Genomic DNA, 72,089 nt, shown 5'->3' on the forward strand with positions numbered 1-72,089 from the left:
GGGTGTTCCTCACTGTCTCCATACTGGGTACCATCCTCATCTTCACTCCAGCCATCACTTTGTACCTGACCACCCCCCCATTCAACACATAGACCCTACCCCCTACATCCTACAACATATAATCACTAGACCCTAACCCCTACACCCTAACCCCTACAACACATAATCACTAGACCCTAAACCTTACACCCTAACCCCTACATCCTACAACATATAATCACTAGACCCTAACCCTCACACCCTAACCCCTACAACACATAATCACTAGACCCTAACCCCTACACCAGGGCTGTTCAATGTCGGTCCTGGAGGGCCCAAACACTTCTGGTTTTCATCTTCTCCATCTAATAAGGGACTAGTTCAGACCTGGGACACCAGGTGAGTGCAACTGACTGGAATTGAACAGCCCTGCTCTACACCCTAAGCCCTACACCCTAAACCCTACACCCTGCCTACATCAGGGGTATTCAAATCTTACGAGGTCCGGAGTACTGCTTGTTTTCAGATTTTTATTTGAGGGCTCTACTCCCTAACCCAGTGTTTCCCAATCCTGGTCCTAGGGACCCAGAAGGGTGCACATTGTGGATTTTTCCCCAGCACCAACACACCTGATTCCACTAATCAGGTTTGCAGTGTGTTGGTGCCAGTAGTGTAAAGTACTTAAGTCAAAATACTGGTTGGTGCTGGGGCCAGGACCGGATCAGGAAACACTGTCCTAACCCCTACATCTCTACACCCTACATCTTAACCCCTACACCTTAACCCCTATATCTTAACCCCTACACCCTACATCCCAACCCCTACACCCCTACATCCCAACCCCTACACCCTACATCCCAACCCCTACACCCTACATCCTAACCCTTACACACTACATCCTAACCCCTACACCCTACATCCCAACTCCTACACCCTACATCCTAACCCCTACACCCTACATCCCAACCCCTACACCCTACATCCTAACTCCTACATCCTACATACTACACCCTACATCCTACATACTACACCCTACATCCCAACCCCTACATCCTACATCCTAACCCTTACACACTACATCCTAACCCCTACACCCTACATCCCAACCCCTACACCCTACATCCTAACCCCTACACCCTACATCCTAACCCCTACATCCTACATCCTAACCCTTACACACTACATCCCAACTTCTACACCCTATATCCCAACCCCTACACCCTACATCCTAACCCCTACACCCTACATCCCAACCCCTACACCCTACATCCTAACCCCTACACCCTACATCCTAACCCCTACATCCTACATCCTAACCCTTACACACTACATCCCAACTTCTACACCCTATATCCCAACCCCTACACCCTACATCCTAACTCCTACATCCTACATACTACATCCTACATACTACACCCTACATACTACACCCTACATCCTACACCCTACACCCTAACCCCTACACCCTACCATCCTCATCTCCTCAGATGTACCTTAGTGCCAGACATTGAAGATCCTGACCAAGTCCCCGACCACTGCTCTCAACACCTGCTAAGTACCGCACAGCCCCCCATCCCCAAGACCTCCACACCATATGCAACGGAGTTGGAATCTCTACCTTTTCTATAGCGTGATTGGCTACGACGCTGGGGGTCAAGAGGGGGGTCATGTGTATTTACGAGGCAGAGGATCCCTGGTTGGTTGGAGCCCAGCGCCAAGGGACATGGGAGGAAGCTATACTGTGACACTTGTTACACAACTCCAAGCTTTACCCCAACTCTAGCCCCAGTCACCAACCCCTGACCCCTAACCCCTGACCCTAAAGATCGCCCTCCAAATTTTCCTTTGGCAGAATCTAAGTCTATCGTGACCTCTTCACCCTTGAAGCCCTAACCCATGACCCCTAACCCCTATACTTGCAAGTGGAATTTAACTTTCTCGTCCTAAAATACACCACGTAATGTAATTATGACTACTGTACATCATCACTGATAGCCTGGGTACCAGTCTGTTTGTGCTAACGTTCCACTCCTCGTCATGTCTGTTTGGCACATGACAACGAGTACACGGAGTGGAATGTTAGCACAAAACAGATCTGGGTTTCAGGCTACATTACTAAAGGACTTCACCTCCAAACTGTACAACACATAGTCACTTGTTTACCTAACTATATACAACGTAGCCTGAGTGCCAGTCTGTTTGTGCCATCACTCTAAATCCTCCTCACCCATCGTCATGCCAATTGGCTAGCCTGGTCCTAGATCTGTTTGTGCCATGATTCCAACTCGAGGAGTAGCACAAACAGATCTGGGACCAGGCTACAAATTGGCTTGCAGTGACGGTAGTGGAGTTGTCAAGAGCACAAACAGATCTGGGACCAGCCTAACTATAACGTGCACCTGTTGTTCACTTGGATTCAAGCCAAACACTTTGGTTTACAACTCAGAACTCCAAGCACTGTGACATACATGTACATAGGACTACAAGCAATAACCAAGCCCCTGATATCTTATACCAAATCTCTATGTTATTATTTCAATATATTTATGTCGGTTCACATTAGAAATGTACAAAGTCACCTGCCTGCTAAATGTTCTTACTCTTTCCTGTCGTCAGTCAGCACATACCAACGACACATTCGGGATTCTTCTTATGCACAATGTCACACACACACACACACACACACACACACACACACACACACACACACACACACACACACACACACACACACACACACACACACACACACACACACACATTCTCTAGCTCTCTTTCTTTCACATGTTGCAACTTGTTGTGTGATATTGTATTGGAAATAAACCCGGTCAATGTAATGGTCTCATGTGTTTAACTAAATCCTATTGAACAACACAATGGCTGATCAACTATTTGATTGCAATGTTCCTTTCCCACCACAAGGTGGCCACAGTTATCACATTTTCATATTTACACCAGCAGAGGGCAGCAAAGACAAAGGTAAGGAGTTTGTCCATTTATAGCTTAGTAAAGTTGGGACGGACAGTGGCACATTACTATGGTGTCTTTTTCTATGGTGTCTATTTCTATAGTGGCTATTTCTATGATGGCTATTTCTTTGATGGCTATTTCTATGATGGCTATTTCTTTGATGGCTATTTCTATGGTGGCTATTTCTATGATGGCTATTTCTTTGATGGCTATTTCTATGATGGCTATTTCTTTGATGGCTATTTCTTTGATGTCTATTTCTATGCTGTCTATGTCTATGATGGCTATTTCTTTGATGTCTATGATGGCTATTTCTATAGTGTCTTATCTGTATTCCTATTTCCATGATCATCTTTTAGTCATAATAATTACACTGAGATGTTAGTTTGGGGGAATGTTTTACTTTTACAATACTATCTTCAGCATATTGAATGATTTGGGACTACTTGAGGATTTGAAGTGTGTCATGTTAATATGATCGAAGGAGGGATGGACTCCATCTTGTCTCTATCCCTCTGTCTCCTGTATCTGAGTAGTCTGACATCAACCTACTGTTTAATGTTCCATGCTGGAGATCTGAGTCAGGGAGACAGGCGTGTGTGTGTGTGTGTGTGTGTGTGTGCACCTCTAGATATTCCTAGCTGTCAACCCCTCTTCCATAATTACGCGGCAGACGCCTCAGTCTTTCCAACAAAACTCATTGATATTTCATAAACAACCTCTCTGCAACGCTGTTCTACATAACTAGGCCTGGAGAAGGAATACACATATGACAGTTAGTCTGTTGTTTCAGGCTGGGATGTAGTTTGTTGCATGTCACCCACAGTAACAATCCACCTGTGGTAAAGAATCATGATCTGATACAGGAAGATATGGAAGACAGAGTGTCTGTCTGTCTGCCTTTCTGCCTGTCTGCCTGCCTCTCTGTCTGTCTGACTGTCTGCCTGACTGTCTGTCTGTATGTCTATCTCCCTGTCTGTCTGTGTCTTGTCTGTCACTCTGTTTGTCTGTCTGTCACTCTGTTTGTCTGTCTGTAGCACACACACACGCGGGTACACACACACCCTGTCACTGCTCTAGACATGTTTCTGACTGTCAGTGTTTCAGAGAGAGAGAGAGGGATTCTGAGCGAGCAGGTGTGGGTGGCAGCAGAGAAGTGATACTATTAGATGGTCCAGAAAGGCTGTCTTCAGGGTGAACAAGGTCAGTCTCATTTCAGAGTCACTGTCTGCAGTCTGCCTGGCTGCTGTGGTGACCTCCTCTCCAAGACGTCTTTTCCAGGGCTCGAAAAATAAATTTCTTTCCTCCATTCCTCTATTTTGCCTTTTGTGTGGATTGTGTGTGAAGTCTTTCGAGGTCCTGAAAATGTCATTTATTTATTTTGCAATCATTTATACTTTATTTCACATAACATTGATCCTATTGAGATAACATTTTATTTTGAAGGGAGGCCTGCGCTGTCCAGATATTGTCGGGAATTCCCTTATTTAACTCTTGTTTTAAGAGATCTTGAAATGTAAATGAAAAAGCATGTCATTAACCATCCAGGCCTTAGAAGATGTCCCTATTTCTACAACAACATCCAGACAATCCACGTCAAGAAGAAGGTAGGTTATATTGCGATAATGTACTGATCTGCTGACCTAACAGAGACAAGGTTTAAGAAGACGCGGCTGGTATGCAAGTCCTAATAATGAGCCAAATCATCATGTACTGTAAGTCCTCTCCAATGGCCCTCAAGTCTCTCCTTAAGCTCTTCAGTTCAGTCCCAAATGCAACCTTATTTTCTATAGTGCCCGGTCAAATGAAGTGCATTGCATAGGGATTAGGGTACAGTATGGGATGTAGCCTCCGTCGGCCCAGCCGCGGGGGCGCTGATGTGATGCTAGGTGATGGCGAGCCGCTTGTACATGCAGGGTGAGACCAGACAGAACTGAAGCAGCACTTTGTACAGGCAGAGGAGGTCCGAGGATGAATGCTCCGCTGATGATGGGAGACATTTGTGCAATACTTGTGGATGTAGACTGAGACAAAAGAAAGAAAGGGAAGAGAGAGAGGAAGGGAGAGACAGGGAGACGGGCAGAGAGAGGGGGAGAGAGAGGGAGGGGGAGACAGGGAGACGGGCAGAGAGAGGGGGAGAGAGAGGGAGGGGGAGACAGGGAGACGGGCAGAGAGAGGGGGAGAGAGAGGGAGGGGGAGACAGGGAGACGGGCAGAGAGAGGGGGAGAGAGAGGGAGGGGGAGACAGGGAGACGGGCAGAGAGAGGGGGGGAGACAGGGAGACTGGCAGAGAGAGGGGGAGAGAGAGGGAGGGGGAGACAGGGAGACGGGCAGAGAGAGGGGGAGAGAGAGGGAGGGGGAGACAGGGAGACGGGCAGAGAGAGGGGGAGAGAGAGGGAGGGGGAGACAGGGAGACGGGCAGAGAGAGGGGGAGAGAGAGGGAGGGGGAGACAGGGAGACGGGCAGAGAGAGGGGGAGAGAGAGGGAGGGGGAGACAGGGAGACGGGCAGAGAGAGGGGGAGAGAGAGGGAGGGGGAGACAGGGAGACAGGGGCAGAGAGAGGGGGAGAGAGAGGCAGAGAGAGGGGGAGAGAGAGGGAGGGGGAGATAGAAAGATAGATAGAAGGAATGGAGATATGGTAAATATGGAATTGAGGGGAAGATTTTAAGAAAGATAGGGGAAGAAACCCAGTGGGGATAAACTGGATGAATCAATGTTGTTTCCATATCTTTGTTCCTGTACACAAGAAAGCAAATGACTATTGCCCCATAGCACTTCTGTCATAATGAAGTGCTTTGAGAGGCTAGTTAAGGATCACATCACCTCTACCTTACCTGACATCCTAGACCCCCTTCAATTTGCTTACCGCCCCAAAAGATCCACAGACGATGCAATCGCACTGCACACTGCCCTAACCCATCTGGACAAGAGGAATACCGACGTCAGAATGCTGTTGATGGACTATAGCTCAGCCTTCAACACATATTACCCTCCAAGCTCATCTGAACCCCGCCCTGTGCAACTGGGTCCTGGACTTTCTGACGGGCCGCCCACAGGTGGTGAAGGTAGGAAACAACACCTCCACTATGCTGATCCTCAACACAGGGGCCCCACAAGGGTGCGTGCCCTCCTTTACTCCCTGTTCACCCATGACTGCGTGGTCACGCATGTCTCCAACTCAATCATTAAGTTTGCAGACGACACTACAGTAGTAGGCCTGACTACCAACACTGATGAGACAGCCTACATGGAGGAGGTGAGGGTCCTGGCAGAGTAGTGTCAGGAAAATAACCCCTCCCTCAAAAACACAAAGGAGCTGATCGTGGACTTCAGGAAACAGCAGAGGGAGCAGCCCCCTATCCACGTCAATGGGACCGTAGCGGAGAAGGTGGAAGCTTAATGTTCCTCGGCGTACACATCACTGACATTCTGAAATGTTCCACCCACATAGACATTGTGGTGAAGAAGGCACAACAGCACCTCTTCAACATCAGGAGGCTGAAGAAATTTGACTTGGCCCCTAAGACATTACATTTTACATTTTAGTCATTTAGCAGACGCTCTTATCCAGAGCATACATTTCATACAATTTCATACATTTTTTTTCTGTGCTGGACCCCCGTGGGAATCGAACCCACAACCCTGGCGTTGCAAACACCATGCTCTACCAACTGAGCTACGTCAAAATAACGTACACAAACGTTTACAGATGCACAATTGAGAGCATCCTGTCAGGCTGTATCACCGCCTGGTACGACAATTGCACCGCCCTGCAACCACAGGGCTCTCCAGAGGGTGATGCGGTCTGCCCAACGCATCACCAGGGGGACACTGCCTGCCCTCCAGGACACCTACAGCACCCGAGGTCACAGGAAGGCCAAAAAGATCATCAAAGACATCAACAACCTGAGCCACGGACTGTTCATTGTGCTATCATCCAGAAGGTGAGGTCAGTACAGGTGCATCAAAGCTGGGACCGAGAGACTGAAAAACAGCCTCTTTATCAAGGCCATCAGACTGTTAAACAACCATCACTAGCGGCTACCACCTAGTTACTTAAACCTACACCTTAGAGACTGCTGCCCTATATACATAGACATGGAATCACTGGTCACTTTAATAATGGAACACTAGTCTCTTTAATAATGTTTACATAGTGCTTTACTCATATGTATAGACTGTATTCTATTCTACGTTATAAACTGGGTGGTTTGAACCCTGAATACTGATTGGCTGACAGCCGTGGTATATCAGACCGTATACCACAGGTATGACAAAACATTTGTTTTTCCTGCTATAATTACTTTGGTAACCAGTTTATAATAGCAATAAGGCACCTCGGAGGTTTGTGGTATATGGGCAATATACCACAGCTAAAGGCTGTATCCAGGCACTCCACGTTGCGTCATGGCTAAGAACAGCCCTTAGCCGTGGTATATTGGCCATATACCACAAACCCCCAAGGTGCCTTATTGCTTAAGAATTTTAGTCAATGCCACATTGACTAAAATTGCTCGTCCTAATATTTATATATTTTTTTATTCTATTATTTAACTTTTAGATGTGTGTATTGTTGTGAATTGTTAGATACTACTGCACTATTGGAGCTAGGAACACAAGCATTTCACTACACCTGCAATAACATCTGCTAAATATGTGTACGTGACCAATAAAATAACATTTGATTTGATTTCACATAAGAAATGAAATGTAATGATGTTGAATCAACGTGGAAAACTGATTGGATTTGCAAAAATTCTTCAAAGTAAGGGACTTTTGTATTTTTTTTACCCGACGTAGAGCCTAAATGCAATGACATGGTGACTTTTTGGTTGTTGTATTGTTTGTATATCATTGTATTTTATATTTGTGCGACTGTCCTTGTCAGTGCATCAGTGTTTTGTTACTGGTCATGTTTTTATGTGGACCCCAGGAAGAGCCCTGCAGCTGCTGCTTCTGCAAAGGGCTAATGGGGATTCAAATCAACCAATAAACAAAGCACCCTGTTGTTGTGACCTATGGGCGCGTTCCTGGCACAAGCCATATTTTTAAACGGCTGGATCGGCATTTTAACTATTAGTTAACCACATCATATGTTATAGCAATCTGTCAGTTGATGACACAGCGATGACGTAGCACTGGTTGACGCGTGCAACGTTTGAGCAGCGGAACGCGACCGATTTACCAAGAGGGCACACTGGCATGCACTGTCACAGCTGGTTGTGTCACCCAGCATCAACTGACAGGAGAACGGTGCTTGTGGCTTTCCAGTCCATCGTGATCGCAAACGGGGTGAATTGCCTGACCTGTGGAGCAAATGTTTAACCCCGCGTCCGGAGTTCCTTACTAAATAAATACAGAGTGAAAGGGAATGAATGAGAAAAGGCAACGACAGAGAGAGAATCATTTGTGCTTCTGCGTTTGAGTTTAGTGAAGTTGTGACAGTTTACAAACGCTAAATGGATTTCCACTTCCATTGCACTCTCTAACAACGTATGAGAGAGAGAGGAACAGAGAGAGAGAGAGAGTGAGAGAGGGTGAGCGCCAGCGTCTGTCAGAAGAGTCGCAGCGTCCTCCTCGAGCAGAAGTTTGATCTCTGCGCGCAGAAGAAGGATTCTAATTCCACAAGTACGATGCGTCATCGGAAGTGTTTTGGATATGTATGTACCGCTGTTTACCTGTGGACGGCGTTCTGCTTTAAAGGTAAGTAGGCACATGTATATATTTAGCATATTTTACGCAGAAAGAAACAACTGTCAGTGCATAGAAGTCTATTGAGAGATTACAATTAAACACCCATCGGTATCGTGATATTTACATCAATAACTGGTCATTCCATTTGCCTATGCCATTTGTGCACTATAAAATAAATACATAAACCAAATTAATAGGATACTTGTATATTATTTAATTGTATGGTAATACTTTTAAAGAAAATAATGGAACGTAATGAAAAAAAGTGGGAAAACAATGGTATTGACCTGATCCAGAGATGTTCCCGAATTGCGAAACATGTAGAAGTGAGTAACACAGATGTTATCATAATGAAGGCTATCCATCTCACGACCTGTCGATTTAGAGCTGTCAAATCCTTCCTCGTCTCCGGCACCCTGACCTCCTTAATACTCCGGTAACATCTGTTGTGTGTGTGTGTGTGTGTGTGTGAAAGAGCTGGGGCGGGGAGGCACAGGCACGCGCTAAAACCAATATCCCGAGAGGGAGCAATATCCTAGATCTCAGCCAGAGCACGATCATCTGGCAGGACTGGATTGAGGAATCCATGCCAAGAGGTCCGGGATCGAGAGAGGGAAACATTAAACACTATTTTATGTTTAGACCATCGGCTACATTTCGTTTTTCATGTAGGCCTTTTAATTGATCCATTTGAGTTCATTCGATTTATATTGATTTATTTTACACTCCATTCCCTACCTAGGCTGGGTCAGTCCCAAAATGCGCCCTATTCCCTCTGGTCTAAAGTAGTGCACTACATAGGGAATAGGGCTCTGGTCTAAAGTAGTGCACAATATAGGGAATAAGGCTCTGGTCTAAGGTAATGCACTATATAGGTAATAAGGCTCTGGTCTAAAGTAGTGCATTATATAGGGAATATGGTGCAATTTGGGACACATTAGGCACCTAAAAATGTTCTACCCCCAAAACATAATACTGATAAACAATTAATCAAATGACCACCAGGACTATTTGCACTGACTCTACCAACACACTCACTAGACTCTACCCACACACTCACTAGACTCTACCCACACACTCACTAGACTCTACCCACACACTCACTAGACTCTACCCACACACTCACTGGACTCTACCCACACACTCACTGGACTCTACCCACACACTCACTAGACTCTACCCACACACTCACTAGACTCTACTCACACACTCACTAGACTCTACCCACACGCTCACTAGACTCTACCCACACGCTCACTAGACTCTACCCACACGCTCACTAGACTCTACCCACACGCTCACTAGACTCTACCCACACGCTCACTAGACTCTACCCACACGCTCACTCGACTCTACCCACACGCTCACTAGACTCTACCCACACGCTCACTAGACTCTACCCACACGCTCACTAGACTCTACCAACACGCTCACTAGACTCTACCCACACGCTCACTAGACTCTACCCACACGCTCACTAGACTCTACCCACACGCTCACTAGACTCTACCCACACGCTCACTAGACTCTACCCACACGCTCACTAGACTCTACCAACACGCTCACTAGACTCTACCCACACACTCACTAGACTCTACCCACACACTCACTAGACTCTACCCACACGCTCACTAGACTCTACCCACACACTCACTAGACTCTACCCACACACTCACTAGACTCTACCCACACACTCACTGGACTCTACCCACACACTCACTGGACTCTACGCACACACTCACTGGACTCTACCCACACACTCACTGGACTCTACCCACACACTCACTGGACTCTACCCACACACTCACTGGACTCTACCCACACACTCACTGGACTCTACCCACACGCTCACTAGACTCTACCCACACACTCACTAGACTCTACCCACACACTCACTAGACTCTACCCACACACTCACTGGACTCTACCCACACACTCACTGGACTCTACCCACACGCTCACTGGACTCTACCCACACGCTCACTAGACTCTACCCACACACTCACTAGACTCTACCCACACACTCACTAGACTCTACCCACACACTCACTGGACTCTACCCACACACTCACTGGACTCTACGCCACACACTCACTGGACTCTACCCACACACTCACTGGACTCTACCCACACACTCACTGGACTCTACCCACACACTCACTGGACTCTACCCACACACTCACTGGACTCTACCCACACACTCACTGGACTCTACCCACACACTCACTGGACTCTACCCACACACTCACTGGACTCTACCCACACACTCACTGGACTCTACCCACACACTCACTGGACTCTACCCACACACTCACTAGACTCTACGCACACACTCACTAGACTCTACGCACACACTCACTAGACTCTACGCACACACTCACTAGACTCTACCCACACACTCACTAGACTCTACCCACACACTCACTGGACTCTACGCACACACTCACTAGACTCTACCCACACACTCACTAGACTCTACCCACACACTCACTAGACTCTACCCACACACTCACTAGACTCTACCCACACACTCACTAGACTCTACCCACACACTCACTAGACTCTACCCACACACTCACTAGACTCTACCCACACACTCACTAGACTCTACCCACACACTCACTAGACTCTACCCACACACTCACTAGACTCTACCCACACACTCACTGGACTCTACCCACACACTCACTAGACTCTACCCACACACTCACTGGACTCTACCCACACACTCACTGGACTCTACCCACACACTCACTGGACTCTACCCACACACTCACTAGACTCTACCCACACACTCACTGGACTCTACGCACAGTCTTACTGGACTCTACCCACAGTCTCACTGGACTCTACCCACAGTCTCACTGGACTCTACCCACACACACACACTGGACTCTACCCACACACACACACTGGACTCTACCCACACACACACACTGGACTCTACCCACACACTCACTAGACTCTACCCACACACTCACTAGACTCTACCCACACACTCACTGGACTCTACCCACACACACACACTGGACTCTACCCACACACACACACTGGACTCTACCCACACACACACACTGGACTCTACCCACACACTCACTAGACTCTACCCACACACTCACACATACTGACACTCCAACATACACACACACTACATAGGCTCACACACACATTACATACACTCACACTCACACACACAGAAAACACACACACTACATACGCTCACACACACAAAACACACACATACATATTGACTCCACACACACACACACACACACACACACACACACACACACACACACACACACACACACACACTACATATTGCCTCCACACACACACACACACTTTCACCCTCTCCATTCTCTGCTGTTACTCTGTTTAAATCTGTCCTGATTGCCTAGTCCCGTTCACCCTTACCTACATGTACATATTTGATCACACGTGCGGAACACAACAAGTGTAGGCTTTACCATGAAATGCTTCCTGACCAGCCCTTAACCTACACACACACTGACACACACAGCCAAAGACACCACCACGTCTGGCAAAAGCAGTCTGTTGTCAATCATCAATACGGCTGTAGAGTTGAGGATTCCCTCCATGAACCTGTGATAGCCAGTGGACTCTGAGAGTTGAGGATTCCCTCCATGAACCTGTGATATCCAGTGGACTCTGAGAGTTGAGGATTCCCTCCATGAACCTGTGATAGCCAGTGGACTCTGAGAGTTGAGGATTCCCTCCATGAACCTGTGATAGCCAGTGGACTCTGAGAGTTGAGGATTCCCTCCATGAACCTGGGATAGCCAGTGGACTCTGAGAGTTGAGGATTCCCTCCATGAACCTGTGATATCCAGTGGACTCTGAGAGTTGAGGATTCCCTCCATGAACCTGTGATAGCCAGTGGACTCTGAGAGTTGAGGATTCCCTCCATGAACCTGTGATAGCCAGTGGACTCTGAGAGTTGAGGATTCCCTCCATGAACCTGGGATAGCCAGTGGACTCTGAGAGTTGAGGATTCCCTCCATGAACCTGTGATAGCCAGTGGACTCTGAGAGTTGAGGATTTGAGGGATTGTTGGTTTAGTATGTTGTACCTCACCTTAGCCTTTTGAACCAACCTCCATCCATCATACACAGGAATCACCATTACGGTATCCAATGATCTTTCTGTCTACTGTGAGACGGATCTGAACGTTTTTAAAATCACCTCCAATCTCTCTCAAGGTTATGACTGACTGGCCCTCAATTACACCTTTTCTGGGGTCTGAAATCAAAAGTTTGTCCAATTATTTTGTATTTTGGAAGTACGATTCAAAGTGCGTATTTCCTGCTTTCTGTTGTGAAGATTGTGTAATATCAATTAGAAGAATGTTGTCAGCCTCAATCTTCACTAAATTATAAATATTGACACCATGTATTTTATCAGTAAATGATAAATATTGACACCATGTATTTTATCAGTAAATGATAAATATTGACACCATGTATTTTATCAGTAAATTTTAAATATTGACACCATGTATTTTATCAGTAAATGATAAATATTGACACCATGTATTTTATCAGTCAATGATAAATATTGACACCATGTATTTTATCAGTAAATGATAAATATTGACACCATGTATTTTATCAGTAAATGATAAATATTGACACCATGTATTTTAGCAGTAAATGATAAATATTGACACCATGTATTTTAGCAGTAAATGATAAATATTGACACCATGTATTTTAGATGGAATCAGGCAGAAGGTTTGGATTGTTACATTTGTTTTATTTTGTCAATAAAACGTTTTAGGTTGAACGATACAGCAGCTAAATCTATTGATATTCTTATTGTCTGTGACCCCACCCCCTTGTTATTGGTTCTTCTTAATGTCTGTGACCCCACCCCCTTGTTATTGGTTCTTCTTATTGTCTGTGACCCCACCCCCTTGTTATTGGTTCTTCTTAATGTCTGTGACCCCGCCCCCTTGTTATTGGTTCTTCTTATTGTCTGTGACCCCACCCCCTTGTTATTGGTTCTTCTTAATGTCTGTGACCCCACCCCCTTGTTATTGGTTCTTCTTAATGTCTGTGACCCCGCCCCCTTGTTATTGGTTCTTCTTAATGTCTGTGACCCCACCCCCTTGTTATTGGTTCTTCTTAATGTCTGTGACCCCGCCCCCTTGTTATTGGTTCTTCTTAATGTCTGTGACCCCACCCCCTTGTTATTGGTTCTTCTTAATGTCTGTGACCCCACCCCCTTGTTATTGGTTCTTCTTAATGTCTGTGACCCCACCCCCTTGTTATTGGTTCTTCTTAATGTCTGTGACCCCCCCCCCCCCCTTGTTATTGGTTCTTCTTAATGTCTGTGACCCCCCCCCCCCCCCTTGTTATTGGTTCTTCTTAATGTTTGTGACCCCACCCCCTTGTTATTGGTTCTTCTTAATGTCTGTGACCACACCCCCTTGTTATTGGTTCTTCTTAATGTCTGTGACCCCACCCCCTTGTTATTGGTTCTTCTTAATGTCTGTGACCACACCCCCTTGTTATTGGTTCTTCTTAATGTCTGTGACCACACCCCCTTGTTATTGGTTCTTCTTAATGTTTGTGACCCCACCCCCTTGTTATTGGTTCTTCTTAATGTCTGTGACCCCACCCCCTTGTTATTGGTTCTTCTTAATGTCTGTGACCCCACCCCCTTGTTATTGGTTCTTCTTAATGTCTGTGACCCCACCCCCTTGTTATTGGTTCTTCTTAATGTCTGTGACCCCACCCCCTTGTTATTGGTTCTTCTTAATGTCTGTGACCCCACCCCCTTGTTATTGGTTCTTCTTAATGTCTGTGACCCCACCCCCTTGTTATTGGTTCTTCTTAATGTCTGTGACCACACCCCCTTGTTATTGGTTCTTCTTAATGTCTGTGACCCCACCCCCTTGTTATTGGTTCTTCTTAATGTCTGTGACCCCACCCCCTTGTTATTGGTTCTTCTTAATGTCTGTGACCCCACCCCCTTGTTATTGGTTCCCGTTCTGATCTTGTCTGCATACCAAATGGAACCCTATTTCCTTTATAGTGCACTACTTTTGACAAGGGCCCATAGGTGGACAAGAACCCTATTCTGGTCAGAGGTTACGGTACTGCACTATATAGGGAATAGGGTGCCATTTGGAACACATTTCCTGGTTTGGCTCTCCCTGGTGATATCTGATTCTGAAATTAGTTTTTTACAATGAGATTCTGGAACCATTTTTAGGAGATTCTCATCCTTCTCAGAATAGTTCTAATGGTGTTGTTCTGTTCTCTGTTTTGTTAGTCAATGAAAAGAAAGAACTACAGAAGTTAATAGCAGGTTTATAGGGTTGTCTTCTCTGAGCCTCAACTTGTGGGGATTTGAAACATGTCGAGTTGGTCTTTTAGTTACAATGATGTCCCTTGCTTTTTGTTGTTGTATAAAACAACACACTGTAAAGAGGTTACGCAACACTTTCTAGGATGGAGGGAAGCCCAAACTGGTATCCTGGAATCTCTGGTGGTTGTTTATTCCCCGTCAGTGATGAAAAGCTGCTTGGGTTTAACCCGTAACCTCTGACCTCTGAGAGATCTGTGATGGATTTAATTTAGATGGAAATATCTCAGCTTAGTGACTGGCCTCAGGGCTTTAGACAGATGTGGTGTGGTGTGTCTTGGATATGACATGTAAAGGGTCAGTTAAACCGTGATGTTGAACATGTATGACTCATGTTATGGTGTTTTAGCTGAGCCATACAGTGTGTTATTATGAGAGGTTTACACAGCAATGAACCCCATACACTTCCCATATGTATCCTGACTCCCATATCTGCTTCTGCTACAGTATATTGTTAACTCCTTAACACTCAGTTTGTTTGGTGTGACAATGACATACAGTGCATTCAGAAAGTATCCAGACCCCTTGACCTTTTCCACATTTTGTTGCTTTACAGACTTATTCTAAAATGTATTCAATTGTTTTTTTTCCCCTCATCAATCTACACACAATACCCCTTAGGGACAAAGCAAAAACTGTTTTTTAGAAATGTTTGCAAATGTATTAAAAATAGAAAACTTACATAAGTATTCATACCTTTGGCAGCGATGACAGCCTCAAGTCTTCTTGGGTATGACTCTACAAGCTTGGCATTCCTGTATTTGGGGAGTTTCTCCCATTCTTCTCTTTAGATCCTCTCAAGTTCTGTCAGGTTGGATGGGGAGCGTTGCTGCACAGCTATTTTCAGGTCTCTCCAGAGATGTTCGATCGGGTTCAAGTCTGGGCTCTGGCTGGGCTCTCAAGGACATACAGCGACTTGTCCCGAAGCCACTTCTGTGTGTCTTAGCTGTGTGCTTAGAGTCGTTGTCCTGTTGGAAGGTGAACCTCGCTCTGGAGCAGGATTTCATCAAGGATCTGTCTGTACTTTGCTCGATTCATCTTTGCCTCAAGCCTGATTAGTCTCCCAGTTCCTGCCGCTGAAAAACATCCCCACAGCATGATGCTGCCACCAGCATGCTTCACCGTAGGGATGGTGCCAGGTTTCCTCCAGAAGTGACGCTTGGCATTCAGCCCAAAGAGTTCAATTTTGGTTTCATCAGACCAGATAATTTTGTTTCTCATGGTCTGAGAGTCTTTAGGTGCCTTTTGACAAACTCCAAGTGGGCTGTCATGTGCCTTTTACTGAGGAGTGGCTTCTGTCTGGCCACTCTACCGTAAAGGCCTACTTCCATTTAAGAATAATGGAGGCCACTGTGTTCTTGAGGACCTTCAATGCTGCAGAAAGGTTTTGGTACCCTTTCCCAGATCTGTGCCTCAACAAAATCCTGTCTCTGAGCTCTACGGACAATTCTTTCGACCTCATGGCTTGGTTTTTGCTCTGACATGCACTGTCAACCCTGGGACCTTATATAGACAGGTGTGTGCCTTTCCAAATCATGTCCAATCAATTGAATTTACCACAGGTTGGCTCCAATCAAGTTGTAGACACGTCTCAAGGATGATCAATGGAAACAGGATGCACCTGAGCTCAATTTTGAGTCTCATAGCAAATGGTCTGAATACTTATGTAAATAAGTTATTTATTTTTTCTATTTTTAATACATTTGCAAAAGAAATCGAAAAACCTGTTTTATCTTTGTCATTATGTGCTATTGTGTGTAGATTGCTGGAAAAAAAAGATTTTATCCATTTTAGAATAAGGCTGTAACGTAACAAAATGTGGAAAAAGTCAAGGGGTCTGAATACTTTCCAAAAGTACTGTATACAAGGGTTGTCACAAATGGAACTGGGACTAGGCTGACCTGGTAAAACCTCTGGGCCCCAGTTACATGCTATTTATCAGGTCATGTGGTGTGGAAACACTCCTGGCCCTGTGAGAGGATGACGCATCCCAACAACACCCTGTCTATGACTGCGTCTCAAAAGGCACCTTTATGTCGGTAATAGCCAGGCTGGCATTTACATCGCTGGTCTATAGTTGATCAACTCTTGTATGACATAGTGCTTTATCAAAGGTGGTCGGCCCACCACATCATAGCAACCCCTGTTTGTTAGACAGAGAATGTCAAGGCGTGATTTCCCTAGATGCGAGCGGCAGTCTTTCATGTTGACATTCTGGAGACAAATGAGTGTGATTCTGGATAATGGAATTCATTGCGGTCGTGTATGTACATTTTACACTGTGCCAAGCCTGAAACATGAGGTCTGGTGAATGAACAGAACATGTATCTTGTAGATTGTCATTTAGTTCAGCGGTTGGCCTGTCTAGACGTAACCATGGTGATTGCATTTAGAATGCGGTTGGGTAAAGAATGTATTCTCCATCTGATTTCACTAGCATCAACAACTATCATCATCTGACAGAATGGAAACATCTAGGGAATAACATATCACAGATGATCGTTGACGCTGTAACATTTGCCTGTTTAGATTGTTTTGGAAGGCAGCAGTGCACTTAAACTGGCTGCTTCATCATAACAATAGCCTCGTGCCCAATGAAATATTTTATTTTAGTACAACACAACTGAATGGTGTTGATCTAAGACGTTTCTCTCGTATGGCCATTGGAGTTATGAAGGGAACCTAATGCAGTGAAACTGAGAGACTAGAGCCATTTGTTGTAGGTGATTGTTTTGTAGTTCCTTGGCTATGTTGGTTGGTCTCTGATGGTGGATTGGTTTATGTAATAAACATTGTGAAATGATGTCACCATGAGGTGATAGTAGGAGGAGGAGAAGAGATGGAGGGAACGAGGGAGAAAGAGGAGGAGAGATGGGGGAAGGAGGAGGAGGAGAGATGGGGAAGGAGGAGGAGAAGAGATGGGGGAAGGAGGAGGAAAAGAGATGGGGGAAGGAGGAGGAAAAGAGAGAGGGAAAGGGGAGGAATCCTAAACTAGGTCCCTGGTTATATTACGTTACAGTGTATATACTGTGTCCCAAATAGCATCCTATTCGCTACATAGTGCAGTGTTTCTGAACAGAACCCTATGGGCCAATAGGGTGCCATTTGGGACGGGGCCCACCAGTGTATAATCCTGCCCTATTTTTTTGCCTTTATGACCTGGTTATGAGCCAGGGATTTTCATCTCTGAAGTACACAACAAACGTCCAAAGGCTGCATCCGAAAAGGCCCCCTATTCCATTAATAGTGCACTACTTTTGACTAGGTGCAATTTGGGACGCCCTCAGACTTTCACAGAAATCACATTAGGTGATTTAATATTAACAAAGAGACAGGATTTCCTGTTACTCTCTGATTCAATCTGGTTCACTAGAACAGTCTAGGATGTTGCTTTAATCCAGACAAGGTCATGGTTATTCATTTATTTATGACAGCAAATGTGTGTATTCAAGCTAATCCTGTATTCATCTAATGTACTTTTCAATACGTGTTCCCTGAATATAGTAGCGACCTTGACCCAACACCTAGCGACCTAGCCAAGAGGTTCAGATCTCTTGGCGTTACAGCTATAGTAAGGTGCTGGGTTGACAATCTCAAGGTCCCAGGTTCCAGCCCTGGTTTGGACTGACTTCGCTACAATATTGACAAGTATAATGGGATAGATTGGGCTGAGGTACATCCCATAATACACCGTGATCTGAGACATAGGGCCTAGGCAGTGGTGTAAAAATACTTGAAAGTACTAGTACTTAAGTTCTTTGGGGGTGTATCTGTACTTTAAATGTGTATATATACTGTATATATATATATTTATTTATTTATTATTATAAAAACATTTTTTAACCCTTTTTCGTCATATCCAATTGGCAGTTACAGTCTTGTCCCATCGCTGCAACTCCCATATGGACTCGGGAGAGGCGAAAGGTCGAGAGCCGTGCGTCCTCCTGCTTCTTGACACTTGGCACGCTTAACCCGGAAGCCAGCCTCACCAATGTGTCGGAGGAAACACCGTCCAACTGGCAACCTGGTCAGCCTGCATGTTCCCGGCCCACCACAGGACTCGCTAGAGCACTATGGGACAAGGACATCCCAAACCCTTCCCTAACCCAGATGACGCTGAGACAATTTTGTGTCGCCTCAGGGGTTTCCAGGTCGCAGCCAACTGCGACACAGTCCGGTATGGGACCAGGATATGTAGTAACGCAGCTAAGGCTGTGATGCAGTGCCTTAGACCGCTGCCTTAGACCGCTGTGATGCAGTGCCTTAGACCGCTGCCTTAGACCGCTGCCTTAGACCGCTGCCTTAGACCGCTGTGATGCAGTGCCTTAGACCGCTGCCTTAGACCGCTGCCTTAGACCACTGCCTTAGACCACTGCCTTAGACTGCTGTGATGCAGTGCCTTAGACCACTGTGATGCAGTGCCTTAGACCGCTGTGATGCAGTGCCTTAGACCGCTGTGATGCAGTGCCTTAGACCGCTGTGATGCAGTGCCTTAGACCGCTGTGATGCAGTGCCTTAGACCGCTGTGATGCAGTGCCTTAGACCACTGTGATGCAGTGCCTTAGACCGCTGTGATGCAGTGCCTTAGACCACTGCACTTCTAGGGAGGCCTACTATATATATATTTTTTTTAACTTTTACTTCACTACATTCCTAAAGAAAATGATGTACTTTTTACTCCATACATTTTCCCATAACAGGAAAATAGTCCAATTCACTCACTTATCAAGAGATAAGGTCATCCATCCTGCCTCTGATCTGACAGACTCACTAAGCACATATGCTTGGTTTGTAAATGAGGTCTGAGTGTTGGACTGTGCCCCCTGGCTATCCGTACATTAAAATAACAAGAAAATGGTGCTGTCTGGTTTGCTTAATATAAGGAATTTGAAATGATTTATACTTTTACTTTAACTTTTGATACTTAAGTATATTTTAGCAATTACATTTACCTGTGATACTTAAGTATATTTAAAAGAAAATACTTTTACTCAAATAGTATTTTACTGGGCGACTCACTTTTTTACGTGAGTCACTTTCTATTACGGTATCTTTACTTTCACTCAGTATGACGACTGGTTACTTTTCCACCACTGGACCTAGATGAAAGGAGGGACATAAATTCAGTTCAGTATCATCAGAACGTCTTCTGTGATGAAGTATCATTAAAGAACAGGTCGTTACAAAGATGATATAAGACGATAAGACATCTTTCCAATCATCAGACAAGACAGTTTTATTGGGTGAATGAATGTGGCCTTCATCCTGTTACTTGAGATGTTGCATGATATAACAGTGTGCTTGTGTTTCCATAATGGCTGATTAGACCTTGTAAGGTCTTGTCTGTGTGGGTATAATAATCCTTAGTAACAGGCTTCAACGACGGGAAAGCATTCATGTCAAAGGGCTCTATAGGGAAAAGTATGTCATTGTGTGCACAGAAAGACAGGCCGCATGTAACAATCCTTAACTATATGACATGTATTCTACACACACACACACACACGTTATGTTCTTCTATCCTTGTGGGGACCTAAAATTAATTTACATTCAAAATCCTATTTTACCTAACCCTACACCTAACTCCTACACCTAACTCCTAAACCTAACCACTAACCCTAATTCTAACCCTAATTCTATCCCCTAACCCTAATTCTATCCCCTAACCCTAATTCTAACCCCTAACCCTAATTCTAACCCTAAACTTAACCCCTAATCTTAAAATTAACTTTGTCCTCATGGGGATGTGGGAAAAGTCCCCATGAGGGAGCCTTGCCTTGTTTTATTATTCTTGTGGGGAATTGTGGCCATTTTTGGTCCCCACAAGGATAGAAGAACAAGACCACACATACACTTTTACATACTATTCATTTGACATACTATTTCATCATATACACATGCCATATTACATAGCATTACACACTGTCTACGCACACACTGCTGAACCTGTGTAGATAGACGGACTCACACTGCTGAACCCGTGTAGATAGATGGACTCACACTGCTGAACCTGTGTAGATAGATGGACTCACACTGCTGAACCCGTGTAGATAGATGGACTCACACTGCTGAACCCGTGTAGATAGATGGACTCACACTGCTGAACCTGTGTAGATAGATGGACTCACACTGCTGAACCTGTGTAGATAGATGGACTCACACTGCTGAACCTGTGTAGATAGATGGACTCACACTGCTGAACCCGTGTAGATAGATGGACTCACACTGCTGAACCCGTGTAGATAGATGGACTCACACTGCTGAACCCGTGTAGATAGATGGACTCACACTGCTGAACCCGTGTAGATAGATGGACTCACACTGCTGAACCCGTGTAGATAGATGGACTCACACTGCTGAACCCGTGTAGATAGATGGACTCACACTGCTGAACCCGTGTAGATAGATGGACTCACACTGCTGAACCCGTGTAGATAGATGGACTCACACTGCTGAACCCGTGTAGATAGATGGACTCACACTGCTGAACCCGTGTAGATAGATGGACTCACACTGCTGAACCTGTGTAGATAGATGGACTCACACTGCTGAACCTGTGTAGATAGATGGACTCACACTGCTGAACCCGTGTAGATAGATGGACTCACACTGCTGAACCTGTGTAGATAGATGGACTCACACTGCTGAACCCGTGTAGATAGATGGACTCACACTGCTGAACCCGTGTAGATAGATGGACTCACACTGCTGAACCCGTGTAGATAGATGGACTCACACTGCTGAACCCGTGTAGATAGATGGACTCACACTGCTGAACCCGTGTAGATAGATGGACTCACACTGCTGAACCCGTGTAGATAGATGGACTCACACTGACTCCCATTCTAATAATAAGAGCACCTTGCCTTTTTAGGTCCTGATGCACTTAAACAAGTCATGCAAGCTGCTGATGAAGATATACACACACACACACACACACACTACTGAACCTGTTAAAATGCTCTGTGGAAGAAGCTTTTAACAGAAGTCTCTGGTGCCGTCTGGCCCAACGGCACCGCTGTGTTGAAGAAACACTGGGCTGCTTCCCAAATAGAAGCCTATTCCCTACACGGCACACTATAGGCCTGCCCTTGGTCAATGGTAGTGCACTATATAGGGACTAGAGTGCCATTTGGGAAGCAGTCCCTGTGTGTGTTAGCCTCAGTTTGACCCTCACAGACAAACACAGCCCAACCTACTAGTGTCCGTCTGCATCCCAAATGGCACCCTATTCCCCCATGGGCCCTGGTCTAAAGTAGTGCACTAAATAGGGAATAAAGTGCAATTTGGGAAGCAGACATTTCCTTGTGTAGCTCGTAGTTGTGAAGAGATGAATAAAAATAGAGAGATTGAAAAAGAAACCTGAGATTGACCTACCATACCCCTCAGAGGTCAGGTCTGTTTCCTGTTTCCTGTTGCCATGGAGAAGAAGACATCAAAGATATAATGTTTATTGTTCACTTTTTTTTTGTCTTTGGAAGGAAAGATTAGCATAATTTTGTTCTGGTACAAGTGTTTAAAGCTGCAATCCATAGTGAGGAAAGTGCCACGTCCGTTTGTGATATTACAACAGCAAAGATGTTACTTCTGTGTGTGCTGTTTGTTCTCTACAAGACCAAGGTATTGTTGATTAGAAAGCCATCACTGTAACATGCATACAGCTCCATTCAGTGCATAGTAAGTAATGGTAACTTGGTTCACTAGTACTATATAGTATCACACTCGGATGCACATAACAGCAGCGCCATCTATTGGCTTGGCGACATCTCGTAACAACTTCAAACGATCAACCCTGTTTTTCTCCCTTGGACATCACTGCAGGCATGATAGAACAGCAGAGTATGTACTTCAATGTTTTTTACCACAATGCTGGATGCTCATTTCCTCAAAACAATAACAATAAACAACTGTGCCTGGAACGGCCATCTTGGATCTCACTGTGCCTGGAACGGCCATCTTGGATCTCACTGTGCCTGGAACGGCCATCTTGGATCTCACTGTGCCTGGAACGGCCATCTTGGATCTCACTGTGCCTGGAACGGCCATCTTGGATCTCACTGTGCCTGGAACGGCCATCTTGGATCTCAGCTGAAAAGATACTATGTGTGTTCTTTAAAGCTGTTCTGATATACTGACTCATTAACCCAACTTTTGTTCTCTCCCTTTCCTCTCTCTCTCCTCTCTTACTCGTTCCATTCAAGCATGTGCACACACTCACACTGACACTCACTCACTCACTCACTCACTCACTCACTCACTCACTCACTCTCACACTCACACATAGGGAAATGGGTAGTATTTGGGACACAGCCCTCTTCAGCAGAATGCCTTTTGTTTGGTTTATTTTGGTCTCGTTAGCTAATTAACCATTAAGCCTTTAATTACGTGCTCATCTTCGTTAGCCTCCTTGGTAATTGCTGGTGTGTGTGCGTGTGTGTGTGTGTGTGTGTGTGTGTGTGTGTGTGTGTGTGTGTGTGTGTGTGTGTGTGTGTGTGTTAGACAACAAAGTCATTTGGGAGACGTTGAGCGATGAAGACCAGGGCCTTTTCAGTCATGAGGAGTTACACAGTTTTAGAGTGAATCCCTGAAAGGAGGATTTTCTGAAACCAGACTAGAAATAAATGTCATCATTGTCTCCATCTCAATAGTCAGGAGTGGCTTCCTCTCCTTGTTTCTACTCCGTCATTGACCATGTCAGAGCTTGGAAGATCGTATTCCATGGGGGTGTGTGTGCATGTTTATCCTCGTCCGTGTGTTTAATCTTCGTGTCGTGCCGACATGTCAGAGTCACTGATTCATTGACATGGAGCTCTACTATCTATTGATGTGTCTCTTTAACCTCATCAGAGCATCACTTCTGTCACGTTCCTCATATGAAGGAGACCACGGCGCAGCGTGGGTGTCGTTCCACATCTTTATTTATATGTGAAACTATGCAAGACATACTATAAACAAAACAACAAACCGTGACGAAGCGGTGCAACATGCACTAACTCAAAATGATCTCCCACAAACACAAGTGGGGAAAACAACTACTTAAATATGATCCCCAATTAGAGACAACGATGACCAGCTGTCTCTAATTGGGAATCATACAAAAACCCCAACATAGAAAGTAGAACACAACATAGAAAATGTAAACTAGACAAAACCCCCCAGTCACGCCCTGACCTACTCTACCATAGAAAAATACGAGCTCTCTATGGTCAGGACGTGACAACTTCACTGGTCAATACGACTCCAGTGGCTTGTTGTTAGAGGAATCTAGAGGAATTAGCTGAGAAAGTGGAATCGTCAATCAGTTGGCCAAACAACCAGAAACATAGCTTTGTAGTTGGTCAAAAATAGATGATGAAAATTATGGTGAGGATGATGATGATGGTGATGGTGATGATGATTTCACCAGTGGGACCACATATGTTATTGTCGTTGAAGTGTTTAACCGAGAGAGATGGAGAAAAAGAGGGATATTGTGAGAGAGAGAGGCAGAGAGAGGCAGACAGAGAGAGAGAGGCAGACAGAGAGAGAGAGGCAGACAGGCAGACAGAGGCAGGCAGACAGACAGGCAGACAGACAGGCAGACAGACAGAGAGACAGGCAGACAGGCAGACAGACAGACAGAGAGACAGGCAGACAGACAGACAGACAGACAGACAGACAGACAGACAGACAGACAGACAGACAGACAGACAGAGAGACAGGCAGACAGACAGAGAGACAGGCAGACAGACAGACAGAGAGAGAGACAGGCAGACAGACAGACAGAGAGAGAGACAGGCAGACAGACAGAGACAGGCAGACAGGCAGAGAGACAGGCAGACAGACAGAGAGACAGGCAGACAGACAGGTAGACAGACAGAGAGACAGGCAGACAGACAGACAGAGAGACAGGCAGACAGACAGACAGAGAGACAGGCAGACAGACAGAGAGACAGACAGACAGAGAGACAGGCAGACAAAGAGACAGGCAGGCAGACAGACAGACAGACAGACAGAGAGACAGGCAGACAGACAGACTGCTGTTTCATTATAATATTAATTCATGTTACTGTATTTTTCCAGCTGTCTCATTATATTGTGTGTAAACCACTTCCTGAATCCACAGTGAATACAACATGAGTAACAACAATCCTCCATGTAAAACATAATTGCAGATCCCAGTGTTAATTTCACCAGTGGGACCACATATGTTATTGTCGTTGAAGTGTTTAACCGAGAGAGATGGAGAAAAAGAGGGATATTGTGAGAGAGAGAGGCAGAGAGAGGCAGACAGAGAGAGAGAGGCAGACAGAGAGAGAGAGGCAGACAGGCAGACAGAGGCAGGCAGACAGACAGACAGGCAGACAGACAGAGAGACAGGCAGACAGACAGACAGAGAGACAGGCAGACAGACAGACAGGCAGGCAGACAGACAGAGAGACAGGCAGACAGACAGACAGAGAGAGAGACAGGCAGACAGAGAGACAGGCAGACAGACAGAGACAGGCAGACAGGCAGAGAGACAGGCAGACAGACAGAGAGACAGACAGAGAGACAGGCAGACAGACAGACAGAGAGACAGGCAGACAGACAGACAGAGAGACAGGCAGACAGACAGAGAGACAGACAGACAGAGAGACAGGCAGACAAAGAGACAGGCAGACAGACAGACATACAGACAGAGAGACAGGCAGACAGACAGACTGCTGTTTCATTATAATATTAATTCATGTTACTGTATTTTTCCAGCTGTCTCATTATATTGTGTGTAAACCACTTCCTGAATCCACAGTGAATACAACATGAGTAACAACAATCCTCCATGTAAAACATAATTGCAGATCCCAGTGTTAATTTAGAACAGTGTATAATGGGGAGTGGGTGTGTAATGTTATTCTAATCAAAGTCTATCCTCTGGGTGTTGCTGTTGAGATTAACAATATGGATTGCTGCTGTGAATAAATTGAGAATGCTGTTATATTATGCAAACGGTTGGTCATGGTGTGAACATACTGTGAATTACTGCTCTTGTTCTCACAACTCTCAATTCTCTTTATTCTCTCCATCTAACCTCTCTCCCTTTCTCCCCCGCTCTCTCTCTCTCTCTCCCTTTCTATCTCTCTCTACCTCTCCCTTTCTACCTCTCTCTCTCTCTCCCTCTCTACCTCTCTCTCTCTACCTCACCCTCTAACTCTCTGTGTGGTCCACAAGGGGTTAATTGTGATTGTTTTAATCCTTCATGGTTTCTATGTTGGTTTTCTAGATGATCAATTTAAATCTCTCTCTCTCCCTCCATCTCTCTCTTCCTCTCTCTCCATCTCTTTGTCCATCAGGTTGTGTTGGTGGTCAGTACCAGCGGAAGCTGTACAAGGATCTGTTGACTAACTATAACCGTCTGGAGAGACCAGTGTTCAACGACTCAGCTCCTATACTGGTGGAACTGGGCTTCACACTGTTACAGATCATAGACGTGGTGAGTCTCTCTCTCTGTATACTGGTAGAACTGGGCTTCACACTGTTACAGATCATAGACGTGGTGAGTCTCTCTCTGTATACTGGTGGAACTGGGCTTCACACTGTTACAGATCATAGACGTGGTGAGTCTCTCTATATACTGGTGGAACTGGGCTTCACACTGTTACAGATCATAGACGTGGTGAGTCTCTCTCTCTGTATACTGGTAGAACTGGGCTTCACACTGTTACAGATCATAGACGTGGTGAGTCTCTCTCTCTGTATACTGGTAGAACTGGGCTTCACACTGTTACAGATCATAGACGTGGTGAGTCTCTCTGTATACTGGTGGAACTGGGTTCACACTGTTACAGATCATAGACGTGGTGAGTCTCTCTCTGTATACTGGTAGAACTGGGCTTCACACTGTTACAGATCATAGACGTGGTGAGTCTCTCTCTCTGTATACTGGTAGAACTGGGCTTCACACTGTTACAGATCATAGACGTGGTGAGTCTCTCTCTCTGTATACTGGTAGAACTGGGCTTCACACTGTTACAGATCATAGATGTGGTGAGTCTCTCTCTCTCTGTATACTGGTAGAACTGGGCTTCACACTGTTACAGATCATAGACGTGGTGAGTCTCTCTGTATACTGGTAGAACTGGGCTTCACACTGTTACAGATCATAGACGTGGTGAGTCTCTCTCTCTGTATACTGGTGGAACTGGGCTTCACACTGTTACAGATCATAGACGTGGTGAGTCTCTCTCTGTATATTGGTGGAACTGGGCTTCACACTGTTACAGATCATAGACGTGGTGAGTCTCTCTCTGTATACTGGTGGAACTGGGCTTCACACTGTTACCGACCATAGACGTGGTGAGTCTCTCTCTCTGTATACTGGTGGAACTGGGCTTCACACTGTTACCGACCATAGACGTGGTGAGTCTCTCTCTCTGTATACTGGTAGAACTGGGCTTCACACTGTTACAGATCATAGACGTGGTGAGTCTCTCTCTGTATACTGGTAGAACTGGGCTTCACACTGTTACAGATCATAGACGTGGTGAGTCTCTCTCTGTATACTGGTAGAACTGGGCTTCACACTGTTACAGATCATAGACGTGGTGAGTCTCTCTCTGTATACTGGTAGAACTGGGCTTCACACTGTTACAGATCATAGACGTGGTGAGTCTCTCTCTCTGTATACTGGTGGAACTGGGCTTCACACTGTTACAGATCATAGACGTGGTGAGTCTCTCTCTCTGTATACTGGTAGAACTGGGCTTCACACTGTTACAGATCATAGACGTGGTGAGTCTCTCTCTGTATACTGGTGGAACTGGGCTTCACACTGTTACAGATCATAGACGTGGTGAGTCTCTCTCTGTATACTGGTAGAACTGGGCTTCACACTGTTACAGATCATAGACGTGGTGAGTCTCTCTCTCTGTATACTGGTAGAACTGGGCTTCACACTGTTACAGATCATAGACGTGGTGAGTCTCTCTCTGTAAACTGGTGGAACTGGGCTTCACACTGTTACAGATCATAGACGTGGTGAGTCTCTCTCTCTGTATACTGGTGGAACTGGGCTTCACACTGTTACAGATCATAGACGTGGTGAGTCTCTCTCTCTGTATACTGGTAGAACTGGGCTTCACACTGTTACAGATCATAGACGTGGTGAGTCTCTCTGTATACTGGTAGAACTGGGCTTCACACTGTTACAGATCATAGACGTGGTGAGTCTCTCTGTATACTGGTAGAACTGGGCTTCACACTGTTACAGATCATAGACGTGGTGAGTCTCTCTCTGTATACTGGTAGAACTGGGCTTCACACTGTTACAGATCATAGACGTGGTGAGTCTCTCTCTCTCTGTATACTGGTGGAACTGGGCTTCACACTGTTACAGATCATAGACGTGGTGAGTCTCTCTCTCTGTATATTGGTGGAACTGGGCTTCACACTGTTACAGATCATAGACGTGGTGAGTCTCTCTCTGTATACTGGTGGAACTGGGCTTCACACTGTTACAGATCATAGACGTGGTGAGTCTCTCTCTCTGTATACTGGTAGAACTGGGCTTCACACTGTTACAGATCATAGACGTGGTGAGTCTCTCTCTGTATACTGGTAGAACTGGGCTTCACACTGTTACAGATCATAGACGTGGTGAGTCTCTCTGTATACTGGTGGAACTGGGCTTCACACTGTTACAGATCATAGACGTGGTGAGTCTCTCTGTATACTGGTGGAACTGGGCTTCACACTGTTACAGATCATAGACGTGGTGAGTCTCTCTGTATATTGGTAGAACTGGGCTTCACACTGTTTCAGGTCATAGACGTGTGGAAACGTGTGTGTGTGTGTGTGTGTGTGTGTGTGTGTGTGTGTGTGTGTGTGTGTGTGTGTGTGTGTGTGTGTGTGTGTCTGTCAGTCTGTTTTTTGGATGGGTCAGTGAGTTGAAGTAAATTTGGATGCAGACTCATGCTTCCTTAATGTTATTCTGCAGTATCTTCTGATGCAGACCCATGCTTATCCATAGCTGTATATTATACTCCATGATATTATTCTACTTAGAAACCCGCATCCCTCACTGTATCCCCTCCTTCTCTCTCTCTCTTTCTCTCTCCGTCTCTCCCTCTCTCCCTGTCTCCCTCCCTCCCTCCCCGTGTATCCTTGTTTTCATTTTGCCGCTCCAGAGGGCTTGACTCGCTTTCCCAACAGGAAAATGTAATCTTGGAGTGTGATGTGTTGCTCCTCTCTCCCCGTCCCCTCACATATTTTCTCTTGCTCTCTCAACCTCTCACCTTTTTCAGCTCGCTCTGCATTCTTCTCAATTCTCTTCACTTTCTCTCTCTCTCTCACTTTCTACCTCTCTCTTCCTCTCTCTCTCTCAATTCAATTCCAATTCCAATTCAATTTGCTTTATTGGCATGACGTAATAATGTACATATTGCCAAATCTTACTTTGGATATTTACAATATGAAAATAATAAGAATCCAAATATTCAACGGGACAACAGTAACAACAATAACCAAGGGTCAGAATAACCATACATTCAACAATAACAATAATCATACAGTAGAGTACATGTGCAGGTTTATTGGTCTGTCAGACACTGTCCCTCAACTTATGGCAGGCAGCAATGTAGTGCGCTGCCAACACACAGCTCTCTGCGTCCTCCCCCAACAGGATGGGTAGCCTATCCTCATCAGAGAGGTCTTTGAGACCTTCATTAAGGGTTTAAAATTTGGGGAAATGACACTCTAATTGTTTTATATTTTTGACATTTTGTCAGGAAATGCAGCTCCGTCTCAGGTTCTGCTGTTGTGCAGTTGTTGCACAGCCTTTCCTCTACAGGGAGCCAGGTTTTCCTGTGTCTACCCTTCTCAATGGCAAGGCTGTGCTCACTGAGCCTGTCTCTCTCTCTCTCACTTTCTCCCTCTCTCTTCCTCTCTCTCAAGTTCTCTCTCTCACACTCTCTTCCTCTCTCCCCTTTCCCCCTAACCTTCTCTCTCTCGTTCTCCCTCATCCTCTGTTTCTTTCTCTCTCTGTCTCTTTCACTTGCATCTCTTTCTCTCTCTCCCGCTTCCTTCCTTTCTGTCTCTCTCCTCCCTCTCTCTCACCCCCTCAGTGGTTCTCCATCTCTCTGTCTCTCTCCTCCCTCTCTCTCACCCCCTCAGTGGTTCTCCATCTCTCTGTCTCTCTCCTCCCTCTCTCTCACCCCCTCAGTGGTTCTCCATCTCTCTGTCTCTCTCCTCCCTCTCTCTCACCCCCTCAGTGGTTCTCCATCTCTCTGTCTCTCTCCTCCCTCTCTCTCACCCCCTCAGTGGTTCTCCATCTCTCTGTCTCTCCAGGTGGCTGTTACAACAACAGCAACGTTTCCTGGAGGATCATCAGTCAGAGCAGCTGTCTTTTTGTGTCATACACACACACGCACGCACGCACACACGCACGCACGCATGCACACAGAACCGCTGTATCGTAAGTTCCTCCATCTTTCCTGACTGTCTAACCAATGGATCAACCATATCTGTAACCTACAGTATTGACCTACCATATCTGTAACCTACATTATTGACCTACCATATCTGTAACCTACATTATTGACCTACCATATCTGTAACCTACAGTATTGCCCTACCATATCTGTAACCTACAGTATTGACCTACCATATCTGTAACCTACACTATTGACCTACCATATCTCTATTGGCCTACCATATCTCTATTGGCCTACCATATCTCTATTGGCCTACCATATCTCTATTGACCTACCATATCTGTAACCTACACTATTGACCTACCATATCTCTATTGACCTACCATATCTCTATTGGCCTACCATATCTCTATTGACCTACCATATCTGTAACCTACAGTGTTGACCTACCATATCTGTAACCTACAGTATTGACCTACCATATCTCTATTGGCCTACCATATCTCTATTGACTTACCATATCTCTATTGACCTACCATATCTGTAACCTATTGACCAACCATATCTCTATTGACCTACCATATCTCTATTGGCCTACCATATCTCTATTGACCTACCATATCTCTATTGACCTATCATATATCTATTGACCTATTATATATCTAACCTATTGACCTACCATATCTATATTTAGCTACCATATCTCTATTAACCTATCATATCTCTAGTGATGCACCATATCTCTATTGACCTACCGTATATCTGTTAACCTACCATATATCTGTTGACCTACCATAATCTCTATTTACCTACCATATCTCTTTTAACCTATCATATCTCTATTGACCTACCATATATCAACTCTGACTCTTACCTTAGCAAAACCACAAAAGTACCACTGACAGCCAGTCACACATCTTAGGGCATGTTTCCTCTGCTGTCTCATGATAAGTGCATGGTGTGAGCAGCATTAAGGTTGCAGGGTACGTATGGCTCCTGTGTAGTATTCATTTCCCATGCTGCTCCACTGTGATCAGGACAGGACACGGCGTCTGGTGTTTTCAGAACATGTAACTGTATGCTCCTGGGTCCCTGTGGAGGTGGGAGATAAACCAACCCTGAACATTCTCAGAATATTACCACGACATTCCCAGAATATTACCACGACATTCCCAGAATATTACCACGACATTCCCAGAATATTACCACGACATTCCCAGAATATTACCACGACATTCCCAGAATATTACCACGACATTCCCAAAATATTACCACGACATTCCCCGAATATTACCACGACATTCCCAGAATATTACCACGACATTCCCCGAATATTACCACAATATTCCCAGAATATTACCACGACATTCCCCGACTATTTCAGAATATTCCCAGAATTCCCAGGGTGAAATGTTCATTTCAATGTTATCGACAGTGGATTGGAAAACAGTGGATGTTTTACAACCTCCAATGTGGTTATATTTCAACAGGAGATGAGTGAAACCTCAGACTCTGTTAATGATATTGAATATGTTATGTGAGCTCTCTCACTCTAAACTGCATAGATAAAACATGGTCGCTCGTCCTCGGCTCCGCTCGGCCCCAGCCTGGCCCCAGATGGCGAGGGCTCATAGGCTGTATGGCTGGGAAGCTGTGAAACTGTGAACGCGTGGCTTCCTCTCAATCAGTTCACAGGCTGCGCCTCCGAGCCAGCTGCTGCTCCACTCCACCGCTAAACTTATGTGTGCGTGTGTGTGTGTGTGTGTGTGCGTGAAAGAGAGAGAACGCAAATTAGTTTATTGAGCTTGCCTGGTGCAATGAAATAGTCCCAAAAGTGCAAACTCTGAAAGCTTGGTGGAGGCCTGAACTCCAGTTTGATTGGTCCTCACTGGTGTTGCTTCACTACTTTCTAATCATAGTAGTGTATTTCTACATTCCATTATAGATGACCAGGAGAGAAGCTATGAGTGGGGCTGATTTCACCTTTTGTTTTTGTTGTTGAGGTGTGTGTGTGTGTGTGTGTGTGTGTGTGTGTGTGTGTGTGTGTGTGTGTGTGTGTGTGTGTGTGTGTGTGTGTGTGTGTGTGTGAATAATGTAGGACCATGGCTCCATCTGGAGGAAGGAGGGGAATTGGGACAGGTCACAACACTCACCGTCTGACACACACACACACACACACACACACACACACACACACACACACACACACACACACACACACACAGAGAGAGAGAGCAACCCATTGCCCTCTGTCCCAAAACTCACTTTCTGGCTCACACACACACGCATACACACACTTATACACTTACACACATACACACACACATTCTAGGAAAAAACTGTCCTTATAACCAATCTGTTCATTTAGGGAGAGAGAGGGAGGACAGGAAGACAGAGGGACAAAACAGTCCTTATAACCAATCTGTTCATTTAGGGTGAGAGAGTGAGGACAGGAAGACAGAGGGACAAAAGGAGGAAGAGATATTTAGAATCAGGGCTTGTCGGATGTATTGTTCTTTTAGTCATGTGATTGGGTGTCTATTGTCCTTTTAGTCATGTGATTGGATGTCTATTGTTCTTTTAGTCATGTGATTGGATGTCCTAGAGAGAGAGTTCTGGTCTTGTTGTTGTCCATGATGTTCTTTAATACATACCACATCAGGGCAGGAAGCTGTAGTTTATCCCCAGGGATTCCCAACAGGGATGGGACTAGTAATCCTGGATTTCCCTGATGACATTCGCTGTATGTGAGGTATTACAGCCTGATTCTGTGCTCTAATTTGCACCCTATTCCCGAAAGATCCCTATGGGCCCTGGTCAAAAGTAGTGCACTATATAGGGAATAGGGTGCCATTTGTAAAGTATTACGTCAGTGTGTTTTCAGCATGCTGTTGAGGTGACAAGGATAGATTGCATTTTAGATTGCATTTTTTGCAGCTTCCATTTTCCCTGTAGGTGTATTATTGAATAAACCACAGGCAGGTTATAGAGTAGTAGATTTTCCCTGGTATTCCCAACTGAGGTAATGGGAGGTGTAGTTCCTGGAGTTTCCCAGATTAAATATGCTATTTGTGAGTTATTAAATTGTAGTATTGTAGTCGTAGTCGTAGTCGTTGCTTGTGAGGTGAACGGTGATTGGATTTTATATTACAGAGGATTACGTTTTCACAGTTTTAATTTCCTACACTCATTAATTGGATAGTATGTGCTGTCAATCTTTACCCTGATCCAATCAGAGCACTCTGATGGGGAGGTTAGTGCGATCCCATTGGGTTTCTTCTCAACCAAAACAAAGCGGTAAGGTGCAACGTAGGGGGAAATACATTGATAATAAAACCAAGATAACTGTTGTAGCAGACAGCAGAGAAAGAACATTGTGTTTACGAGTCTGGTTGTTGAGAATGGACTTACATGGTAAGCTGCTGCACAGCTGGGGGAGAGGAGAGATGAGGAGAGAGATAGAAGAGAGGGAGATTAAATAATACTAGAGTCAGGACAGGACAGAAGAGGAGAGGACAGGACATAAAGCTGAGACGGAGAGAGAGAGAGAGAGAGGGAGATTAAATAATACTAGAGTCAGGACAGGACATAAAGCTGAGACAGAGAGAGAGAGGAGAGGAGAGGACAGGACATAAAGCTGAGACGGAGAGATAGAGGAGAGGAGAGGACAGGACATAAAGCTGAGACGGAGAGATAGAGAGAGGAGAGGACAGGACATAAAGCTGAGACAGAGAGATAGAGAGAGCGGGGGAGATATCGCCTGGGGGAGGGAGGGACTGTGGACTGTCATGTCAGGACCACCCTGCTAGCTTCACTCTACTGTTAGTACTGTAGACCTGCATCTCAAAGACTCTTCGTCACAGACGGGGTTTCAGATGACGGCCTGCTTTGTGACACAGCGGGGTGAATCCTAACTTCTATCTTCACTTAGTCTTACGTTGATGTCCATGGGAGTCTAAGTGAGTGGAAGGTAGGGTTTCTTAGTCTTACGTTGATGTCCATGGGAGTCTAAGTGAGTGGAAGGTAGGGTTTCTTAGTCTTACGTTGATGTCCATGGGAGTCTAAGTGAGTGGAAGGTAGGGTTTCTTAGTCTTACGTTGATGTCCATGGGAGTCTAAGTGAGTGGAAGGTAGGGTTTCTTAGTCTTACGTTGATGTCCATGGGAGTCTAAGTGAGTGGAAGGTAGGGTTTCTTAGTCTTACGTTGATGTCCATGGGAGTCTAAGTGAGTGGAAGGTAGGGTTTCTTAGTCTTACGTTGATGTCCATGGGAGTCTAAGTGAGTGGAAGGTAGGGTTTCTTAGTCTTACGTTGATGTCCATGGGAGTCTAAGTGAGTGGAAGGTAGGGTTTCTTAGTCTTACGTTGATGTCCATGGGAGTCTAAGTGAGTGGAAGGTAGGGTTTCTTAGTCTTACGTTGATGTCCATGGGAGTCTAAGTGAGTGGAAGGTAGGGTTTCTTAGTCTTACGTTGATGTCCATGGGAGTCTAAGTGAGTGGAAGGTAGGGTTTCTTAGTCTTACGTTGATGTCCATGGGAGTCTAAGTGAGTGGAAGGTAGGGTTTCTTAGTCTTACGTTGATGTCCATGGGAGTCTAAGTGAGTGGAAGTTAGGGGTTTCTTAGTCTTACGTTGATGTCCATGGGAGTCTAAGTGAGTGGAAGGTAGGGGTTTTTTGCCAGTATCAGTAGATACTGACTACGATGTGCATCTGTAGCACTTTAGATTGTGTATCTCTGAAGTATGGTCTCTCTCATGAAGAGATATTGAGGTGGGATGACCACTGCTGGTAGAGTTCTGTCATTAGCATACCTCCTAGATATTTACATTCATTGTGTAATTAGTGCGCGCACTCGCGTGCGTTCTCTGCTTACGAATGAGCTCCCTGTCTTTAGTGTAGCATTGTCATTAACAAGCACCACTATCTGTCATTAAGACAGATTAATATCCACTGATATACTGATCTTTAGCTAAAGGGAAAGAGTTTTAAATGTCCAAAACAACTTGGTAGACAGTTCAGTAGCCCAGAGACATTCTCAATACTGATGTGGATCATTCAGGTGGTAAATAAAGAAACATTGTATACTTATACAAATATAGTGGTTTTTTTGCTACAACGTGCTGGAATGTTTGTTCATGTCTTCACTCGTTTTCATGGTAGTGTTTTACTGTAATTTGGTGACTGCTACATGTGTCAAGTTAAATCATGTTCCCCTGTATTAGCTTGATGTACCGTGTAGCATTGAGTCTGTTTTAAATACTATACTCTCAGCCCACTACGTTCACTCAGTATAGTATAGTATTGAGTCTGTTTTAAATACTATCCTCTCAGCCTACTACGTTCACTCAGTATAGTATAGTATTGAGTCTGTTTTAAATACTATCCTCTCAGCCCACTACGTTCACTCAGTATAGTATAGTATTGAGTCTGTTTTAAATACTATCCTCTCAGCCCACTACGTTCACTCAGTATAGTATAGTATTGAGTCTGTTTTAAATACTATACTCTCAGCCCACTACGTTCACTCAGTATAGTATTGAGTCTGTTTTAAATACTATCCTCTCAGCCCACTACGTTCACTCAGTATAGTATAGTATTGAGTCTGTTTTAAATACTATCCTCTCAGCCTACTACGTTCACTCAGTATAGTATAGTATTGAGTCTGTTTTAAATACTATCTTCTCAGCCCACTACGTTCACTCAGTATAGTATAGTATTGAGTCTGTTTTAAATACTATCTTCTCAGCCCACTACGTTCACTCAGTATAGTATAGTATTGAGTCTGTTTTAAATACTATCCTCTCAGCCCACTACGTTCACTCAGTATAGTATAGTATTGAGTCTGTTTTAAATACTATCCTCTCAGCCCACTACGTTCACTCAGTATAGTATAGTATTGAGTCTGTTTTAAATACTATACTCTCAGCCCACTACGTTCACTCAGTATAGTATAGTATTGAGTCTGTTTTAAATACTATACTCTCAGCCCACTACGTTCACTCAGTATAGTATAGTATTGAGTCTGTTTTAAATACTATACTCTCAGCCCACTACGTTCACTCAGTATAGTATAGTATTGAGTCTGTTTTAAATACTATACTCTTAGCCCACTACGTTCACTCAGTATAGTATAGTATTGAGTCTGTTTTAAATACTATACTCTCAGCCCACTACGTTCACTCAGTATAGTATAGTATTGAGTCTGTTTTAAATACTATACTCTTAGCCCACTACGTTCACTCAGTATAGTATAGTATTGAGTCTGTTTTAAATACTATCCTCTCAGCCCACTACGTTCACTCAGTATAGTATAGTATTGAGTCTGTTTTAAATACTATCCTCTTAGCCCACTAATGCTGAGATTCACCCTCAAGACGAAAGAGAACAACCAAACTTTTCTCCCCTGGCTGATGTTTGGTTTGTAGTCATCCTGTAGAACAGGGGATAGGGGATCAGCTCTCTCTCTTTCTCTCTCTCTCTCTTTCTCTCTCTCTCTTTCTCTCTCTCTCTTTCTCTTTCTCTCTCTTCTCTCTCTCTATATCCAACTTAAAATGTCCATCCTTTGCTGTCCCCTCTCTTCTTCTCCTCCCTCCCTCCATCATCGTTCCTGGAAGCCGTTCCGGAACAAAAACAGACCAAATGTTACAACTGTGCCCTGCCAAGATGGCCGCCGTCCATCTTAAAACACATTTTAACTGCAAGCGTTTTGATACTCAGACCAGAGCCAAAATCCCCCTCAGCGGTTTAGTTTTCTTTAGTTTAGTCATCCGTTAGTCTCCAGAACTCTACAGTCTGTATTAGATACAGTAGTCTCCAGAAGTCTACAGTCTGTATTAGATACAATAGTCTCCAGAACTTTACAGTCTGTATTAGATACAGTAGTCTCCAGAACTCTACAGTCTGTATTAGATACAGTAGTCTCCAGAACTCTACAGTCTGTATTAGATACAGTAGTCTCCAGAACTCTACAGTCTGTATTAGATACAGTAGTCTCCAGAACTCTACAGTCTGTATTAGATACAGTAGTCTCCAGAACTCTACAGTCTGTATTAGATACAGTAGTCTCCAGAACTATACAGTCTGTATTAGATACAGTAGTCTCCAGAACTCTACAGGCTGTATTAGATACAGTAGTCTCCAGAACTCTACAGGCTGTATTAGATACAGTAGTCTCCAGAACTCTACAGTCTGTATTAGATACAGTAGTCTCCAGAACTCTACAGTCTGTATTAGATACAGTAGTCTCCAGAACTCTACAGTCTGTATTAGATACAGTAGTCTCCAGAACTATACAGTCTGTATTAGATACAGTAGTCTCCAGAACTCTACAGTCTGTAGTAGATACAGTAGTCTCCAGAACTCTACAGTCTGTAGTAGATACAGTAGTCTCCAGAACTCTACAGTCTGTAGTAGATACAGTAGTCTCCAGAACTCTACAGTCTGTAGTAGATACAGTAGTCTCCAGAACTATACAGTCTGTATTAGATACAGTAGTCTCCAGAACTCTACAGTCTGTATTAGATACAGTAGTCTCCAGAACTCTACAGTCTGTATTAGATACAGTAGTCTCCAGAACTATACAGTCTGTATTAGATACAGTAGTCTCCAGAACTCTACAGTCTGTAGTAGATACAGTAGTCTCCAGAACTCTACAGTCTGTAGTAGATACAGTAGTCTCCAGAACTACAGTCTGTAGTAGATACAGTAGTCTCCAGAACTCTACAGTCTGTAGTAGATACAGTAGTCTCCAGAACTATACAGTCTGTAGTAGATACAGTAGTCTCCAGAACTATACAGTCTGTAGTAGATACAGTAGTCTCCAGAACTATACAGTCTGTATTAGATACAGTAGTCTCCAGAACTCTACAGTCTGTATTAGATACAGTAGTCTCCAGAACTCTACAGTCTGTATTAGATACAGTAGTCTCCAGAACTCTACAGTCTGTATTAGATACAGTAGTCTCCAGAACTCTACAGTCTGTATTAGATACAGTAGTCTCCAGAACTCTACAGTCTGTATTAGATACAGTAGTCTCCAGAACTCTACAGTCTGTATTAGATACAGTAGTCTCCAGAACTCTACAGTCTGTATTAGATACAGTAGTCTCCAGAACTCTACAGTCTGTATTAGATACAGTAGTCTCCAGAACTCTACAGTCTGTATTAGATACAGTAGTCTCCAGAACTCTACAGTCTGTATTAGATACAGTAGTGTCCAGAACTCTACAGTCTGTATTAGATACAGTAGTCTCCAGAACTCTACAGTCTGTATTAGATACAGTAGTCTCCAGAACTCACCCAGAGTGGAGTATTATTATAACAGAGATGTATTGAATCACCTCTACTCTTCACCCAGAGTGGAGTCTTATTATAACAGAGATGTATTGAAACACCTCTACTCTTCACCCAGAGTGGAGTCTTATTATAACAGAGATATTCTAACCAAGATATTCTAAACACCTGTACTCTGCTCTGAAGACATTTCCTCTTTCTTTTTCTCCTTTGTTTCTTCTCCAGGATGAGAAGAACCAGGTTCTGATGACCAACGCCTGGCTGCAGCTGGTAAGACTGAACTTCTACCTTTTACCTTGTGTGTGTGTGTGTGTGTGCGTATGAGACTAGTTCTGTGTGTCTAACCCTCACTTGCAGTATAATAGCCATTTTGTTTGTTACAGTTGCTTGCTGAAGCTGGTGTTTGTATCTTGCAGTGGGCGTTATATGATCTCCCTTCCCAACAGATGTTCATACCCAAGTCCTTGCAATGAGAGAGGGATATGAAATGTTCAATTAAATTGTCACAATTTTTATTGGTTTCTAGGTTTCCCTCCACTGAGACTGGCTGACGCAAACACAGACCAGATAATGGACTAGAGTTCAGATCTTTGATTGACTTAGTGAGCCACTGCTGAATGACAAAATGTCCCAGCTGTTTGGCTTCAGGTTTGGGGCCAGAATTTAGCAAGAAGCATTTTGAATATTACATCTGCATCCCAAATGGCACCCTATTCCCAATATAGGGTAGAGCTCTGGTGGAAAGTAAAGCACTATGTAGGGAACAGGGTGCATTTTGGGACGTCTCCTACATCTTCTATTACTGTTGGAAACACAGGAGCCAACAGACAGTCCATCAGGTCCTACATCAGGGAATGGATGGGTCAAAACATGGGAACATACTTTATCTATCAGATGGTAGTGACACAATGGCTGGAGGTTGGATAGAATGTTTCATTTCTCCCGCCCTGCGTCTCCATGGCGATGTCCATTCAGGGTAGCCTGTAAATGAGGCCACAACTCACGGTTGGTGGGACCTTAATTGGGGAGGGTGGGCTCTTGGTAACGGCTGGAGCTGAATAAGTGGAATGGTATCAAATACATCAAAGACATGGGTTCCAGGTGTTTAATACCATTCCATTAGCTCCTTTCCAGACATTCTTATTAGTCGTCCTCCCCTCAGCAGCCTCCGCTGGCCACAATCCACTGTCCTGTGACTTTATCTGACCTGTCAGTTTCACTCAAGGTGAACAGGCTCTGACTGGCTGATAGCGTTTTTTTTCTTCATCAATAAATGATGCAAGTGTTGGCCTTAATACAGGAGTCCCTTCTCTGCTAATGGGCCAGGGGAGACATTTTTTTGCAGACACATCAGGTCAAGAGTTACATTAACAGAAAAAAGGGGTAATTTAGGAAGTCTTTACCTCCGGGAGTAGTTGATGCATGAGCTGCTTTAAACCTTTACATTGTGGCGTCAGCATTTACAATGTTAGACTAGATTCTCACAGTGTTCTATCTCAGAATATATTCTCAGTGTTCTATTCTGGAATGTTCCAGTTCCAGGAATGAAATAAGCCCTTAATGACATCATCAATTAGAATAATTTAGACTGTTGGACAAACTCCCAAATGAATTACTCTTCTAATCTATGTTCCTTTTCCTACCTGTATTTATGTTATCTTGATATAAACTGTGTTTAGAGATGTCCTGATGTAGCCTGACGTTATCTTGATATTAACTGTGTTTAGAGATGTCCTGATGTAGCCTAGTGTTCTCTTGATATAAACTGTGTTTAGAGATGTCCTGATGTAGCCTGATGTTATCTTGATATTAACTGTGTTTAGAGATGTCCTGATGTAGCCTAGTGTTCTCTTGATATAAACTGTGTTTGGAGATGTCCTGATGTAGCCTGATGTTATCTTGATATAAACTGTGTTTAGAGATGTCCTGATGTAGCCTGATGTTATCTTGATATAAACTGTGTTTAGAGATGTCCTGATGTAGCCTGATGTTATCTTGATATAAACTGTGTTTAGAGATGTCCTGATGTAGCCTAGTGTTCTCTTGATATAAACTGTGTTTAGAGATGTCCTGATGTAGCCTGATGTTATCTTGATATAAACTGTGTTTAGAGATGTCCTGATGTAGCCTGATGTTATCTTGATATAAACTGTGTTTAGAGATGTCCTGATGTAGCCTGATGTTATCTTGATATAAACTGTGTTTAGAGATGTCCTGATGTAGCCTGATGTTATCTTGATATTAACTGTGTTTAGAGATGTCCTGATGTAGCCTGATGTTATCTTGATATTAACTGTGTTTAGAGATGTCCTGATGTAGCCTGATGTTATCTTGATATTAACTGTGTTTAGAGATGTCCTGATGTAGCCTGATGTTATCTTGATATTAACTGTGTTTAGAGATGTCCTGATGTAGCCTAGTGTTATCTTGATATAAACTGTGTTTAGTGATGTCTTGATGTAGCCTAGTGTTCTCTTGATATAAACTGTGTTTAGAGATGTCTTGATGTAGCCTAGTGTTCTCTTGATATAAACTGTGTTTAGTTATGTCCTGATGTAGCCTGATGTTATCTTGATATAAACTGTGTTTAGAGATGTCCTGATGTTATCTTGATATAAACTGTGTTTAGAGATGTCCTGATGTAGCCTGATGTTATCTTGATATAAACTGTGTTTAGAGATGTCCTGATGTAGCCTAGTGTTATCTTGATATAAACTGTGTTTAGAGATGTCCTGATGTAGCCTGATGTTATCTTGATATAAACTGTGTTTAGAGATGTCCTGATGTAGCCTAGTGTTCTCTTTGATCTATTTTACCAGCACTACAAAGCTTGAACATGAAAGACAGAGAGAGTAAAGAACAGGACTATAAAAGCCATGTTTGTTCAGAGCAGACTACTAGTGCAGAGATTAGCTACATAAATAACACTGTTTGTCAGGGAAGTCTAGTGGAGGTGACATGATGATGGCATGCCATGAAGTGTACACATACTCATATAAACACACACACACACACAAAATAAATGTGCGCGCACGCAGGCAAGCACACACCGATGTTAACGTGTGTGTGTGTGTGTGTGTGTGTGTGTGTGTCCAATGTACTGGCAGTGAGTATCAGTAGCCACATCAGTAGATGGACTCCCTCTGTGCGTTAGGGAACACACCTATGGCTAAAACATCTGAGGACACACAGACACTCTCACAGCGCATTACACATCATTCAGTTCAGTCATCTAAGTAAAGGATGTGAGATGCACACGGTCTCTTTTTGAAGTACTTTAATGTGCTTCTATACGGTGGAGTTAGCGTGACTCTCATGGTCTAACGGATGGATTAGAAGGTTGAGTCACAGCCCAAAACATGACCCAACCTCCTGCCACTGCTGGCCAAGGGCACAGACATAGGGACAACTTATTGGGAGCAAGGATGGCTGTTCTATTTGATTGTCTGTGTTTGATTGAAAGTGTTTTGAAGCTGATTACAGAACTGTCACGTGGCCTAATGTGTTTTACATACAGTACAGAAGGCCTGTGAATGGATCAGTATATTTTTGAATTGTCAATGTAAAAACTCTCTCCTCTCCTCTCCTAGCACTGGACAGATACTTACCTCTCCTGGAACCCAGAGAACTACCCAGGTGTTCAGAACCTTCGTTTCCCCTCCAATCAGATCTGGGTTCCTGATATCCTCCTCTACAACAGGTAGGCCCTCACTGCCATGGTCTCAACCAATAAGCATAGAGCTATGATGTATGAATGGCTAATGTTACTGTTAGCCTTAGCGGCGTGGGAAGTAAGCCGATGTTTCTGGATTTCAGGGATACAGTATTTTCAACCTAACTTCCATTTCCCCTGAAAAACGGAAGTGGGGACTCCGCTCAGGGGTCTTTCCACGCCTGCTCCGTTACGTTAGCAGTAGCAGGCTAGTGGTGTTTAATGTTCTCCTAGAGGAGTTGAATTGATACACTTTAGTCCACTAAGTAACCCATTTGTAGACAGACAACTCCCCTGTGGTTTGATTTCACCCTTGGTCAGAGCGTGGACTAATGAAATGACTACGAATTGATTGCCTGCAGGACATAAATAAACCACAATACCCATGAGGTTTTGCATCTGTGGCCCATTGCCATGATGGGTAATATGTAGGAAGGAGCTGGATGATGAAATCAGTGTTTGTGTACATTGATAGAATTACCAAGGGATTCCACTTCCACTGAAAGTTTACATAATATTGTTTTCAAAACAGAAAAGGAGACAAAAAACGTAACAGCTGAAACAGTGCATCTACTCATAAATTGATGTTTGTATCCTTCGATTGATTTTACTTGTCTTTTTCGCTTTTTTCTGACATACTCACCAAACTATAGTCTCTGCAAACATCTAACCTGGCTTGTAGCCTCTCTCTCTCCTGTCCCCGTCTGCCCCTGTGTTCTCAGTAGCAGGATCCAGTCCATGGAGATAAACGGAGAGGTAATATGGTTCTGTACAGCTCACTGATTCAGGGAGCGCTCTAGCAGAACCACTCCCACATTGCCTTAGAGATGGTGACGTCAGCCATTTTGTTTTTTCAATGAACCATGAATCGTAACTCTGCCCCCGCCTGCTCTCAATGGTGCCGGACCTCGTTAATAACTGATACAGTTAGTAGATAGACATGGATGTTGATGGTATGGTAGATTTCATACAATACTGATATAGCATAAGGGATAGACCTCCCCCAAAATATTTTGGTGATATGGTACATTTCAAACAACGCCGTTTTAATGCTGAAACATCGGCTAGTCTACTGAGGTTGCTGGCTGTCTGACGCCGGTACGGGAATCATACTGACGTCTAGGAACATGTCACCTGGCGGTTACCGACTGTGACAGGGTAGAAGTAGACAACAATACCCACAGTCTGTTTGAGATGTGTCTAGGGGACAGGATGTGTGCGTGTTTCTTGCCCTCTTCCGTTGAGCTGTCAGACTGGGTTGGGTTGAAGGAACCAGCCAGGGAACCTGGGACCTCTGAGGTAGCTGACAGTGTCAAGTTTCAAGGTTTAATGTCACATGCACAAGTACAGTGAAATGCCTTTCTTGCAGCTCTAACACCAACAATGTAGTAATCAATAACAATGTAGTAATCAATAACAATGTAGTAATCAATGACAATGTAGTAATCAATAACAATGTAGTAATCAATAACAGTGTAGTAATCAATAACAATGTAGTAATCAATAACAATGTAGTAATCAATAACAGTGTAGTAATCAATAACAATGTAGTAATCAATAACAATGTAGTAATCAATAACAGTGTAGTAATGAATAACAATGTAGTAATGAATAACAATGTAGTAATCAATAACAATGTAGTAATCAATAACAATGTAGTAATCAATAACAATGTAGTAATCAATAACAATGTAGTAATCAATAACAGTGTAGTAATGAATAACAGTGTAGTAATCAATAACAGTGTAGTAATCAATAACAATGTAGTAATCAATAACAATGTAGTAATCAATAACAATGTAGTAATCAATGACAATGTAGTAATCAATGACAATGTAGTAATCAATGACAATGTAGTAATCAATGACAGTGTAGTAATCAATAACAGTGTAGTAATGAATGACAGTGTAGTAATCAATAACAATGTAGTAATCAATAACAATGTAGTAATCAATAACAATGTAGTAATCAATAACAATGTAATACTAAAAATAACAAGGTAGAACAAAAACACACAAGAAGAACATAATATAGTAAGTAAGCACACTATATACAGGGTCAATTCCAGTACCATATTTACAATGTGCAGGGATACTGGAGTGATGGAGGTAGATATGTATAGGGGGAAGGAGACAGGGATACTGGAGTGATGGAGGTAGATATGTATAGGGGACAGGGATACTGGAGTGATGGAGGTAGATGTGTATAGGGGTAAGGAGACAGGGATACTGGAGTGATGGAGGTAGATGTGTATAGGGGTAAGGAGACAGGGATACTGGAGTGATGGAGGTAGATATGTATAGGGGACAGGGATACTGGAGTGATGGAGGTAGATATGTATAGGGGTAAGGAGACAGGGATACTGGAGTGATGGAGGTAGATATGTATAGGGGTAAGGGGATAGTGGAGTGATGGAGGTAGATATGTATAGGGGACAGGGATACTGGAGTGATGGAGGTAGATATGTATAGGGGTAAGGGGATACTGGAGTGATGGAGGTAGATATGTATAGGGGACAGGGATACTGGAGTGATGGAGGTAGATATGTATAGGGGACAGGGATACTGGAGTGATGGAGGTAGATATGTATAGGGGTAAGGAGACAGGGATACTGGAGTGATGGAGGTAGATATGTATAGGGGTAAGGGGATACTGGAGTGATGGAGGTAGATATGTATAGGGGGAAGGAGACAGGGATACTGGAGTGATGGAGGTAGATATGTATAGGGGTAAGGGGATACTGGAGTGATGGAGGTAGATATGTATAGGGGACAGGGATACTGGAGTGATGGAGGTAGATATGTATAGGGGACAGGGATACTGGAGTGATGGAGGTAGATATGTATAGGGGGAAGGGGATACTGGAGTGATGGAGGTAGATATGTATAGGGGTAAGGTGACAGGGATAGTGGAGTGATGGAGGTAGATATGTATAGGGGTAAGGTGACAGGGATACTGGAGTGATGGAGGTAGATATGTATAGGGGTAAGGAGACAGGGATACTGGAGTGATGGAGGTAGATATGTATAGGGGTAAGGAGACAGGGATACTGGAGTGATGGAGGTAGATATGTATAGGGGTAAGGAGACAGGGACACTGGAGTGATGGAGGTAGATGTGTATAGGGGTAAGGGGACAGGGATACTGGAGTGATGGAGGTAGATATATATAGGGGTAAGAGGACAGGGATACTGGAGTGATGGAGGTAGATATGTATAGGGGTAAGGAGACAGGGATAGTGGAGTGATGGAGGTAGATATGTATAGGGGTAAGGTGACAGGGATAGTGGAGTGATGGAGGTAGATATGTATAGAGGGACAGGGATACTGGAGTGATGGAGGTAGATATGTATAGGGGACAGGGATACTGGAGTGATGGAGGTAGATATGTATAGGGGGAAGGTGACAGGGATAGTGGAGTGATGGAGGTAGATATGTATAGGGGTAAGGGGATAGTGGAGTGATGGAGGTAGATATGTATAGGGGTAAGGAGACAGGGATAGTGGAGTGATGGAGGTAGATATGTATAGGGGTAAGGAGACAGGGATAGTGGAGTGATGGAGGTAGATTTGTATAGGGGTAAGGTGACAGGGATAGTGGAGTGATGGAGGTAGATATGTATAGGGGGAAGGGGATACTGGAGTGATGGAGGTAGATATGTATAGAGGTAAGGAGACAGGGATAGTGGAGTGATGGAGGTAGATATGTATAGGGGTAAGGTGACAGGGATACTGGAGTGATGGAGGTAGATATGTATAGGGGTAAGGAGACAGGGATACTGGAGTGATGGAGGTAGATATGTATAGGGGTAAGGGGATACTGGAGTGATGGAGGTAGATATGTATAGGGGTAAGGAGACAGGGATACTGGAGTGATGGAGGTAGATATGTATAGGGGTAAGGGGATACTGGAGTGATGGAGGTAGATATGTATAGGGGTAAGGAGACAGGGATACTGGAGTGATGGAGGTAGATATGTATAGGGGTAAGGAGACAGGGATAGTGGAGTGATGGAGGTAGATATGTATAGAGGTAAGGAGACAGGGATACTGGAGTGATGGAGGTAGATATGTATAGGGGTAAGGTGACTAGGCAACAGGATATTAGATAAATAGAGTAGCAGCAGCTTGTATGTGAGTGGTTGTGTAGTCAGTATAAATGTATGTGAGCAAATTATTGTGTGTGTGTGTGTGTGTTACTGTGTAGGGCCCTGTGAGTGTGCATAGAGACTGGATGGCAGCGAGTCTTGGATGGCAGGGGGTCTTGGATGGCAGGGATCTCTGCCCCAGTGATGTACTGGGCTGTCCGCACCCCCCTCTGTAGCGCCATGCGATTGAAGGCGGTGCTATTAACATACCAAGCAGTGATGAAGCCAGTCAAGATGCTCTCAGTGGAACAGCTGTAGAACTTTTTGAGGATCTGAGAGCCCATGCCAAACCTTTTCAATCTCCTGAGGGGGAAGAGGTGCTGTCACACTATTTTAAGTCCTTAGGGATTTGGACACTGAGAAACTTGAAGCTCTCGACCCAGATTCAGCAGGACAGCCTGTGAAAACTGTCCACTTGTGTTTGCATCCCTGAGAGCTAAACCTCATTGCCTCAGGACCTCTGGAACAGGCTTCCAGATTAAGGCTAAACTTGCTTTGAGAAAACAGATTTCTGTTGCCTTATTTATCCAGGGAAATGGACAGAATATGGAGGGGAGAAGATGGAGCTCCAACCATTATGGGACGAGCTGCAGATGAAAACTCCAATTACGTTTAAGAGAAGGCGTGACTCACAATTAAAATTCAGGAACATATTTTCAGATGGGCTACACTTGCTTTGAAATGAGATATGTCACATATCTATGTAGCCAGGAAGTTAAGAGTGTCGTTGTCACAGCTTTAGAAATGTTCCAACCGTGCCGTATTCCCGTATTTTAGTATTACTCCAGAATAGTTTGTACAGTATGTGACGGACAAAAAGTAAATCATTCCAATGGATCAGGATTATGACTCTGAAGGAGAAGAAACAACACAGAATGTCTGCCTTTCTATTTGAACCAATAAAAGCCCAGTACACAACGGGGGAACCATGTACTAAAAACACCCACTACAGAACCACTTGTCTCCATGCCTCACTCCGACCCAGGAGCACATTTTAACAGCGTCATTACAGCTGACGTTAAAAGCCGTTCCGAACTTGGAGTGTAATTGCTGCTGGTAATTTTAAGTGTCAGTGGATGAAAGAGGCATTATAACAAGAGAGAAGATGATGATGTCAATGCATTGATAACCCCCTCACTCAATCACTCACTAACTCACTCACTCACTGACTCACTCCCTACTTGTAATGGAGTACGGACAACAAGATAACATGGTGTTGAAGTTGATTGGTGTCATATGGTGTCTGTGCTACGTTGTTTAAGGTGATGGATGTGTTCTTTATGAGGTGGTGTGTGTGTGTTTGTGTTTGTGTGAGCGTATGTGTGTTTGTGTGAGCGTGTGTGTGTGTGTGTGTGTGTTTGTGTGTGTGTGTGTGTGTGTGTGTGTGTGTGTGTGTGTGTGTGTGTGTTTGTGTTTGTGTGTGTGTGTGTGTGTGTGTGTGTGTGTGTGTGTGTGTGTGTGTGTGTGTGTGTGTCTAATAGGATGATACGGAACGTTAAGCAGGTGATGGTCAGGATCAGCGATCACTAACATTATAGTCCTGGACAAAGAATAGATGGCGGGAGCTGAAGATTTACAGATGGGAAAGAAGGAAGGAACACAAACAGGAAGAGCAACAGGAAGTTAGATATGTAGGAAAGGTCAGTTCCTGCAGATGATCTATATCTTTCCCTGTAATCGTTCTACCTGATCCTTTCCTCACATACAAGAGAGTGAGAAGGTGAGACGTATGACATAAATAAAACGTCCCTGTGAGATGTAGCTAAGATATTTCCATTTCTGCTCTCAACTTGCCATGGTGACTTCCCTGAGTAATGTAGAGCTGTAAGCCTGCTGTCTTCATATACAATACCATGGTGACTTCCCTGAGTAATGTAGAGCTGTAAGCCTGCTGTCTTCATATACAATACCATGGTGACTTCCCTGAGTAATGTAGAGCTGTAAGCCTGCTGTCTTCATATACAATACCATGGTGACTTCCCTGAGTAATGTAGAGCTGTAAGCCTGCTGTCTTCATATACAATACCATGGTGACTTCAGTGTACCCGTCATATGAACCTATCGGACTCTCTGTCGTGACACAAGACATCAATCTGAGAATATATTCCTTTCCTTTCCCTCCTGAGAGTTCTGAGACCTAGATTCTGAAAACCAGTCATTGTGTTTCTATCTGTAGTGTTTTCACAGGATGAAACAGCACACACAACATTGTCTACACAGTGTTTTGAGAGGACATTTCTATAAGCAGTGTAGAGAGTAGAAGAGGAGCTTCTACCTGAAGGAGAAAGCTGTGATATTGAAGGAATAAAGTGTTTGTATTCTGTACATGTATTCCCTTTGTCTGTCTGAAACCCAATACAATGCTTTCCTTATGACGTGTGACACACAAATACTCATGTATAAAAAGGATAAACATTATGTTTCATTTGAGCTTACTTCCTTTTTGAGGTGTGTTACACCATTACCCCCCCCCCCCTCCCAGGCACCTTGTTGACCTTTGTGAAACAACTTCTGTCATATTAATGTGATTCATATGTCTTGTTTAATATGATGCTGTGTGATTATTGATTCATAGTCATACACCTACATGCTCTAGTTGGATTATGTGGTTTAAAAAAACATGAATCAATTCATTAAATTACTAAATGTTGATTAAAACAGAGAAACACTGTACAAGGTACAAGCCTACAACAGTGTGGATGGATGGTTTGAAGAACAAGAAAACAAAAAATAAATGAAAATGATTTATAACTTCCTAACCAGCATTAGTCATTTGTATTCAGCAGGTCTCTACAACGCTGCTACTTTAGAAACCTTTGTTCTTGGACAATGGACCGGGTGATTATCAAGGGTGTGTTCTAAACGACCCTCTATTTCCTGTTCAGTGTACTACTTTTCACCAGGGCCCATAGGTCAAAAGTAGTGCACTCTTTAGGGAATATGGTGCCATTTGGGAGATTGGCGATGTTTGGACGAATCCTAACAACCATGCCTGCAGCTTCCTCTGAACAAATGGAACAATTATCATATCCGATTATGACAGGGACATGCAGCGAAAAATCAACATTAAATTATGGAAATCCTGATGTGTTGTTTTGGGTTTGGTTACAGTCATTTTTTTGCCTGCATTTAGCGCAAGGGCTTGTTACGCGTCAGCCAATAATGTAGGTTGTTTCCAATCCACTTCCTGTTCTTGTGGCATCAGTCACGTAACCACTCATCATTTCTAAACAGACTAATGGACATCTGCATGAATCAGGAGAATTGTCATATTTTTCGGGAAGATGAGCACTTTCATTTATTACTCATTGGCTCTCATAATGGGAAACAATCTCTCAATCCTACCCTCTAGGCACTTAAGGTAGGATCTGATCTGTAGAAGCAATATTTACCAGTGAAGGTCAAAAGCCAATTTTATCCAATCAATCACTCTTTTTCCCCCAAAATGTTTTAATATATATCTGGGGAGTAAGGATGGGATGAGCAGGGGTGCGGGGGGGGGGGGGGGGGGGGGGGGGGGGAGTGATGCGGGGGGGTGAGGAGGGATGCGGGGGGGTGAGGAGGGATGGGGGGGGGGTGAGGAGGGATGCGGGGGGGGGGGAGGAGGGATGCGGGGGGTGAGGAGGGATGCGGGGGGAGGTGAGGAGGGATGCGGGGGGTGAGGAGGGATGCGGGGGGGTGAGGAGGGATGCGGGGGGAGGTGAGGAGCGATGCGGGGGGAGGTGAGGAGCGATGCGGGGGGAGGTGAGGAGCGATGCGGGGGGGTGAGGAGCGATGCGGGGGGGTGAGGAGGGATGCGGGGGGGGGTGAGGAGCGATGCGGGGGGAGGTGAGGAGCGATGCGGGGGGAGGTGAGGAGCGATGCGGGGGGGTGAGGAGCGATGCGGGGGGGGTGAGGAGCGATGCGGGGGGGGTGAGGAGCGATGCGGGGGGGTGAGGAGCGATGCGGGGGGGGTGAGGAGGGATGCGGGGGGGGGTGAGGAGGGATGCGGGGGGGTGAGAGGAGGGATGCGGGGGGGATGAGGAGGGATGCGGAGGGGTGAGGAGCAATGCGGGGGGTGGGGAGGGATGCGGGGGGGATGAGGAGATGAGGAATGCAGGGTGTGAACGGGGATGTGGGGGGTTAGTCTAGGCTGTAATATCTGTGATATATGGTGTTTGTTCTGATGTATTTCTGATGGATCACAGTTTGATGGTAGTGTTTCTGATGCCAGTCCCACCACACGCTGAGCCACCTCTGATGAAACCCTTTATGAAGGAGGACCGGATCAATAATATACACACTGTCTGTCTAGCTCAGTACTGAGCCCTCTAAGATATATCTCTCTCCTCCTCTCTCTCTCTCCCCTTCTATCTTTCTCGCTATCTCTCTCTCTTCTATCTTTCTCTCTCTCTCCTCTCTCTTCTCTCTCTCTCTTCTCTCTCTCTCTTCTCTCTCTCTGTCTCTCTCTTCTCTCTCTCTCTGTCTCTGTCTCTCTCTCTTCTCACTCTTCTCTCTCTCTTCTCTCTCTCTGTCTCTATCTCTCTCGTCTCTCTCTGTCTCTGTCTCTCTCTGTCTCTCTCTCTCTGTCTCTCTCTGTCTCTCTCTCTCTGTCTCTCTCTGTCTCTCTCTGTCTCTCTCTGTCTCTCTCTGTCTCTGTCTCTCTCTCTTCTCACTCTTCTCTCTCTCTTCTCTCTCTCTTTATTTCTATCTCCATGACAACAGACTTAGTTACCCTCCATACAACACATCTATCAGATCATTCATCTGTGTCTCTTCACTTCTCTCCTCCAGTGCAGACGAGAGGTTTGATGCTACCTTCCACACCAACGTCCTGGTCAACTCCTCTGGATCCTGCCAGTACATTCCACCAGGTGGGTTACCAGGTTCCAGGGGTTACTGGTCGACACTTATGCTTTGAGGAGGATCACTTAACCTCTACTAACATTTACCCCAACACACTGACCCTTGTATATAGCCTCATTATTGTTATTTTATTGTGTTACTTTTTTATTGTTTTTTTTACTTTATTTGGTCAATATTTTCTTAACTATTTATTGAACTGCATTGTTGGTTAAGGCTTGTAAGTAAGCATTTAACTGTAAGGTCTACACCTGTTGTATTCGACGCATGCGACAAATAAAGTTTGATTTGATTTGAAGTGCATTAACTTGAATGTATACTCAGCAATAGAAAATCATGGACAGAAATCAACGATGGCAAAATGTGAATATGACAAGACTGCTCACTCCTCCTTCTCCTCATCCTCCTCTCCTCTCCTCCTTCCCTCCCCCAGGTATCCTGAAGAGTACCTGCTATATCGATGTTCGCTGGTTCCCCTTCGACGTCCAGAAGTGTGATCTGAAGTTTGGCTCGTGGACCTACAACGGCTGGCTGCTGGACCTCCAGATACTGGACGTAGACATCTCCTCATACATCCCCAACGGAGAGTGGGATCTCGTGGGTAAGAGACTGAAGGAGTGTCTCCCTGGAACTCTCTGGAGGAAATGTGGTTCACTTTTTAACAGTAGAGTCAGTGGTACGGTGGTCAACACTCAAATCGAATCCATCTTTATTTATAGTGCACATTTCATACAATGTGCATTACACATTCTGTGCTTACAGTAGATCTCTGACAGAATGGAGCCCTGTTTTAGGAGGTGTCTGCGTCCCATGCCTCTCTGATCCTGAGTGTTCTAGCCCCTGGGCCAGACAGCCACTTAATGAGCCTGGTGTTACGCCTCTTATCCTGCTGCCTGAATTATTCTGTTTCACTTCCTGGTCCCCTGGGCCAGACAGCCACTTAATGAGCCTGGTGTTACGCCTCTTATCCTGCTGCCTGAATTATTCTGTTTCACTTCCTGGTCCCCTGGGCCAGACAGCCACTTAATGAGCCTGGTGTTACGCCTCTTATCCTGCTGCCTGAATTATTCTGTTTCACTTCCTGGTCCCCTGGGCCAGACAGCCACTTAATGAGCCCGGTGTAACGCCTCTTATCCTGCTGCCTGAATTATTCTGTTTCACTTCCTGGTCCCCTGGGCCAGACAGCCACTTAATGAGCCTGGTGTTACGCCTCTTATCCTGCTGCCTGAATGATTCTGTTTCACTTCCTGGTCCCCTGGGCCAGACAGCCACTTAATGAGCCCAGTGTTATGCCTCTTATCCTGCTGCCTGAATAATTCTGTTTCACTTCCTGGTCTCCTGGGCTAGACAGCCAATCAATGTCCAGCTCTGAGTGTGACCGAGCCAGGTGGTGTTCCAGGTCTATTCTCCTCCCTGAACTACGCTGTTCCCATTCCATGTCATCTATCATTGGATGGATGGTGGCAACGTGCCTCTGGTCTCAGATAGATGCCTCAATAGTGTTGGAATGCCAGTGGCATAAAGTACTTCAGTAAAAATACTTGAATGTACTACTTTAGTAGTTTTTTGGGGTATCTGTACTTTACTTTACTATTTATATTTTTGACAGCTTTTACTTTTACTTCACTACATTCCTAAAGAAAATGTACTTTTTACTCCATACATTTTCCTTGACATCCAAAAGTACTCGTTACATTTTGAATGCTTAGCTGGACAGGAAAATGGTCCAATTCACACTCTTATCAAGAGAACATCCCTGGTCATCTCTACAGCCTCTGATCTGGTGGACTCACTAAACATATGCTTGGTTTGTTAGTTATGTAAATGAGGTCTGAGTGTTGCAGTGTGCCCCTGGCTATCCGTAAATTAAAATACTAGAAAATGGTGCAGTCTGGTTTGCTTAATATAATGAATTCTAAATCATTTATGGCTTTTACTTTTGACACTTAAGTATATTTAAAACCAGATATTTACATTATTTTACTGGGTGACTTTTACTTGAGTCATTTTCTATTAAGGGGACTTCACTTTTACTCAAGTATGATAACTGGGTGTTTTTCCCCACTGCTGGGGAATGCCAGCCTGATGTTTTCTTTCACACTCTCTCTCTCTCACACACACACACACACACACACACACACACACACACACACACACACACACACACACACACACACACACACACACAGTACGCAGCTGGCTGTATGTAACCAGGGGGGTATGAGGTGACAGCTGGCCCAGGAAGGGCTCACTAGATTGGGGCACGGCCAGGCAGCCAGCAGGCTCAGCTCCAGACACAGCCCTGGTTCCTCTGCCAGACAAGGTGCAATCCTGGGGCTCTGTTAAGAGTTTAGCGATAGGACCCTTGGTTAAGGTCCTATACACACACACATGCATGGACACGGACACACACACACACACACACACATACAAACGTTTTTCAGATGCTAGGTTTTAATCAGTTAAAAGAATAATACTTTGAGGTGATGAGTCTGAAATCCTCAAACTCACTAACCAATCAGTGCTCTGCTAGATGTCCTACAATGATTAAAGCCCATCAGAGTGATTGAACCATTTACATTTCTCCTGGAAATCGGGGGTTCGTCTCAAATCTGATGGAGTTGTTAATGTTATGTAATCGTTATGTCCATCTAACCTGCCCCTCCTCCCAGGTGTCCCAGTGAAGCGTAACGAACTGTATTATGACTGCTGTAAGGAGCCCTACCCTGACGTCACCTTTACTGTCACCATGAGGAGGAGGACACTGTACTACGGCCTCAACCTCCTCATCCCCTGTGTCCTCATCTCTGGCCTGGCCCTGCTGGTCTTCCTGCTGCCTGCAGACTCTGGAGAGAAGATCTCCCTGGGTGAGAGGAGGGTTCCACACACAGAGACACACACACACACATACCTCATTCTGCGAGGACACTGTGGGTCAGCGTACACTAATCCTTTTATTTTCCTTCCTTTATGCTAATTCTGATATTATGCTTTGAATAAGGCTTTATGCCAACCAGTATTCTAGTAAGGCTATAATGCCACCTATCTCTCCCCCTCTACCCCCACCCATCTCTCCCTCTCTACCCCCACTCATCTCTCCCTCTCTACCCCCACCCATCTCTCCCTCTCTACCCCCACCCATCTCTCCCTCTCTACCCCCACCCATCTCTCCCCCTCTACCCCCACCCATCTCTCCCCCTCTACCCCCACCCATCTCTCCCCCTCTACCCCCACCCATCTCTCCCCCTCTACCCCTACCCTTCTCCCTCTCTACCCCTACCCTTCTCCCTCTCTACCCCCACTCATCTCTCCCTCTCTACCCCCACTCATCTCTCCCTCTCTACCCCCACTCATCTCTCCCTCTCTATCCCTACCCTTCTCCCCCTCTACCCCTACTCATCTCCCCCTCTCTACCCCCCTCCATCTCTCCCTCTCTACCCCCACTCATCTCTCCCTCTCTACCCCTACCCTTCTCCCTCTCTACCCCCACTCATATCTCCCTCTCTACCCCCACTCATCTCTCCCTCTCTACCCCCCTCCATCTCTCCCCCTCTACCCCCACTCATCTCTCCCTCTCTACCCCCACTCATCTCTCCCCCTCTACCCCCACCCATCTCTCCCCCTCTACCCCCACTCATCTCTCCCTCTCTACCCCCCTCCATCTCTCCCCCAGGTATCACTGTCTTGCTGTCTCTGACTGTCTTCATGTTGCTGGTAGCAGAAATCATGCCGGCTACGTCAGACTCTGTTCCTCTCATCGGTAAAGTATTGATCATCTATTGACTCATCAGTGATTTATTGAGTTTTGTAGAAGCACTATTGTATTTTACATGATTACGCTTATACAAGTTGTGAATTGATTGGTGGTTCAATATCATCACTAGATACCAAGCTAAATCATGAAACCAATTCAAACTTATGTGTTCCTTATTTAGATCTGGTTGCTATGCCCATATTTCTTGCAGTGGAGGCTGCTGGGGGAAGGATGACTCATAACAATGGCTGAAATGGAGTGAATGGAACGGTATCAAACTGGTGTTTTGGATCCTATTCCATTCCACTCCACTCCTGCCATTATTATGAGCTGTCATCTCCTCAGCAGCCCCCACTGCTTTCTTGGTAAGTTGACCACACACAGTTAAGTATAGAATAGCCACTCATAAACCCAGTGTAATACCCCATGACCAAACATCTAACTAATATGGTTTCCACACTACACAAGGTATTCGCATTACAGAGCTGTGTTCTGTTTTCCCTTCTAGCAGCCGATATTTACCTCTGGCTTTAATCAGCTAGACAGGAGAGGTGTAGAAGGAACAGCATGCCTGTTTCCCAAATGGCACCCTATTCCCTATTTAGTGCACTACTGGTGAAAAGATCTGCACTATGTAGGGAATAGGGTGCCAGTACATGATTGATGGAAGGAATCAATTCCCAGGAAAGAGAGGAGACGTTGATAGAATGAAGAGCTCAGAGGGCTGACAGGGTGTTAGGGATGTTACCACCTCAGGCAGACAGGTGGTTACAGTTCTCATCTTCTGTTAAAATACCTCTCTCTGTGTCTCTCTCTCTCTTTATCCCTCTCTCTCTTTATCTCTCTCTCCCTCTCTCTCTGTGTCTCTCTCTCTCTTTATCTCTCTCTCTCTTTATCTCACTCTCCCTCTCTCTCTCTCCCTCTCTCTCTGTGTCTCTCTCTCTCTTTATCTCTCTTTATCTCTCTCTCCCTCTCTCTCTCCTCTTTCTCTCTCTCTCTCACCTTGTTCTATTCCTCTCTCTCTCGTTCTCTTTCTCTCTCTATCCTGAAGCAGGGGATAACCTGTTAATCACCCGTTAAAATACCTCTCTTTTCTACCTTTTCTCATCCATCTCTTTCCAGTATTCTATCATCTATACCTCTATGTTCCTGCCCAGTACTTTCCAGTATTCTATAATCTATATCTCTATGTTTCTGCCCAGTACTTTCCAGTATTCTATTATTTATATTTCTATGTGTTCCATCCCACTACAATGATTTCTAATATTGATATCTATAATGTATATTTCTGTTGTTGCAGGCCAGTATTTTTCATTCGCCATGATGATCGTGGGTCTCTCTCTCGTCGTCACGGTTCTCGTTCTACAGTTCCACCATCACGACCCTCACGGGGTAAAGATGCCTAAATGGGTAGGTAACCATGGTTACATGACATTTCCTGCTAACCTGTTTGTGTCATGTCCTCTTATCTGACGCCTTGAGTCGTAGAGTAGTTTCGGTTCAAGTTATGTCTGCCACGGAAAAAATACATTCCAATTCTCTTAGTGGTCCTTGCCTCTGGTTGTGCTCGAGTAGAGGAGTTGTAGAAGTCGTTTAGCAGTTAAAGTTCAGTTTGTTTGTCATCCGTGTGACTTCACCAGCTCTGATCCTGTAGTACCACAGTGTGTACAAGGGGATGGTGTCCACAGAATCTCCCCACTTCCTCCCCAAAGTGGGAGTTGTCACAGGAAGTGGAAGAGTGTTAACGTAAGAACAACACACAGTCAAATCCTGTCATACAAGAAAACAGGAAATACATCTTACCCCAGGACACGTCACAAGAATGAAAGAGTAACACAAACGTTGCTGGGGTACCAGATCACTCCAAGGCCTTCGCCAGACAGCTCATTGCTCATTGACTAGGCCTATGTCATCTCATCTCACGTCTTAAAGTGTCAGTCCACTTCCATCCAATATTCACACGATCCTGTAGAGCGTTGGAACACAAAGTGGCTGTAGTTCAAAGTCATAGAGACGGCTCATTGACTAGGCCTATGTCATCGTAACATATGCCACTTCCTGAAGTGTCACTTCTGCCCTGGCAGACAAACAGTGCCTGAGGGGATGACTGGCTCTCTCAGACAGGCCAGACATGTTTTAAACATGAACCATCTCCAGCCCTGTAGAGCCTCTCTGTGTCCTAGTCTGCCGGTGTACATGTGAAGACCTGGTCTATCTCTGAATATGCTTGTACATCTGTGCCTTATAGCGTTATCTATGGTGCTTTTTCTGTCAACAATGTAATGTGTTCACGACGTGTGTTTTATTGCTTATATTACCCTAAAATTGCCAAAATGTTTAATATCAGTGCAAACTGTCCCTTTTTGGGAGCTGCCACCTTTCTCTCTCTGTCTTCACCTTTCCCTCCTCTCTCCCTTTTTCTCTGTCTCTCCTCACACTCTCTCTCTCTTTCCTCACCCCTGCCTCCACTGCCTCTCTAGATGCGAGTCATCCTCCTCAACTGGTGCGCCTGGTTCCTCCGCATGAAGAAGCCTGGCGAGGAACGCAAGACAACCACCCCCTCCTCCGTCACCACCAACACCAATACTACCCCCAGCTCCACCACAGGAGGCTACAAGTACTCCCACCCTCCCCCTCACCACGCCAGCACCAGCTCCATCCAGATGGGCTCCATCCCTGGGGGACAGCCCTCCAATACCTCAACCACCAACGGCAACATGAACCTGTACTTCGGCTACCACTCCATGGGTATGGGAGGGATGGGATCCTTGGGGGGGTCTCACGATAACCCCTGCTGCCCGCCTAGCAGTGACTCTTCTGGGGTTGGGGTCTGCAGTGGAGGGGTTGGGGGTGGTAGTCAGACCACGGGGACAGGTGGAACATGTTCCCCCAACGAGGCGCTACTCTCCGACCGGGACGTGGGGATCCTCCGGAGGTTGACGGTGGACCAGATCCCGGAGATCGGGCGGATCCTGGAGGAAGTTCATTTTATCGCCCAGAGGTTCAGGGAGCAGGATGAGGGAGAGGCGGTCTGCAGCGAGTGGAAGTTTGCGGCGGCGGTCGTGGATCGTCTTTGTCTCGTGGCGTTCACGATCTTCTCCATCATCGGCACGTTTACCATCCTCATGTCGGCGCCCAACTTCCTAGAGGCTGTGACCAAGGATTACCTCACATAATGTGGATTTTATCTCGGCTGGCTAATTGGGCAAACGCTAACGAACACTGTAGCTAATTGGCTAACGCTAACTAGCGCTTTAGCTATAATGCTAAACAATACAAACTGTAGCTAACCGCCTCTACTCTGTGAAGCCACTGAAAACCACCTCCCACAGTTTTGAGATAAAATAATCTCTAGAGTTATGACTTATGACACCAGTACTTGGAACTCCAAATGTCTATATTTTGATAATGGTTGTGTATTATTATGGTGATATACAGTATATCTTCCATGTGGGTGTGTTACTGTCAAAATGGCTACCGTAGCTGTAGTCGTGCTTACCACTCATTCAGTAACAGTACTGTCAAAATGGCTTCCGTAGCTGTAGTCAATGCTTACCACTCGTTCAGTAACAGTACTGTCAAAATGGCTACCGTAGCTGTCATCTATGCTTACCACTCGTTCAGTAACGTTACTGTCAAAATGGCTTCCGTAGCTGTAGTCAATGCTTACCACTCGTTCAGTAACAGTACTGTCAAAATGGCTTCCGTAGCTGTCATCTATGCTTACCACTCGTTCAGTAACGTTACTGTCAAAATGGCTTCCGTAGCTGTAGTCAATGCTTACCACTCGTTCAGTAACAGTACTGTCAAAATGGCTTCCGTAGCTGTCATCTATGCTTACCACTCGTTCAGTAACAGTACTGTCAAAATGGCTACCGTAGCTGTCATCTATGCTTACCACTCATTCAGTAACGTTACTGTCAAAATGGCTTCCGTAGCTGTAGTCAATGCTTACCACTCGTTCAGTAACGTTACTGTCAAAATGGCTTCCGTAGCTGTAGTCAATGCTTACCACTCGTTCAGTAACGTTACTGTCAAAATGGCTTCCGTAGCTGTCGTCTATGCTTACCACTCGTTCAGTAACAGTACTGTCAAAATGGCTTCCATAGCTGTCGTCTATGCTTACCACTCGTTCAGTAACAGTACTGTCAAAATGGCTTCCATAGCTGTCGTCTATGCTTACCACTCGTTCAGTAACAGTACTGTCAAAATGGCTTCCATAGCTGTCGTCTATGCTTACCACTCGTTCAGTAACAGTACCTCAGTATATAGTAGGTGAGGCTATAGTTCTAGAACAGTGTGTGAATTCACTGACACACGTTTTATCCCTTTCCCTATCACCATTTCATTTCAACCGTTTCTTCTAGCCTCTTTTGTATAGATAACCTCAGACGTTCCTCTTCCCCCTCTTCTTTCTCTCCCTTTTTGTTTTCCATTCTTTCCCCATATTTTCACTCTTTACCACCTCACCTGGTTTCACTTCTGCCCCTCTTTCACTGTTCATCTTTCCATTAATCTGTCCCCCACCCCTCCTTTCTCCCTCTGTTCCCCAGACCATCAGCCAGATCTTTCTCTACTTTCCCCTTTCACTTGACACTTTTCTCCCTCTGTCCCCCATCCCTCCTGTCCCTCTGTCCCCCATATCTCCTGTCCCTCTGTCCCCCATCCCTCCTCTCCCTCTGTCCCCCATCCCTCCTGTCCCTCTGTCCCCCATCCCTCCTCTCCCTCTGTCCCCCATCCCTCCTGTCCCTCTGTCCCCCATCCCTCCTGTCCCTCTGTCCCCCATCCCTCCTCTCCCTCTGTCCCCCATCCCTCCTCTCCCTCTGTCCCCCATCCCTCCTCTCCCTCTGTCCCCCATCCCTCCTGTCCCTCTGTCCCCCATCCCTCCTGTCCCTCTGTCCCCCATCCCTCCTGTCCCTCTGTCCCCCATCCCTCCTGTCCCTCTGTCCCCCACCCCTCCTCTCCCTCTGTCCCCCATCCCTCCTGTCCCTCTGTCCCCCATCCCTCCTCTCCCTCTGTCCCCCATCCCTCCTGTCCCTCTGTCCCCCATCCCTCCTGTCCCTCTGTCCCCCATCCCTCCTGTCCCTCTGTCCCCCATCCCTCCTGTCCCTCTGTCCCCCATCCCTCCTGTCCCTGTGTCCCCATCCTTCCTGTCCCTCTGTCCCCCATCCCTCCTCTCCCTCTGTCCCCCATCCCTCCTGTCCCTCTGTCCCCCATCCCTCCTGTCCCTCTGTCCCCCATCCCTCCTGTCCCTCATCCCTCCTGTCCCTCTGTCCCCCATCCCTCCTGTCCCTCTGTCCCCCACCCCTCCTCTCCCTCTGTCCCCCATCCCTCCTGTCCCTCTGTCCCCCATCCCTCCTGTCCCTCTGTCCCCCATCCCTCCTCTCCCTCTGTCCCCCATCCCTCCTGTCCCTCTGTCCCCCACCCCTCCTGTCCCTCTGTCCCCCATCCCTCCTGTCCCTCTGTCCCCCATCCCTCCTGTCCCTCTGTCCCCCATCCCTCCTCTCCCTCTGTCCCCCATCCCTCCTGTCCCTCTGTCCCCCACCCCTCATGTCCCTCTGTCCCCCATCCCTCCTGTCCCTCTGTCCCCCACCCCTCCTCTCCCTCTGCCCCCCAGACCATCAGTCAGATATAACTGCAGTATACAGTGCATTCAGAAAGTATTCAGACACCTTGACTTGTTCCACATTTTGTTACGTTACAGCCTTATTCTAAAATTGATTACATGTTTTTTTCCCCTCATCAATCTACACACAATACCCCATAATGACGAAGCAAAAACAGTTTTTTTTAAATAAAATAAAACGGATATCACATTTATATAAGTATTCAGACCCTTTACTCAGTACTTTGTTGAAACACCTTTGACAGCGATTACAGCCTTGAGTCTTCTTGGGTATGACGCTACAAGCTTGGCACACCTGTATTTGGGGAGTATCTCATTCTTCTCAGCAGATCCTCTCATGCGCTGTCAGGTTGGATGGGGAGCGTCGCTGCACAGCTATTTTCAGATCTCTCCAGAGACGTTTGATCGGGTTCTAGTCTGGCTCTGGCTAAGCCACTCCTGTGTCGTCTTGGCTTTGTCCGTAGGGTCGTTGTCCTGTTGAAAGGTGAACCTTCACCCCAGTCTGAGGTCCTGAGCGCTCTGGAGCAGGTTTTCATCAAGGATCTCTCTCTGTACTTTGCGCCGTTCATCTTTCCCTCGATCCTGACTAGTCTCCCAGTCCCTGCCGCTGAAAAACATCCCCACAGCATGATGCTGCCATGACCATGCTTCACCGTAGGGACTGTGCCAGGTTTCCTCCGGACGAGAAGCTTGGCATTCAGGCCAAGGAGTTAAATTCTGGTTTCATCAGACCAGATAATCTTGTTTCTCATGGTCTGAGAGTCTTTAGGTGCCTTTTGGCAAACTCCAAGCAGGCTGTTATGTGCCTTTTACTGAGGAGTGGCTTCTGTTTGGCCACTCTACCATAAAGGCCTGATTGGTGGAGTGCTGCAGAGATGGTTGTCCTTCTGGATGGTTCTCCCATCTCCACAGAGGAACTCTGGAGCTCTCTGAGTGACCATCGGGTTCTTGGTCACCTCCCTGACCAAGGCCCTTCTCCCCCAATTGCTCAGTTTGGCTGGGAGGCCAGCTCTAGGAAGAGCCTTGGTGGTTCCAAACTTCTTCCATTTAAGAATGATGGAGGCCACTGTGTTCTTGGGGAACTTCAATGCTGCAAAAATGTTTTGGTACCCTTTCCCAGATCTGTGCCTCGACACAATCCTGTCTCGGAGCTTTACGGACAATTCCTTCGACCTCATGGCTTGGTTTTTGCTCTGACATGCACTGTCAACTGTCTGACCTTATATAGACAGGTGTGTGCCTTTCCAAATCATGTCCAATCAATTTAATTTACCTTAGGTGGACTCCAATCAAGTTGTAGAAACATCTCACGGATGACCGATGGAAACAAGATGCACCTGAGCTCAATTTCGAGTCTCATAGAAAAGGGTCTGAATACTTATGTAAATAAGGCATTTCTTACTTTTATACATTTGCAAAAAAATCAAAAAAACTGTTTTTGTTTTGTCATTATGGGGTGTTGTGTGTTGATTGATGAGGGAAATGTTTTATTTAATCCATTTTAGAATAAGGCTGTAACGTAACAAAATGTGGAACAAGTCTAGGGGTCTGAATACTTATCCAATGCACTGGATAAGTAGTAACAGTTTTTCAGGTTCCATTTCACTGTGGTTCCATTTCATTTAAGCTCCGCTTCTCCTCCCCAGTAACCTTATTAAACTGTATCTAGCTAGAACTGCATACCATCACTGCAGATCAGATAGGAGAATCTATGGACCCATTAACTCCCTGGTTCTCCTCTAAAACCTCTCTCTAATGGCACAGCTATATGTCATCTGTGTAGAATATCATACTCTTTGCTAACTTTGCTAACTGAGCCACATTCCTTCAGCAGGTGAGCATTATATTTGTGAAGCAGTATGTTAGCGTCGGATTTGTAGCTGGTCGTCATCAATACCAGGGTATATCTAAATCTTCATGGATGTTTTTTCAAGTAAAACTCAACATAAAAAAAACAAGTCTAAGGATACAGTGACACTTAAAAAACGTATTAGAAAATATATTTTCCTAAGAAGCCCTGTGTGTTTTCCCACGGCGGACACAGACGTTGAACCTTTCGTAGTCCAGATTGTTTTAGTGTTGTGTTCTCTAATACTGTGTGAAATGAAACAGCCTTTCCTCATTATCGTTAAGCAAAGGACATGAAACCCGGATGACTGGGGGTATTATTGACAGAAAACCCCCTGATGTATACCACAATGTGTGTCTAACCTCGTCGCCGTGTCAACACAACTACAGTAAACTAACTCTCACTACGGTGATCATCTTATCGTTAAACAGATGACATCAAACATTGAATTACAACTGTCTATTGCTCTATTGTCTTCAGCTGGCTTGTATCACTACTGTCTATCGTTCTATTGTCTTCATGACACTGACAGAACTCAGACTGGGCCCGCTGATTCGGACATGAGAAAGGAGGTCATTAAAACAACAGACATTTTGAGAGAGAGAGAGAGAGAGATCCTAGACTGGGGCTGGAGGTCCAAAGGACAAAGGTTTGTGGGGTCAGAGACGTCGCCTGATCCACCATCCTGACCACTGCTCTGTTTGGTTTCACCATACCCTGTAGAGGAACAGGATATGATATTGTAAGATCAGGGGCCCGTATCCACAAAGCCTCGGAGTAGGAGTGCTGATCTAGGATCTGTCCATGCAACCTTATTCATTATGAACTAAAAGGCTAAACTGAGCCTAGATCAGCACCTGTACTCTGAGACACTTTGGATATGGGCTCTGAGCCAATCAAAGACGAGGAAAGCCCTAATGGGAAGACCACTGCGCTGTCATCAGGTCATTGAAATTCAACTTTATTCATCAACATGTCACGTTATGTAACAGACACACAAGACTTACCTGTGTCTCCTAAAGGAATGCTGTTGTATCCCTGTCCTGTTGGAACAAGCTTCCTGAACCGTTGGATTTCACATGTCTTTATCTGGCCAATAGTCTATCATGTAGACATTTTGTAGAGGATCATGTTTCCTCCCTGTGTGTGTAATCACTGTCATGCCTAGTATTGGACATACCATGTTTTGTCCTCTCCACTGTGTTAACTGATGTGTGGTGAGTGTTTTTGCACAAAATGGCTAAAGAATATCACAAATGTTTTTGAAAATGATATCTAACTAAAATGGGATAAGTTTTGAGTTTCCTACCTGTATTTGACAATACGATTAATCACATTTAAAAAAAAAAAATCTAAGTCACTCTGATGCCCGTAGTTGGGTTTCAGCCATTTGTCACAATTGTCACGAGTGTGGTAATATCTTGTTGATGGGTGTGTCTGTGCCTCTCTGTGTGTAATGTCTCTTTAGAAACATGTACATGCATTACCAGTGTATATTATTATACAACAATAAAGAGAGAAAACGAAGTTTAATCCAAAAGGGTTAAATCATTCAGGGCCCAGGTAAAAACTCTCGTCCCTATAGTTCTAACACAGTTCATCCAGAAACGGTCTCTGTTGCGGTGTCAGTTTATAATATCAATTTACTACCTGGAACTAGGGCCCAGAGTTTTCCCTGAACCTAACCTGGGAAAAACTTCTAACTCTACGTTATGGCCCTCCATCTGTCTGTCTGTCTGTGCTGTCAGCTTCCAGAGGAGGATACGACAGTGACGTCATCAACTCATGGCCCTGGTGCAAATGTTCTTTGATTCATGAAGGTAGTGAGGGTGTATGGAGGGTGTATGGAGGGTGTATTTCATCTGCATGGCTTTAGATCCTGCTTGACAAACACCGTCTGGGGAGCTGAATCACTTAGCAGTCTGAGGGAGAATCTTTCAATACACCTTCAAGGCATCACAGGTGGTTTCGCTCTGTTTACTCTTCAGACACACTGCTTTATTGTGTGTGCGTGCGTGCGTGCGTGCGTCCGTCCGTCCGCACGCACATCTGGAAATCCTCTTATTCCAGCCGGTCTGTTCTGTTTCTCCTCTGGGGCTTCTGGGACGCTGTTGCTGCAGGAATACTGAGCTAAGACCTGTGACAGAGGCTTTGAAACCGCTACAGATCCTGCTCTGCTGTGTGCTTGCGATGTGTGGGTGTCTGTGAGAGAGGGAGATTGTGGTGTGTTTCTCCCAGTGTTTGTGTGTGTGTGTCCACAAATCATCACTGTGTCCAGATGTCTGTGGTAATAGATTCATGGACACACACTGAAAGCCTTTTTCCCATCCACACGTCAGGTTTTAGATGCACTGTCTGATCCCTTTAAACAACCGACTGGACCGTCTCAATTCAATGTCTCTGCATTTGTAAAACAGCTTCCTTTTTTAAATGACAGGGACTCGAAACGCACAGAAGGCTTTGAACACGTTTAATGGTATATCCGTTGTGTTTCGCTCCAGCCTTGCAGCACAGTCTGCCAGTAACACTATTTATCATGGAACACATTTTAATAACATTTAAAAATCAACTACTACAGCTGAAGTGGGAAGTTTACGTACACCTTAGCCAAATATAGTTAAACTCAGTTTTTCACAATTCCTGAAATTTAATCCCAGTAAAAATGTCCAGTCTTAGGTCAGTTAGGATCACCACTTTATTTTAAGAATGTGAAATGTCAGAATAATAGTAGAGAATGATTTATTTCAGCTTTTATTTCTTTCATCACATTCCCAGTGGGTCAGAAGTTTACATACACTCAATTAGTATTTGGTAGCATTGCCTTTAAATTGTTTATCTTGGGTCAAAATGTTTCAGGCAGCCTTCTACAAGCTTCCCGCAATAAGTTGGGTGAACTTTGGCCCATTCCTCCTGACAGAGCTGGTGTAACTGAGTCAGGTTTGTAGGCCTTCTTGCTCGCACACGCTTTTTCAGTTCTGCCCACACATTTTCTATAGGATTGAGGTCAGGGCTTTGTGATGGCCACTTCAATACCTTGACTTTGTTGTCCTTAAGCCATTTTGCCACAACTTTGGAAGTATGCTTGGGGTCATTGTCCATTTGGAAGACCGATTTGCGACCAAGCTTTAACTTCCTGACTGATGTCTTGAGATGTTGCTTCAATATATCCACACAATTTTCCACCTCATGATGCCATCTATTTTGTGAAGTGCACCAGTCCCTCCTGCAGCAAAGCACCCCCACAACATGACGCTGCCACCCCCGTGCTTCACGGTTGGGATGGTGTTCTTCGGCTTGCAAGCCTCCCCCTTTTTCCTCCAAACAAAACGATGGTCATTATTTCTCCAAAAAGTACGGTCTTTGTCCCCATGTGCAGTTGCAAACAGTAGTCTGGCTTTTTTATTGTGTTTTTGGAGCAGTGGCTTCTTCCTTGCTTAGCGGCCTTTCAGGTTATGTCGATGTAGGACTCGTTTTACTGTGGATATAGATATTTTGTACCCGTTTCCTCCAGCATCTTCACAAGGTCCTTTGCTGTTGTTCTGGGATTGAGTATGTTCATCTCTAGGAGACAGAACGTGTCTCCTTCCTGAGCGGTATGACGGCTGCGTGGTCCCATGGTGTTTATACTTGCGTACTATTGTTTGTACAGATGAACGTGGTACCTTCAGGCGTTTGGAAATTGCTCCCAAGGATGAACCAGACTTGTGCAGGTTTACAATTTGTTTTCTGAGGTCTTGGCTAATTTCTTTTGATTTTCCCATGATGTCAAGCAAAGAGGCACTGAGTTGGGCCTTGAAATACATCCACAGGTACACCTCCAATTGACTCAAATGATGTCAATTAGCCGATCAGAAGCTTCTAAAGCCATGACATAATTTTCTGGATTTTCCAAGCTGTTTAAAGGTACAGTTAACTTAGTGTATGTAAACATCTGACCCACTGGAATTGTGATACAGTGAATTATATATTAAATAATCTGTCTGTAAACAATTGTTGGAAAAATGACGTGTCATGAAGTAGATGTGCTACAAAGTAATGTCCTAACCGACTTGCCAAAACTATAGTTTGTTAACAAGAAATGTGTGGTTGAAACATTTAGGTTGGAGTCATTAAAACTTGTTTATGTAAACTTCCCACTTCAACTGTACATCGTATCTATTTATTTATGATGTCGTCACTTGACTCCCTACCCCCATATCTGTTGAGTAGACGGCCTACCTCTTAATACAACACGACGAGTCCAGTCACACTACTCATCATCTCCCACTTCTCCATTACCATCGGAGCATTGATACAGGGAACATAACACTGAGATGCAGTACTGTATCAGACACCTCGACAGCAACGGCCTGTCATAGCGTCGACACAGATAATTGATCTAGATAAACGGCAGGCAAAGATAGGAAACAGTGAAGAGCAGAGAGACTCCTCAGCACCATTTCTATCCCTCCATCCCTCTCTTTGCTCTCTTCCTCCACCTCTCTCCCTGAGGGTGTGAAGAACATATATAGTACCAGGCACAAGTTTGGACACACTTACTCATTCAAGGGTTTTTCTTTATGTTTACTATCTTCTACATTGTAGAATAATAGTGAAGACATCAAAACTATGGAATAACGTAGTAACCAAAAAAGTGTTAAACAAATCAAAATATATTTGATATGAGATTCACCTTTTGCCTTCATGACAGTTTTGCATTCTGTCAACCAGCTTAACCTGGAATGCTTTTCCAACAGTCTTGAAGGAGATCCCACATATATTGAGCACTTGTTGGCTGATTTTCAACTCATCCCAAACCATCTCAAGTTGAGGTGGTTTACATGTTGCGTTTATATTTTTGTTCCTTATAGAGCCCTGTGTGTGCATTCTAATGTTGACATCACAATGGGTGAGTTACTGTGTTGACATAACTTTTCAGTAACAGAGGCTAAATATATGGTGTTCTAGATTAAGTCAGCAGTGCTTTTTAAATGCAGGAGGACAGCTTTTTGTTAGAGGTGGTTCACTATCGCAGGTGTCCCTCCAGCTGAGAAGGACAGGGGGCTCATGGTTCATTTATATTGGGGGAGATGCAGGACGCTGAAGTACCATCGCTTACATGTGAATTAGAGTTTGCCTGACCACACATCAGATGCATTTTACGTGATGCTCCTGGTGAATATTGACGATCTACTCTCCCATTTGCAGGCTACACGAGTGACTATTAAAGCACTGCAGTCTACATTTCTTGTCGACTGTGTGGGGGGAAAATAAACGCATGTCGGGAGCTGGGGCTGTCATTACCGACGCAGCTGTGTTAATATGTTATTACAGTTCGCTGAAAGAGAAGAGAAATTGACTGAATTGAACACACCACACACAATTGAACCCATCAAATCTGATTGGTGACATCCACATATTTATCAGATGTTATTGCGGGTGTAGCGACATGCTCTTCTCCCATGAACAGCAACATACACAGACAACAGCACTGCCACATGGTATTTAATCACAGCAACTCAGAAAATAAAAGAAATGCCATTTTGGGCCCCATACAAATAATCCCTTCAACTGATTAGCAGGATGAGAGTACACAGTAGAATACTTCATACAGACATGAGAAAACCAGAGTCCATAGAGAATGGGCTTCATCAGTGCTGCTGGTATTGAAGGTGCAGAAGTACAGCGGTGTGTGTGTGTGTGTGTGTGTGTGTGTGGTGCCTGTGGGTGGGTCACTACTCGTTGAGCTGACAGAGCAGAGCTGAGGCCTTGGTGATCCAGTAGTCACTAGGCAGGCTGGACGGCAGCATCACAGTCACCACAAAGTTAGTAGAGTGGCCTGAGAGAGAGAACACACAGGTCTGTCACTATCTGGACATGATGCAGAGGACCAGAGAACACACAGGTCTGTCACTATCTGGACATGATGCAGAGGACCAGAGAACACACAGGTCTGTCACTATCTGGACATGATGCAGAGAACCAGCACCAGCCCTAAAAAACACATTACTAGCTTGATCACCACCTGGGTCCACTTTACTAGGGACAAGTGAGGGACAGAGCTGGAGGTAAGTAGTAGGGCTCTAGGTAGGTAGTAGGACACCAGGTAGGTAGTATGGCTCTAGGTAGGTAGTAGGGCACTGGGTAGGTAGGTAGTAGGGCTCTGGGTAGGTAGGTAGTAGGCACTGGGCAGGTAGTAGGGCACTGGGTGGGTAGGTAGTAGGGCACTGGGTAGGTAGGTAGTAGGGCACTGGGTAGGGCGTTGGGCACTGGGTAGGTAGGTAGTAGGGCTCTGGGTAGGTAGGTAGTAGAGCACTGGGTAGGTAGTAGGGCTCTGGGTAGGTAGGTAGTAGGGCACTGGGTAGGTAGTAGGGCTCTGGGTAGGTAGGTAGTAGGGCACTGGGTGGGTAGGTAGTAGGGCACTGGGTAGGTAGGGAGTAGGGCACTGGGTGGGTAGGTAGTAGGGCACTGGGTGGGTAGGTAGTAGGGCTCTGGGTAGATAGTAGGGCACTGGGTAGGTAGGTAGTAGGGCTCTGGGTAGGTAGTAGGGCACTGGGTAGGGAGTAGGGCTCTGGGTGGGTAGGTAGTAGGGCTCTGGGTGGGTAGGTAGTAGGGCACTGGGTAGGTAGGTAGTAGGGCACTGGGTGGGTAGGTAGTAGGGCTCTGGGTGGGTAGGTAGTAGGGCTCTGGGTGGGTAGATAGTAGGGCTCTGGGTAGGTAGGTAGTAGGGCTCTGGGTGGGTAGGTAGTAGGGCTCTGGGTAGGTAGGTAGTAGGTAGGTAGGGAACTAGGTAGGTTGTAGGGTACTGGGTAGGTAGTAGGGCACTGGGTAGAGTAGAGCTCTGGGTAGGTAGGTAGTAGGTAGGTAGGTAGGTAGTAGGGCTCTGGGTAGGTAGGTAGTAGGGCTCTGGGTGGGTAGGTAGTAGGGCTCTGGGTAGGTAGGTAGTAGGTAGGTAGGGAACTAGGTAGGTAGTAGGGTACTGGGTAGGTAGTAGGGCACTGGGTAGAGTAGAGCTCTGGGTAGGTAGGTAGTAGGTAGGTAGGTAGGTAGGTAGGTAGGTAGTAGGGCTCTGGGTAGGTAGTAGAGCTCTGGGTATGTAGGTAGTAGGTAGGTAGGGAACTAGGTAGGTAGTAGGGCACTGGGTAGGTAGGTAGGGCACTGGGTAGGTAGATAGGGCACTAGGTAGGTATTAGGGTGTGTATAGGGACATAGTGTATAAGTGTACCTGTCGTAGACAGAGTCCTGAGGTCTTATACAGTGGAACTTGGTACAGTTTAGTAAGAGGAAGGGCTATAGGTAGGACTGTATTGCAGTGGTTCTCAAACCTCTCCTTCAGGACGTCCAGACATGTTGTTATAGCTCTGAACTCTCTCTCCTGATTCACCTAGTCAAGGGCTTGATGATTAGTTGAATCAGGTGTGCTGGTTCAATAGATCAAATCCATGGAACGGCCGTGGGTCCCAGAGGAGAGGTTTGAAACCCCCAGGTGTAGAGTGGTTATACTGAGTGTACAAAATATTATGAACACCTTCCTAATGTTGAGTTGCATCCCCCCACCCCTTTGCCCTCAGAACAGCCTCAATTCGGGAAACTGTTGAGCGTGAAAAATGCAGCAGTGTTGCAGTTCTTGAGCGTGAAAAACCCAGCAGCGTTGCAGTTCTTGACGCAAACCAGTATGCCTGGCACCTACTATGTACCCTGTTCAAAGGCACTTAAATCTTTAGTCTTGCCCATTGGATTGTGTATGTGTGACATTCAGAGGGTGAATGGGAAAGACAAAAGATTTAAGTGTTTTTGAACGGGGTTTGGTAGTAGGTGCCAGGCACCCCGGTTTGTGTCAAGAACTGCAACGCTGCTGGGTTTTTCACACTCAACAGTTTCCCGTGTGTATCAAGAATGGTCCACCAACCAAAGGACATCCAGCCAACTTGACACAACTGTGGGAAGCGTTGGAGTCAACATGGGCCAGTTTCCCTGCGGAACGCTTTCAACACCTTGTAGAGTCCATGTCCTGATGAATTGAGGCTGTTCTGAGGGCAGAAGGGGGTGTCCTTACCTGTAGTAGACAAAGTCCCAGCCCTAGCTGAGGTCTTGTACAGTGGAGCCTGGTAGAGAGATGGATCAGGGTCGTAGTTCTGCTGGGGTTCGAAGTGCACCACGGGAAGCATGGCATTCATCACCCGCGGCAACGCATCCTCGATCACCATGTTGACGTCGTCCCAGCGACTGGCGTCCATGAACATCCCGTGCACCAGCACGCCATCGTTGATGGTGGGTAGCTATGGAGACAGAGTGGTACTGCAGTTACCATAATGTCATATTATGATCCATTATGATTAGAGGCCTGGGTTTTGGACAATCATGTCACATGACCTGGTTTTGAACCTTTAGTTAAAGCTTTATCCTCCAGCACCACCATCGTCCAGCACCATCTTCAGACAGTTGTTTTCATTTTAGGTCTAATTCTCATTTCTGGATAAGGCTTTAAATAAAGGTTCAATCTAGGTCATGTGACATTGTAGTCCAGAACACAGGTTCCTAATAATGATACAGATACTGTTCTAAAACCATCTCTCCAGGACCAGACTAGTTAATTCACTGATGACCTCTAAACATCCCACAGAGGTCAAAGTGTGTTGGAGTCATTTCTATCAGCGAGTAGCTTAGCTCCTTCATGTTTTTACAGAGTCAGACTTTGCTTTGGAGGCAGGATGCAGTAAACTCCTTCCTGCCCTCAGGGCAACCAGTCTAAATATGTCCCTCTCCCCTCCCTGTAGCTACCTCAGAGTCCATGTCCAGCTCGCCCCCGGCCGGTAGGGTCTTCAGCGCCTCGCTCACGGCCCCCTGGTCTAGGTAGACCGGCAACACGTTGAAACGGAAGTTGAGCTCGTCGATGGGGAGGTTATAGGTCCTGGCGTGGTTCTGTAGCGCCCCTACAGGACAGGAGGGTGAACAGCACAACAGCCTTTCAACATCTCAGTAACTGGACTGTAACCCTGTCCTTTACTTTGGACTGATCCCAGGCCTGTTCAATAATAACAGGATTTATAAATATACAGCACCTCTCTCAAACCCAACAACATACTATATCAGTGGTCACCAAACGGTCCATCGCCAAACATTTCTGTAAAAAACCCAACGATAAAGCCTTGTGTTCCTATTTATTTTATTAGCCTTGGGCTGTTGGTGGTAGGTGCAGCCAATTCAGCTGCCCTGCGCGCCAGGTATGTGACTGAAGGTACAAACTCTGCCTTCCCGGTGGGCCTGGAGAGGAAATCAAGTGCACTATGCCACCGCTGGCCAATCAGATGCTCAGATGACCGTGTTTGCAGTAATGTAGCAGGCATGGAAGAAAGCTACGGCAAAGTTGATACTGTGAGATTTCAGAACGTTTAAAACCATGACTAGAGAGAGACTGTCAACCAATACAGCTAAGAGCTTTTTCTGAGTGAGTTCATGTTTAAGATCTT

General features: G+C 45.2%; 3 protein-coding genes across 4 annotated transcripts in view; 2 read left to right on the forward strand and 1 right to left on the reverse strand.

The window, feature by feature from the left end:
• The window catches only part of LOC115202482 (neuronal acetylcholine receptor subunit non-alpha-3-like), a 12,649-nt gene extending 11,961 nt beyond the window's left edge, over positions 1-688 (forward strand). The window contains exon 8 of the mRNA XM_029766635.1: positions 1-688. This exon is cut by the window's left edge and continues 52 nt beyond it. Within this exon, the coding sequence (XP_029622495.1) occupies positions 1-92 (92 nt within the window). The 3' untranslated portion in view covers positions 93-688.
• A 7,533-nt stretch (positions 689-8,221) lies between these two features.
• Positions 8,222-59,691, forward strand: LOC115202480 (neuronal acetylcholine receptor subunit alpha-7-like). Of its 2 annotated transcripts, XM_029766632.1 has the most exons (10): positions 8,222-8,651; positions 26,348-26,487; positions 38,939-38,983; positions 42,304-42,413; positions 51,343-51,422; positions 51,845-52,012; positions 54,084-54,278; positions 55,085-55,171; positions 56,466-56,575; positions 57,646-59,691. In XM_029766632.1, the coding sequence occupies exons 1-10, from the start codon at positions 8,582-8,584 to the stop codon at positions 58,339-58,341; spliced, it is 1,701 nt and encodes a 566-aa protein (XP_029622492.1). In that variant the 5' UTR covers positions 8,222-8,581; the 3' UTR covers positions 58,342-59,691. The 2 variants fall into 2 exon arrangements, with proteins under 2 accessions (XP_029622492.1, XP_029622493.1); XM_029766633.1 differs by lacking the exons at positions 8,222-8,651; positions 26,348-26,487 and adding an exon at positions 28,732-28,767.
• An 8,325-nt stretch (positions 59,692-68,016) lies between these two features.
• Positions 68,017-72,089, reverse strand: part of dnah6 (dynein, axonemal, heavy chain 6) — a 129,304-nt gene continuing 125,231 nt past the window's right edge. Inside the window, exons 80-82 of the mRNA XM_029766640.1 lie at positions 71,401-71,552; positions 70,676-70,898; positions 68,017-68,458 (exon numbers count right to left, since the gene is read on the reverse strand). Of these exons, the coding sequence (XP_029622500.1) occupies positions 68,355-68,458; positions 70,676-70,898; positions 71,401-71,552 (479 nt within the window). The 3' untranslated portion in view covers positions 68,017-68,354. The remainder of the gene's footprint in view (positions 68,459-70,675; positions 70,899-71,400; positions 71,553-72,089) is intronic.

Source organism: Salmo trutta, chromosome 11 (genome assembly GCF_901001165.1).
Source record: "Salmo trutta chromosome 11, fSalTru1.1, whole genome shotgun sequence".
NCBI lineage: Eukaryota > Metazoa > Chordata > Actinopteri > Salmoniformes > Salmonidae > Salmo > Salmo trutta.

What these genes read in the sequence shown, in the direction of transcription:
- LOC115202480 (XM_029766632.1), top strand. Translation starts at nt 8,582, where the DNA reads ATGCGTCATCGGAAGTGTTTTGGATATGTATGTACCGCTGTTTACCTG. An exon ending in AGACTCTGTTCCTCTCATCG is followed by an intron (nt 55,172 to 56,465) that starts GTAAAGTATTGA and finishes CTGTTGTTGCAG; the next exon opens with GCCAGTATTTTTCATTCGCC. An exon ending in GGGTAAAGATGCCTAAATGG is followed by an intron (nt 56,576 to 57,645) that starts GTAGGTAACCAT and finishes CTGCCTCTCTAG; the next exon opens with ATGCGAGTCATCCTCCTCAA.